The sequence below is a fragment of the Ixodes scapularis genome, unplaced genomic scaffold, assembly GCF_016920785.2.
Source record: "Ixodes scapularis isolate PalLabHiFi unplaced genomic scaffold, ASM1692078v2 PGA_scaffold2__306_contigs__length_199485367, whole genome shotgun sequence".
NCBI lineage: Eukaryota > Metazoa > Arthropoda > Arachnida > Ixodida > Ixodidae > Ixodes > Ixodes scapularis.
In genome coordinates, this window is record NW_024609857.1 from 135,908,184 (window position 1) to 135,980,272 (window position 72,089).

Sequence of the window (72,089 nt, forward strand, 5' to 3'; positions counted from 1 at the left end):
TTTGATCAAAGTTTGCCACTCCTCTTTCATCTCAACAGTTTCCTGAATATTTTTAACATTCGATAGCATACACTGACAACCTTTCCATCGAACGGTCCGGTCCGGGATAAATATCTGCCTCGAAATTAATGAGCAGTAAAATGATCGTCATTATGGTTTCAGTACCCATTTGCTCGTGGAGGGTTGAAGTTTTCCCTGGGGTAGGTTTTGACCGCTTTATTACACCCATGTTCGCAATGACTTATGCATGTGTTGAGGGTTTCCTAAATAAAAAAAAACAGCGAAACAAAATATTACTTCTGGACTCTTCAATTAGCTCTGTGAAAAAGAGAGCTATATAAATGTGCGGGAAACTCCTGCGGGCGGATTTGATATGGAATTCCAATTCTAATTGCATTCACGAGTAACACATTCCATGATGAAAGGAAAGGCTACACACATAAATTACTACAAAACACCGGACTAAACGGTACCTGAGAACTCAATCTACGTTATTTCTCAGAGGTGGCTTCATTCACGAGTTCCGTAAGCTCAGTATACTGTTTAACTCTTTCCCCGACCGTTCCTATATAGGCCATCGATAACCGGTGATGGATAGGTTCTAAGTGCCGTTAAAAAATTAAGTTTAGTGCGGAGAATTATGTTCCACAATCTTGTGGATAGCCGAAGAAGTGTAGTTTCATTTTCAACGTAGGCTCGAGTTATCACAATTCTGGTTGGGTGTCCAAAATAGCCCTGTGTACGGTGGTTGCACCTGTCTAACCTGGCGAACTGCTTGTAAAAATCTTCATAACTTAGATGTAAAAATACTGCAGAAGCTGGGCGAAGACATGATAACTGTAATAACAGAAACGGCTTGACACAACGAAAAATAATTGGAATAAACCTTTCGCCTCCCAAGCGGGGGGCATCTTCATTAACGCAAAGAGCAAATGAGAGTCGCACGGACAGTTCGGCTATTTAGGCGTGAAGTGTATAAACACATGCGGTAGGGGGCCAGGGTTATTGTTGACAAGCGACGAGTAACTTCAGCATTTGTCGTTTTGGATAAACCAACATTCCAGCAGCTTTCTCGGTCCCCACCTTTTATCTCTCGCTAAAATCAACCTTGGAGAGGGATCAAAGATGAGGACCGAGAAAGCTGCTGGAATCTTGGTTCATCCAGAACGAGAAACGCGGAAGTGACTCGCCGCATGCCAACAAGAACCGTGGCCCCCTTACGGATATGTACACATACTTAATGCCTAAATAGCCGAACTTTCCGTGCGACTCTCATTTGTTCTTCGCGTTGCTGAAGATGGGAGGCAAAACGTTTAACTGAATTGTCTTTTTGTTTGTGTGTGTGTGTCAAGCTGTTTTGTTATTACAGTTTTCATAACTTAGATGGGATTATTTATATAATTTAACCTCATTGTGGCATATTTTTTTAGATCTCAAGAGTTCCTGGGACACTTCAAATGATGTTCTCGGCGTCACTTAACAGATGGTTCTAGGCAAGCACCACTATAATTTCCAATGCTGTCCTGAGCCCGCATGCACGTTTTAAGTTCCCAACAAGGCGGACAAAAATGCAATATACGAAGGAACTGCAAATAACGCTGAAAAAAAACTAAGGCAGAACACAAAGAAAGCATTTTTTTCTAGGGATGTGAGGTGTACTATCTGGGGGTTCCCCAATATCAGCATTCCTTCGTTGAAAACAGCACGTGTTAGGGAGGCTAACTCTCTGACAAACCGAAAATAGAGAACGTCAATTAGAGTACACCAACCTTCTTAAGTAATGGCCGTGGGTGTGGGGCACATTTCGTATATTCTGAAGTTTTCTTTTATTTGTAGTTTAATTTGAATAGCTGTAGAAGTGTTGGGGTTTATGCTGCCTCCGCACATACAATATATTTTCAAGAAATTATATTTTGAAATATTTTTTTTTGCATTACACTCACCTCAGTTTTTATCTTAACGAACAACTAATTGGCTACATTGTTATGTGTCATATTGCTCTATACACAAACTGGTCAGGAAAATAAAAGCGTTTGCTTCGATCCTTTGGAATTGCTACTTTTCCTGTGTTCAAGAAAGAGTTAAGATACACCCGTTAAGTTGTGGTTGCGTATAAAGTTAAGCCTCCGACGCGGTACCGGTGAAGTGTTTCAACAGAAACAGTAACACTGGGAAAAATATGTCTGGTCATTTATGCCAACTGAAAAGAACACCCACCAGCTACCAATAATCATAACAAATTTAGGTCGAATCAAACCCTCATCAACAAACTCTAGATGCGGGCAAGCGTGTGTAACTAAGGGACAATGCACAACTTTCTACATCCCTGCCGTCGAACAACACTCCCGAGGGTCGGCCGGTCCTCAAGAGGCGGCGTTCCCGATTCCCGAACGTCTGCACCGATCTTTCCGGCGGGCCCTGACGCGCGCTGCATTAGCCGAGCTGCAGTTCGCCGGCTTCGTGACCTTTCAGGCTCCGGGCTTCCATCCGAAACCCGTGTCCTTATCGCCGTTCCCTACGACCACGATTCTGCTCGCCATCTCGCGTCGCGAGCACTACGGAAGCGGCGCCGGCGTGCCAGAACCACGGCCGCTCTTGCTTCTTCCTTCGCGCCACAAATGCGCAAAGTTTCTCGCGGTCGAAGCGGTCTCCAGAGGCAGCGAGCTGTGCTCCAGATTTACGGCCACGGAGGAAAAACGCCATGCATATGGAGTGCTTTGCCAGAGGTCGGTTAGCTTTCCAGCTCGGTGGTCGGCAGGGTTCAAGTATGCAGTCGCCGTCATTAGATCGGGCGGCCAGCGGTTAGGAAAAACCTCGTTTGACCCGCCCATCTTGCTTATCGGGGTTTCTCAGGCTCGCATTCGCGAAAGGGAGGTGCCTTTGTGAGCTAGAATGCGATAACTTGAAGGGTCTACAGGGGAAGATTTACCTGCGCCCGTAAGAAAAAGAGTTCAATGGTCGCGCCCAGACAACAGGGATCGTCGGTTGGGGAGTAAGCGAGCGGTGGAAGACGATACGTGATATTCAACCTCGCAAGAGGCCCAGAAGAAACATTTCAAGAGCACTGCGTACGGTGAAAGTGCTTGCTCCGGTTTCCGCAATACACAAAATTTCGCATCCCTTTGACGGCTAAACAACCTTATGTTCACACAATGAAAGACTTTTTTTTTAAGTAGTTAAGCAAGTTACGTTGTTGTGGAGTGAAAATTTGATCAATAAAGCACCCATTTTAATCCTTTAATAGTCATTAGTGTGGAAAGTAAGAACCGAGTTTCTCGAATTGTCGAACATGTAATAGTAAATTTAAAAGGGTGGCGTGCGTTGGTGGGAGATACGTTTCGTCTTTTTGCGCGGAACGCCTCTGTATTTGAAGCTGAAATGAGCATTAACTCACTGACAGCTGGTCAACCGGCGATGGACGTCAAAAATTATACAGCCGCTGAAGCCTCGACAAGGATTCAGCTTTCTTGAGAAAGATGGCGCTGCAGGCCCCCTAAGCCACGCGCTAGCCATTTTCATATCGTTCGCGATTGTACATCTTTGATACAACCCTAATGCTACAGGGAAACGCGGCAGGCTATAATTTGGGTGTTTTGACAGTGTTTTCAAATATATTTTGCGTTCGCTATCACAATGTAAGTGTGTAATGGATACAATTTTGTATTTCACACGTGTTCTTTCTAGAAGCTTCCATCTATCGCTTCATATGCCGTGCGCGATGTTCTGGTCTATTCGGCTGAGGTCACTAAAGTAGTCAGACGCCGCAAGACAAACACAGTATACAACACAAACACAAGAAACGCGCTGAATCGTAATGCAAGGCCTACAACAACGCCTCCCAATATATTTTTATTCGTTTTATTACATGAGAAACCGCGCTCTTTGCTACAGCCCATCGCGAAAGCGCAGCGCCATTGGAGGCGCACCGGTTAACTTGTATATATGAATGAGGTGATGTCGGCAAGTCAGCAGTCCTGCTAAGGATACATCACAAACAGCAACTCGTTTGTGACTGCTGCATAGAGACCATTCCTTTCATGATCATGTTTTCTGTTAGCACCGCAAAGCACTACGCTTGCCTCGCATTTTTTACAAGCATTATGCATTCAACTCGGGCTTAAAGGCATTCAAACCGTATTCATTGGTATCTCTTTCTATTTTTACAGGGTATCTACAGTTCCTACCCTTGAGGAGCCGTCCAGGCTTACACCGCCCTCAAACCTGGAGCGAAATAACGAGACGGTAATATGCACATGTGGAAACAGTCACCTCGGAAAACCCTTACGCACGGAAGACTAATAATGCTATGAACAGAAGGTTAGGGCACAAACGAGCTGGTGGTAGGAGAATGTAGTAAAACATAGTGAGAGCATTGTGTTTGTTGTCTCTTTTTCACAGTCTTGGGGTTTTTCTTACTGTGATAAACCTAGCTCGATCCTCAATAGACAACCGTCGTCGGAGCCGTGGGAGTGCGCAGCACCTGCTAACGAGAAAGAATGCCGCATCCTCTCCTCGGGAGGGAGCACGCCGTTTCTTCTGGTTGCGCTGGTCTGCCGTGCCAGGTATTCCCACTCATTCTACTCTGCCATTCCGCTACTTGGCCGCGACCTCTTAGACGTCGTTAGATTTGTTGTATTTCTGTTTTAGTGGGTGCTGTGCTTTGCGCGCTCTTTGTCTTCTTATATCCGAGTTTCATCGTCTGTTATGTTTACGTGCGATGCTTTGTGAGCCTCTTATTCCTGCACAGTCTTGTATGACCTGCTCTTGTGTTTAGAATCTGCTTTCATCCGAGGTCCTATGAAGTATGGCGCATTATTAACCGCTATAGTTTCACCGTTATGTTTTCCCGGAGTATTGTGCTGTGCGCGGCGTTTATTCGCTTTGCTTTGTTGGCCGTCAGCCCGCTCGTTTTCTATGATCTACCATGTCCGTGTTGTGTATGCAATCGGAAACGTGGAACGTCTTCAAATAGGTCGTATCAAAATCTTTTCTTTTTTTATGCTTCGAAATTCTTGTTTTAAATGCTTTAAATGTTTCAAAATGTTCTAAATTTTTTTGAGTATGATAACTTTTGTGGTATTGATGTCTAGACAGCTCGACGGATTTTTGCCCACTAGAGTTGCCTAATTTACCCACTTTTGATGCATAATTAGGTCGTATAGAGCGTTCAAAATCTTGGACCTTTTAACTTGCATTACGACTACGGTGGCTATACACGCACGCAGTTATATGCCTCATCCCCACTTAAGGCTGCCGAAGGACGGAGTAAAAAACGCCCGCAGCGCGAGATTTTGTTATACATGCTACGAGCGGCGATGCGTCAACACTCCGATTCTTTCCCGCTAAGAAAAGTCAAACGTTGCTGGCTGCGCAAAAACACTTTACATTCGGTTCAATTCAATAATGTTTTTGCTGTTTTTCTTTTTTCCTCTTATGAAACAAACTTAACAGCCAGCATATAGCCACCAGAAAAGAAGCAATAAGAGCTCGTCAGTCGCCTCTACAGTGTGCACCGCCTGATAGGACTGCCTTATTACGGTCATTGTTAGTATCCTGCTGAAAAATTGGAGACTGAGCTACCTTCCCAATTTTGGCAGAAGTCTCCGAGCCCGTGAATATTCCGAAGTTACTGGCCACCCAGCGTTCTAAACATTAAGGTCCCCCGACAACAAAGTTGTGGCATACCACTTCTTTAAACGCTAACAAAACCCGCGTCCTAGTTTATTTGAATGGAGAACGAAGTTTCCCTATATGCACTGGAGCTAGAACTCCTTTGCTGGCAGCTTTCGCCGGAGCAAATGTCTTGTACGGCTGCCTACACAGCCGGAGGTTACACTCATGCAGAGCCTATGACTCCAAGAGCGTGGCGAGTTTCGATCTTCTTCTTATCGCTTCACAGTAGGGAGGAGGAATAAACTCAATATGATTTAAGTAGTGATTTAAATTACGCAGGTGTTTGCGATATTGATTTAAATCGAGCATTTCCAGCGAAACAAAAACATCTTATATTAACCCTTCATTTATAATATATGTTTCTTTCTCTGTGAATTTCTTTTAGAGCGCAGCTGTAAAGCGCCAGTTTCCGGGCTAAGCGGCGTCGCCACCGGCGTCGGCGTAACCGCGGGCGAGTGCAATATGGGAAAGTTTGACGCTAAGTGTAGCGGGAAACATTTTCCGCTAAACTTCGCTGAAAAATGTCCCCCTTAATTTTAGCTAAAAATGTAGCTGTTTTGGTCACCCTTGGGGCCCCGAGGGTAACCAAAACGGCTGCCAAGTCAGCTTTGATTTCTTTCCAATAGCATATCTTGGTCATGGTCGTCAATAAGGCCGTGTCCCTCGGCACTTCTGGCATCACCTTTGGTGGCCTCGTGTGGCCTTCAGCACCTTCCTGCCTCCATGGCTACAACAAACACCTCTTAGGTTAGAAAGCCGTAGTTCGAAGCCTCTGCTTCATTTAAAAAGGCCCACCGCGGTGCAGAGACTGAACACGACTACCGCGTTTCGCTAGGGACCCGTGTTATCACAGATTGATCACGAATTTCAGCCGATCGTTGATGCAGTATACTTGCGTTCAATATGTGTCCCACGTAGGACTTCTTTTCGGGTGACGCCGAAACTTCAGCTTAGGGCTCTGTTGCCTATGAAAGGTATCGCCGCAACCGCCAACACGATGCTAATTTAGATCGATGCTGACGATGCTGTCTTTTCTCGTCCCGAGCATCGTGATTAATTCCGGTGCCGTGAACGCCATACTGCCGCGCTCCTGCACGTCGGATCCCGCGGTCGAACGGAGATGAAAAACGCGAAGTCAATGAGCTCGCTCTCGGGGCATTGATCCGACGCCTAGATATGCCCACCGATAACCAAAGAACAATCGCAAACCCTTCTTCTAATGCGCTATGTTCTAGGAGGAGAGCAAATAGGAAGAGAGCAAATAAGGGAAGCGCGTGAATGATACCCTTGGGTTCGGCTGAGTTCCCCGCCGATCTAATTAAGGGGCGTGCCAGTTTCCCGCGATGCAACACGAAGCACCACGGGGCAGGTCGCTTTAGACTATTTTCACCGGATGATTGACTCTTGGTGTTTAGCATCGTTTTTTTTTTTTATTAATTCCCCGTGCGCTATTTTGTACGGCTGTGGGAAGTAGCCTGCAGGCATATATCCGCATGTATCTTTATTACAGACGAACCCATCGAAAATAATATATATATATATATATATATAGGGTGTTTCAGAGAACTCAGGCCAAATCGCTACTGTGAAAACTGCTCATCGGAAAAAAAAAAAAGGCTTCTGTCGTTTTCGTCCCGGGCCAGGGGCCCATTTAGAAAAGTTATAGCGCAATAGATAGATAGTGCAACCAGCCTCTGCTGCGTCGCGCGATGATGGCGCAGCAAAGGTTGGCTTCACTATCTCTCCACAGGGCGCGGTGCCGCCGGGGCCGTGATGCGCTCCGATAGCAAACCGAAACTGAAAAACCCGGCGAATTCGTGCGGTTTTTCAGAAAGGCGTAACATGATGCACGTGCCTTCTATCGTTCTGCAATTTGTTGATTTAGTGTTTTTGATCATGCTGAGCAATTTTCTAGTTGAAACCATGCCCTTAAACACGATATTAAAAAAGTAAATTACGCAAAAATATTTAACATGTTAATTATCCCGGACTTCAATAATTTTCCTAAATGGGCCCCTGGCACAGGACCAAAACGACAAAAGCCTTTTTGTCGTTGCGATAAGTAGTTTTCACAGGATCGATTTGGCCTGAGCTCTCTGAAACACCCTGCATATATATATCCATGATGTGGGCATATAGGTCATAATAATGAATTTGATCACACTCAAACAATAAGGCGCAAAGGTACAGACGAGGTATTAAAGTACATATAGCGTGACCAGATGCCCCGTTTTGACTGGGGAGTCTTGTTTTAGACGTTCATTTCTGCCGTCTCATCTTTTCGGCCTCACGAAGGCTCGTGTCCCGTTTTTGTGGGAATACGTATAATAATTACGAAGTCAGTACTATATTAAGCGACTGAAACAACACCCAAACAAGATTTATTCATAACAGGCGCAATGTTATAAAAATAACCCTACGAAGAAACAGACCGTAGTAGCATCTGCTATTACATTTTGTTCACATAAACATGTGTGCGGGAGTCTTTTCCAGATGACTGAATTTGGGGTTCTCTGATAAAAAACATTCTCCCTCATTTCTAAAGAATGGGGAAGAAAAGCACTTGTGTTCTCACGAAAAAAAACTTTGGAAAAATGTGTGTGTTTACGTTGATGTAAAGCGGAGTTTTTCTCTCTGCCTCAACGCCTCTCCCCCCTCTATGTACCGCTATTTTCTCCGAGGATTACGGTAACCCTAAGTAGTCAGGACAGATCTGTCCTGCCTACTTCGTGTTCTCGTCTGTCCTTTTGCACTTTATATTTTCAGTATGTTGAACCAACAGCCCACTTTGATTTTTTTTTGTTGTGATTTTCATCCCCAACACGCAAATAGCAGGAACGAGCGGGGCTTCAAATGTTGCGGTTTATTTAGCCAATCATTGTGAGATTTTGCTTGCACGAGCATTTTTGAACCCGATTTCTTGTCCATAAATTGTGAGACGCAGGGTATCGTGCATAAAGGAACCTCAACACTATGTCCGCTACTAGTAGTTGTGGTCCGTCTACATACTTCCGCTGGACACCTGAAAAGGTTTTTAATGCCTTATAAATGAGCAGCAGAGTGTTTTTTTTTTCTATTATGCATAAGGGCTTCACACGACCCCTGCATAAGTTTCAGGTTTGTCGTTCACGACCACAAATAATATTGCAAAGGAAAGACCGAGTGACACTTTTGGCTTCGGAGCCCTGAAACACGGAACCATTGTCCTATGCGCCGAACAGAAAATGTATCCTTTCACACTCTTTGTTTACAAATTACCTGTCCGTAGTCCAGACTGCGGACTCCTACATAAAGGGGGCATATTTGTGCCAGGACAGATCGGTTCCCTATGTTTTCGTCTGTATGGCGTGCTGCCCGTATGATGGCGCTTGTATTAACGAGACGCGATTTTATTTTTTGCGATGAATAATTAAACGGCGATTTATTAATTTTCTTGGAATAATGGGTGCACTAAACCGAGGCTGAACAGTAGTGAAACCTTATTAAACGTGGCTATTAACGCACTAGGTGTAGTGCGTAGCTGACTTTAAAATTATGCCGGGTCTTCAATTTCGTGACAAAATGATGAACTACACATCCACAAATACCTCAATCAACAAAAAATAAGAGATGTTTCTTTATATTGGTGCACTTCTTGTCACAAAATGAGTGGCTGTTTTCATATAGCCACTGCTGCTCCAACCAACAAAATTAGATATCAAAGCGTGTTGTTTCTTGACTCAGAAACGAAATTAGCACTATAATAAAATAGCGTGCAAAGAACACTGGGGACGAAAAGGAGAAACATAGACTTCGCACGAACATCGAGCCGTAATCGAAATATGCGCCATATAGGAATAAAGCAACGTGAAAAAAACATCCGAAAAATAGAGCCAGCTTTTACGTGTCGTCCATATTAGTCTCGTTAGTCAACTTCTCTAGTTATAATGCATTTTACTAATAATATTGTTGACCGAAAATGCCGGGTCGCCACATGATTCCTTTTGGCTTCAGAATGTCGTAACGATCTGCCAGGTTTTGTTAGTATAGAGGAGGAGCCTATGTCTATACACATCATTGCAGCAACTAGTGCACGAGCCACATGTCAAATGCATCTCGAGGCGTTGATTGACACGAACCTACACTGAATGCTGAAGCAGTGCTCCCGTCCACTGAATGGACCGCATTTAAGCATCATCACCGCGGGCATCTCAAGAAGCTCGATGACGAAATCCAAGGAATTGCAGCGTTGACAGCGCCAACAATTCGGTTCCCCACAACATTCTCGTCAAGATTTCCGAAGGAGAGATTGAAAAAAAAAAACACCCCTTTCTTACTTCTCGCACTCACATGGTGACAAAGAAGCGTTTTTGCCACTGGCGTTGCGTGGGAGTAATAGACGATTTGAAGCAAGGCCACTGGCCGCCGCCATATGTCTCTGCTCGCTCGGACATGCCTGTGCGATGTCAAGCTTGCCAAAGCTATGTTCACGCGCAAGCCTCGCGAGCTTGCACTCATGGGGACAGTTGGGGCGCCATGCTTGTAAATGTCTATAAAACTCGAGTAAAATTAGAAACATTCATCCCTAATACGGCTGCGCGGCCTCTTTAAAACCCGCAGGACGTGGCAAGTTGAGAACATCTTATTTATGGTCCACATCCAATGAGATTGGAGGATTAGCCGAAAAGAGAGCAAAAACAGATCACAAAGCAAGAACGTGATCTTGAGAAAGCACGCCCTGCAATTCTTCAGCTTCCTGTGACTCTGGTGAGCGCGTGCATCATAAACTCTTCCCAGAGAGCAGCGTCTGCGTCCAGAAAGTGAGTATGTAAAAAAGTTGCGATATTTCCGATATTTTTTTTATGTACTAGGGTAAAGCCCTGTTACAAGAGCCTCGGCTGACGGCGACGCCAGCGTTCGAGAGGTGTCCCTTCTAAATTTAGAATCCAGGTTTTTTTGTTTTTTTTTTAGGCTAGAAAGCCTTTGAGTAAGACCCTGTGTGTTTAGCTGAGGTACGTAGGTGTTCGGATGGTTGACCATTAAGGGGACACGAGGAAATCTTAAACCACTCGTCTTATTACAATTTTTGGCTAAACCCACTTACACTTAAACAGTGATTAGTTTGCAGTTTATAATAGTGTGATATAATTCTATGCGTTATTCGTGCCCATTAATAAAAAATGTAATGGATTAAAATTTAATAAAAAAATTACCTTGCCTCAAACGTAATGGACTACCCTACAAATGACTTTACTCGTTACGTTACAAATTACTTTCACGTTACTTTTCCTGTACACTTATCGAAGAAAAAATATAAATGTAGAAAATAGCGAAAAAAAGACATGGACACGAAGCAAACAGGACAATCGGTATCCTTGTTTACTTCATGTCTCTGTCTTTTATGCGCAATTTTTTTTTTTTATGTTCAACTAAGATGAACCAACTAGACGAGCAACGTACCTTACTAGGCAATGGAGACAATTTCGATGTTTTGAACTATGTTCTGCAACACTGCTTTACGTTCTTCACATGCCCGCATTATGGTAGTCTTTGTAAACATAAATTATTGTATTGAAGAGAAAGAATGTAGGTACACTCCGTTCACTTGTAAGCTGACAAGGCAGCAAAAGCTGCAACCACACCCGCCACCCCGCTAGCTTGCAGCGATCAGAAATGAACGCCAGGTATTCTGCAGACAAAGCTAGCGGCTGGCATGCAGAGTGGCAGCGCCCAGCTCCGCCAAGAGATTCGGTGGTAATGAACCGACCCACGAAATCTCCCTTTTGAGAGGAGCCTTTCAAGCGTGATCGCTTCCAATCAAAGCTGCGGTCTCCTCCCTACAGCTTTGATGCACTGTCAGCTTCTGCATGAACGGAGCATAGATGCATGCAGTACTAAACAATGCCTGGGCGCCAGCGCTCATTTTTTAGCCTTGGTCTAGCGGATCGCACACTCATATTGCTTTAATTTCTGTAGTGTGTTCATATTTTTTAAGTAACGAGTAATAAAGTAATCTGTCACCAATATTTTGTAACCAAGTTACATTAAAAAGTACGCTGTAAAAAAGGAACCAGGCAAATACGAAATTATTTTAAAAAGTAATTTCGTAATTTTTAAACTACGGTATGATAAGCTGTGAATCGGTGACCGTACATTTATTTACGACCAAGCTTCGCAAGAGGTAAAACAACAGCTGCGACCAAGCACGTTCCTTTGCTGAGAGTACTGCAGAATTAAGTAAGGTATCTACGCCAGCAGCAACGAAAGGAGAAAAAAAAACGTAAAAGGCAAATCCGAAGCTTGGCTGTAAACGGTCGCAGCGTTAAAATTGAAGTCTCTGAAATATGTGGCCTCATTCAAGCAACTGACCTCCCAATAGTTGTGGGAACTGAATCATGGCTCGATGATTCTGTAAAAGATTGTAAAATATTCCCCCGGGGATACGCAGTATATCGCCATGGCCGTCACAGTCACGGGGGAGTTTTTTTTTTGTTGAGAGCTGATGAGTTGCACAGCACTTACTTTCAAATTCAACAGATGTGTTGAATCTGTTTTGTCTCGCATACACGTAAAAGGGAAAATAATTTTTTTTGGTGATTTTTATAGACCCCCTACGTCAGGGCCCGAAACAATGACTGGTCTCCTAGAAATTATTAACAATATGCCAAATGAGTGCATAATTGTAGGCGGTGACTTTAACCTCCCAGAAATAATAGTAGACAATAGAAATATTAGCGCACCAAATACGACCTTATACACTGAATTTGAATGTCTTGTCAATACATTCGGTTTTGAACAATATGTAACCCAGCTTACAAGAAAAATCAACATTTTTGAATTGGTGATGTGTAACCTCTTGGATTGCATTGAAAACACAACAGTTATACCTGGAATAAGTGATCATGATGCCGTTACTGCTGAAATATCTCTTCCCGGGACACCAAGGAAAACGCATAATAAAAGGAAAGTGTATTTATATAACAAAGAAAACTATACTGCACTCTCACAGGACTTGCAGTCGTTCTTAGCGGTATTTAATCACCGGGGAAGTCTTACAGACATTGAAACATCATGGAACATATTCAGCAAAAAACTAAACTTTCTTATGAACAAACACATACTGCTACAAACATTAAAGATGGAAAGGTCAACAAAGCATGGGACACTCCCGACCTTTTACAGCCAATAAAACGCTGAAACAGATCCTTTGGGAACTACTGTAAAAAAAAAGTAAGAGATGCACAGAAATAGGCTAAAAAGCTTGTCGTCCCAGCACAAGTTTGTTGTTGCAAAATATAAGATCACGTATTTTTATAAGTTAAATACTAACCTTGCCAACAATAAAAATAATTTTGGCGATTTGTGAAGAGCAACAAGAAGGCAACACTACCATACCGGCACTCCTTTTCGAAGGCGCTGATATCACCGACGACACTGCGAAAGCGAACTGTTTGAACGAGTACATTAAATCCGTTTTCAACATCAAGATTCCGGCTGGGGACACGTCAAGTTTGGTAAATCTTCATTATGATCCAATATTGACACCTTTAATTCAATACAAGAGAATCAAAAAGCTGCTGCTTAATCTAGACACTTCGAAAGCAACCGGGCCTGACGGCATTCCTGCTCTCGTCCTTAAAAGCTGCGCATCTATCCTGTCGTGCTATGTACAGATCATTTTTACAAAAAGATTATCTGAGCACTAACTTCCAGATGACTGGAAAACTGCAAATGTTGTGCCCATCCACAAAAGCTGTAGCAGAAATGTCGTTAGTAGTTATCGGCCTATCTCGTTGACATCGATCATATGTAAAATTCCTTCGCATGTCGTTTATAGTAGCGCAATTTTACATTTAAAGAAGTATAACTACTTTTCAAAGAACCAATATAGTTTCCCGTCTGGTGAATTATGTAATACATTGTAAGCTGGATTTTATCATGATATCGCGCTTGCAATTGAGTCCGGCAAAGAAATAGATTGTATTTTTCTTGGCATGTCTAAGGCATTCGAAAAAGTGGATCATTGTCCGCAACTGAGTAAGTTAGAGTGATTGAATGTCAATTTTGATGTTTTAGCCTGGATCGGTAAGTACGTTTGTGTGTACGTTTGAAGCGTTGTTCATCCAATAGTGTGGCGGTACATCTGGTGCTCCCCGGGGTTTGGTGTTGGGACCTCTTCTCTTTCTGACATATATGAATGACATCTGCTCAAATATTTCTTCACGCTCTAAGCTTTTTGTTGACGATTGCGTCATATACAGCACAATTGAGGATGAAGATGATTTTAAACTTCAACTAGACTTGTACCGTGTGTCAAAGAGGTGCGGAAATTGGCGAATGGAGCTGAATGCAAAAAATGTAAAATAGTTCGATCTTCGAGAAAAAAGAAAATCAGAGGAAGTATGGGCTATACCATTGCCAATCAACAACTTGATAAAACAGATACAATTCGTTATCTCGGTGCTATTTTTGCAAGCGACTTACTATGGTATATTCATAATAATTTCATAACGATTAAGGCAAACAGCATGTTAGGATTTTTAGGTCGTAATTTCCGTCACTGTCCAAGAAACTGAAGGAAACTTTATGTTTTTTTCTCTTTTGTCCGTTCAGTTATGGAATATGCATGCATAGTTTGGGACCCACAAACTAAAAGACTATCGGATAAATTAGAACGAGTTTAAAGTCGGTGCGCTAGATTTGTCTTGAATAATTATACCTTCCAAGCAAGCGTCACGGGTATGAAAGAAGAGTTATACTGGCAATCGCTCTCATACGGACGGAACAATTTAACATTAAAACTTCTTTATTGTCAATATAATGATAAAACTTGCATCAATAAAGAAATGTATATCCGATGTCCTTTCTACGTGTCCAAAATAATTGCCCATAAATACAAATTTGCAACCATAAACTCCTGTTGTAGATTTTTTTTTATTTGAACTGCATTAGAAGAGAACATCCTCAATGAAAATGTGTTTCCTTCTGTATTTTCGTCCAAAATGTTTTTGATAACCTCTGCCTGGAATAATTCCTTTAGGGCGATGCAGGTAATCTCAATAAAATAATGAACTAAAAATATTACAAGTAATCGGTTATTTGAACGGATTACTTTCCAAGTCTGGGTCTATGGCAGCTAGTTATAAAACCTTTGGGTTGTTTTTCATTTTTGTTTCGAAATGCAAAATACCCACAACTGCTCTGCGCGGCCAAAAGTTAGTAGGAGAATGAAGGATCAAATTTGAGAGGGATATACGCCTCTTCAGCATGCCATTCCTGAATGAATATCTGCTTCTTTTTTTAATTTTTACTACACTTTATATACCCCCTTCACTCGGTGACTTAACACAAATCGGGCCCAGAACATAAGTCAAAAGCACAATCAATAATGGTTCCCACAACCGAAGTAACTGATTTGTGTAGCATTCAATTTGGAAATAGTTTATCCAAAAGCAAATACAGTGTGCGAAAATAATCTGCCCTCTCAAGTTGCTTTTGTTGTCTGAAATTCTCAAATAGAACGTTCAAACAAATTAAAAAAAAGGACCTCGAAACAAATCGTAGATAAAAGTGCTATTCATCCCTGCATACTAAGCTCCCTTTTACCACTCCACAAGCCGTACGCTTTCGTGAAGCAGGTTGCGCGAAATTCGCACTTCTTTGGCCACGCGTTCGGGCTAAACCATCCATTCGCCGAAGTCGCTTCACCATTAAAGCGAATCCTTAAAACATACCATTAAAAACCCTAACCCAACTAAGAAGTCCAAAAACTATAAGGAGAGCAAACTCCCGCTAGTCAAACATCGCCGCCGTTGTTTAACCGCAAGCTCTTTTATGACACCTGGCGAAACCTCAGCACTGGCCTATGCCCAAGGCACGGGTCTTTACGACGTCGCCATATCCTCGTCCTTGGCCTCAAAGCGCTAGTTAACGCTTCACAGTGTCTTACGCTAAAAAAGAAAGAGAAAACGAAAAGATAAATAAAATCTTTGGCGGAGCGATTTCCAAACCGGAAATTAAAGGCAGCGGAAGGGGAAGCCGCGGTTTGCCTGGAGCCCTGAGCTGGATGGTAGCTGGTGCCTCGCCTGGAGTTCTGGGCCTCGTCGTTCATGCAATTATGCCCCGTATAATTTCTGCATAACATCCATCTCTACAGGTTTGGGGTTTCTGTCCCACGTGACGTAAGGCACACAAACACACAAAAAGAGAAGCTGCTTCACCACGATGGGAGTAGTACACTTTAACAAATCTGAAGAGTCGGTTTTCCCTCAAAGAACTTGGTAAAGCCGATGGCGCAGCTATCCACAGAGGGAACTCGGCTATTGAGAAGTCTGAAAATACTTTTAGACGTAAACAAACAGTCTGCACTCCTGCACATAGCACAGTGAAGCGACATATGCTCGATGCCACAATGCAAACTACTTGAGGAGACATTTGCTGACGTCCTTCTTGGTGAACATCTCAGCCCTGTCTTTTCCATCTTTAAGCTGGGAGAAGGCGCACCAATCCAATTTTATTTCCGCTGGTACGTCTCCTTGCTTTTTATTTACCCAAATGGCCTTCCACGCCTGAGCCCCTCTCACCGCTTGCCCCTCTTGTCCTTAATCCTATTCATTCGGTCGCTCTTTTGTAGATCTCATATCCAAAACTCGCCTTTATCGAGCATACCAGAACCATGTCGGGAGTCGTGAATTCGTACTTGCGGGCGCCGTGAAGTGCAACGTAAATATAGAAGGGCGAATCATACAACAAATAACTCTGTGCACGTGTTGGAAAACTCGTAAGTTGTGAAGTATGTGCTTTACAGAACATTGTGTTGGTTTTATTGAGACAACTGGCTCGGCAACCTACATATTTGTTTTCAAACAAGCTCTAAACAATATAAACATAGAGAGTTAAAACATTGTTCCAACTGTTACAAAAATATCCTATATGGGCCAGATATATTTCATATAGGACCATGTTTATTAACACAAGAATCTATATAAGGCAGTATATTACCATATAAAGGAGCAAATGAGGGCATATATGGCAAGAGGACGCCATATATGGCCAGGTAAGGTAAGAGATATATCCATATACACCTTTTTTGTTTAGCCTCGCACCCAGCCACGTTGTCCCCCTATCCGGTATGCGCTCCGAACAAAAGGCAAGAGATTACAACCCCGAACAACTAAAAAAAGTATAGAAGAGTCATAACAAGAACGACTGACGGTTGTAATTAAAATGTTAACACGTTCTACTGTCGAGGCGAGAAGAAAGCGATGCTTTCACGCATACCGGAAATTCCAGAATTGAAGACGGCGGCGCCCACGTAGAAGTGTATAAGGTGCTCATTCTTACTATATATGGCTATATATAGTCACTTATCTGGCGTGCTTTTCCCGTTTTTAAACGTATAGGGCTATATGCATTTCCTTATATGGCAATCTTTTCCCATATTTATCGTTATACGGAAATATTATCTTTATTATGCGATACGGAAATTGAAAATTTTAATGAATAAGTGTACTGAAAGTATACCTTTGTGTACATGCAGAAGAAGGTTTGCCGTTTTGAAAATATACTCGTAAATACAGAACTGGCACGTGCACTTCAACTGTAGTCAGACTATACTGTAACCGTACTCAAATCATACTTATGACATATACGTATAATATACATCGGTAAGTGTTCTCGAGCACACTTCCTTATGTAGTCTATAAGGGTACTCGTCAGCACATTTAGAGTGTAGGATTATGTACTAACAAATTAATTTTAGCTACTTGGCTTTGTTGAGTTAGATACCGTGTCAAAAGTTCATAAGAAATATGCATAGAAATGCACGAGCAGTTTATCCGATTGCGAAGACATCTCGTTATGTCAATATATTCAAGAGATGGCAACTGCCTTTAGGCAAATAACCGTGACACTTTAATTGTAACAAAAAAATACCCTTTGCAAGTGGTTTTGTCAAACTGTTTGAACAGCGAATCGGTTTTATATGCACGTGCTCTGCAACTCTGTTTTTATTTAATATTAAAGGGCAATCGCTCCCATACCCTTATGAAAACGAATATTCAATTTCTGGTTTTATTTCTGTGTGCTACTAATGAGTCATCAGAAACGCACAAGAAACTCAACGTGTAACATGTTTTCACAGCCGTTTCACAACAGGAACTCAATTAAGATTTCACAAACAATTTGGAAAATATGACATAGCTTGCCATTAGAAGGTTTTATGTGTAAACACATTATGTGCCTAAAGGACCAAAGAGCTTTCTTGGTAACTCGCAAAGTACATTTAACTGCGATACTTTGCGTGCAAAAAAAAATGACAAACTCTTTTTTTTTTCTTGTTTTGCGGTTGTTAATGCTCATTTGAAGAAACGCCCCTGGGTGTCGTTGCTACATTTCGACCTGTTAGCGACGGAAGCCTTCGACGAGCGCGTTAAAATTTTTTCTGGAGGCGCTATTTGGTGCTGGGCAAAACACGCGTCTCTCTGTTGGATTTCCGATCGCCACGTCTTGGTGAATCGTTGCCGGACAACTTTCTGTCAACGGCGGCACTTTGCCTTAATTTCTCGCCGAGTTTCTCATCGGTGAACCGTCTAGCTACTGCGTGTGTCAAGGAGCGGACGTCCCACCGGCAAGGCTGTCAACAAAGAAACTCAGAACTTCCCTTGCGGTTGCCTGAAATTTCACTATTTTTGCCGAAATCTACCCGCTTGCCCAAATAATTATGTAATACTAAACATTCGCTGTTTTCTTCATCGCTTCCATTTATATGACGAGAGATATATTATGTAACCTTTACGCCTCGCGTACGCTTCGCAAAAATGACTTTATCGGGCCAAAAGAGTGGTCAATGCAACACGTGATCAAAATCCGCGCTATTTGTCGCACCTCAAAGCAACTTCAGGAGATTGTATTGATTTCTTAGTTTTGTATGCTGGTTGCAATGGTCGTTGCAAATAAATATTTTCGTCCGATATTTTGCTGTTTCTTTTTCTACATTATGTCTGCATGCGTGAATGCGTCTCTGCTACGCCATGTTTAAAAGGTGTCTTCGGCATTCGCGAAATTATCAGAAGTGGACAATTACAAGGGGTAAGCAAATAGAGGCTCTAGGTTCGTGACCCTGTTAGCACTTCCTTTACATCCACCGATTTGTTTCATAAAGTGGGATTGATACAAACGTTTGACACACCGAGCAGCATGCTTTCTTGCTTATGTTTATGCCTGTGCTGTAGAGACGTGCAATCTCTTCGCGCTTTTACAGTTTTAAGTTTTATGTTTATTATTCCACACTTTATTTCGTGCGTTCATTATTTCATGACACTCGGGGTGCAGTGGTGAGCTTCACGTTTTATATTGCTTCTGGTGAACAGCGGTGTTTGAGCGAGCGTGCGTATCTGTGACGCGTTGGCCACAAGGAACATGTTAGGAGTTTTCTCAGTTTACAGGTTGTAGTTTTCTATATAGCTAGAACACTTCAGGAAGAATTATACATAGGCTTGCGATATATCGGTATGATACATACTTATTTGCCAGGTTCAAATATGGGATTGTATAAAGTAATCCAGATATCGGAATATAACAAATTGGGCAGATATGGCCGGATATACAAATGAGGGCAATATATAAACCTTATATGCATAATGGCGATATCTGACAAATTCCTTATCTATGCTTATCCTTATTTGTTTTAAATGTAAGTCTAGATATTACATTTTTGTGCGGAAATTAATGGCACGAAAAGCACAGATTTATTATTAGGTGCATCGCCTTGGTAAATTGTAGTCATGTTTTTAAACTCTCCGGCAGAAAAAACTAAAACGCTGGAAAAGTGTGTCAAGACCTGTGAAATGTGTTGTTTTTTTCATATTGCTCGTGATTGTACACATATTTCTATTCCGTAAGAACCTGCTTTAAAAGCGTCACCGCGTGCTGTACTCTTTTTGCGGAGGCTATAACTTGCGCTAAGTCCCATAACATTGTCATAAGATTTTTCAATAATTTGATTTATTTATTGTTGGTCCGAGCCAAACGCTTTTAGACCTAATAGTGTCAAACCAGGGTTTATCTTCCGTTAGCCGCAAATATTTAGAGCAATTACAACTAAACAACTGCACCTCCTTCTCGTCTTCAGTCTGTGAAACCCAGCTGTGGCTGCATTGTGTGACACGAGTACCGAAAGCTCAGCATCGGGGCTGGAAGTTCATTCACTACCCCATGCAGCCTCCTAAATTATCATCGAAGACGTTGAAAGAAAATATTTCGTTTTTAATAGTAGTTCAAATAAACAGTCATGTGCACCATTACCTTCCACAGGCGCGCGCTTGCGCTCATGTTCAAAGGGGGCTCCTTCTACAGGTGTCATCGCCGAGAGAGATGCCTAACTGTCAGAACCAGCAGTTGTCTGGTTCAATAGTTAAAGTGGTTTTAAAACTTTTCCAATAATACGATTGCGGTTAATATTGCCCACCAATGCATATAATTAATTGGGCGATCGAAAACGACATCTGTTGTGTCTGCAGTTTTTGTTAATCTCTTCTAGTGTCCGGTAGGTTAGCTCCTGTGCTTGTATCATTGTAGCTTATTGCTGAGTAACATTTTGCTTGATGTGTTGTATATTTAAGCAGTTTGTTTAACCTATCTGAAAAAAAAAATATTTCATCATAATTTTGTGTAGTTTTCTTGTTCGAGAGTGTGTTGTTTATTTATATGAAAACGCGAATATGCCATTTTCTATCGTGGTCCCGTCAAAACTAATATTATTGTTTTATACAAAAAGATGGCACCTGTTCCGCACAGCTAGCGCATTGTTTGGTCCGAGACTGAGCGTTATCGAATTCGTAGTTCATTTCTCCTATAAAGAGTATTTCAAATATTGCTTCCCAGACACCTTGTACTATTCCTTAGTGCATCTTTGTGAAACGAAGTATACATAATCGAAGCATCTATGATATAAAAAAATGTAGTTGTTTGGCAGGTGCGCAAAACACAGCAGACAAAACAAGCAATTCCAGCAGCAGTAATACTAACAGGTTCTTGCTGTGTTCATGCCAGCAGCATCGAGAGTGCACCTGTGATCTTTAAGTGTCTCGCATACATATTATTTTAAATAGTGCAAGCTTGAGTAGGATATCTCAGTAGGGTTTGTTGGAGTGTTCAAAGCTTGGAAACAACCAGGCAGATGCCCGAGCCACAGGGACGCATATCCTTCAGACCGCCACGCACGATCTCCTAAACGGTCTCCGAACCGCACGCCTTTTGACAGCCCAGGACATCTGGAGACGTCATCCAAACCTTGAAAGAGCATATGGAAACGTGCACTCGAGGTGCCGGACTTTAAACTTATCCCGACACTGCTTCGGTCACAGACGCAGGCTCGGCATGCCAGCGCGCGGGCACCAGGACGAAGACACGAACAACATCTATTGGCCTCGAGACCCAGATTGAATTGCGTGGAAGCGTACTTTTGAATATCCATGGTTTTCTGTGAGGCACGTTGTGGTTCCATGTGTCCACAATGCGGGTGGAGATAATTGGTCTTCCACACTAACGGCACGGAGCACGGGCAAGGGTACAGGTCACGAACTCTTAGCAGTTGATTCCAGTGCGCGAGCGCAGCATTGGCGGCTTGCATGGCTTCGGCCTCGCGTGTGTAGCATTCGTTTTGCTCCAAGTAAGTGTAAAACAAAGCGTAGTTCTGCTTTTCCCAACATAAGCCGTGTCGATCGAATCTCGAGGTAAATAGGGGACTGTTAAAAATCGAAAGTTCAAAAGACTGTTATGGCATTCATCGAAGCCATGGACACCGAAGTGCACGACACTCGGTCATCACTCTTTTTTTTTTTTAGTAGTAGAAGGCAACATGCCGATACATATTTTAGAGCACTCCACAATATTTCCTTCGAGACTGATCTCAGGGAACGTCAATCTCTCTAGGTAAGGTCGTTGGCCATTACCGGTGAAAATGTGCACTCCTCTATGACGTATACGGAGGGAAAGTTTGTCTCGATCCTCTTTGCGTACCTCTTGCGCTTGTTTACCCCTCCCCCCCCCCCCCCCCCATTATTTTTGCCGCCCCCACCCCCTTAAACGCGCCCATGCGCTTTTGTTTCCCACCCGACCTCTACCAATGGCGGTGCGCGCTTGGCTGCCTCGTCAGCACGCGTTCCCCGCACGCTCTAGGTTGCCCTTTGATTGGCTTGCTCCTCCTTACATTCCGATGTGCAAAAGGCGCATTTTGGAGCGTTCGCGCAGGTGAGTTACGCGGCCAGGGGGACATAATATAGACCTTTCCAACGCTTATCAAATGCTGCGTCACCGGGCTTTGCTTGCGTGCTCAGCGTCTCTTATCTCGTGGAAGTGAGCTACTGCGCACGCTCAAAAAACGCCTCCCACAGCCCAGTAGACAGGAATGGCAGCGCCCAGAAGGCGATTATTGCAAAGGTCTAGCTTTACACCTTTTCCACAAGGGCGCAGCCATCTTGAATGTCGTCACTTCTGATATGCGCTAAAACGTTGTTTTCGATCTCTCCACGCCGCTCGAAGGAGGTCACGAAAAATGCGGGATTTTCGAGCATTCTTTGTTTTCTCTCACATATATTTTCTAGCATAATCCAGGTTCAAATGTTTTCATTTTTTTTTCATCCCGCATATCACATACGGAACCCACGTGACTGAGAACGAAAGGAAACTAAAAAATTATCCATAGGTGACTAATTTTTGCGATAAGTCAGATAATTAACTAAGATATCTCATATTAACGGTTTTGGTTTTAGAAATTAAACATAGAGTTCCAATTATATACTTGGTGGGCGTCATTGAAAGCCACTAACTCTGTCAAATCTAGGACGACTTGAAGCCCGTTTGTAGCGAGAGGGTTCAGCACTCGTTCCACGGGAACAAGGATAGCAGTTCGAAAACGTCGATGATTAGATTATTGCTAAGCCGCTGGCTTTGTTAAACCGCTAAACTACTACCACCGCTAGCTTTGCGCCTGTTACACGATTGCTCATTTTGGTGCAACCGCGCGCTTCTCGCGCGCTTCAAGTCGTTCAAACTTCGATTGATTTGGTGGTTTTTGATAACGTCCAGACAGTTTCTAATTGCAACCATATGTTCATTTTCGCCATATGAACCAAATGAAACAGTTAATTAAAATATTTAAGTAAATTATATAACATATCGCGAGGACTGGCGCCCTGTATTACGTCCCCCCGATTGTATTACTCACTTGCACGAACCGTAAAAGTCTACCCTTCAGTGATTTTTTTTTATAATAAATGTGTTCGAATTAAAATCGCCCACGTACCCAGTGTGTTGTTACCATCGCAATCCGTGTCCATCCAAGTGTTCCTCTCATTTTCCGCTTTTCTAATGCAAAGCCTTCCCGCGAGCAAGAGGTGAATATACAATTTCGCAGGTTAGGAAACGGTGGACAGACACCAACCGCAGGGTCTCCCACCTTTCCCACCTTAGCAAAGCGGGCGCTTTAGATGAGACGAAAGTAAGTCCACTGGCCTCCCCTCCAGCGTTCTCTCTGCTAAAGTGGAAAGATTTCTTCCATTGGCATTAACCCCACTATCACCGTTTTATATAGCAACAAGTGGGGCGAGTGCTGCACAAAACCCTTCTCCGATCCTAACGGAATGGAGCTGCATGCACTCGCATAAACCCAACAAAATATTTATTTTCAATCACTAAGTGTTTGACCGCAACAGGTGATTTTCTAGTTCTAACAGGAGAAATTATTCATAAAGTAGCGATTGCGTGATGGTCTTTCTATACCTTACGATGGATTCCACCGGACGCTGAATATCGTTACCAGAATTTCTTCTAAAAAATGTGAGCAACGTTTTTCTACCTTTTGCAAATTGAATACTCAGTTATCTGCAATGACGAATGATTTTTTCTTTAATTACGACCATTTTACATTAGTCGGAACAGAATCCTTTGCCAATGCAAGGTTTATCTCTGGTGACATCTAATCCGAGTTTTGGATGACGTCATCTTGGCAACCCTTACAAATGCAAATTAAGGAGCCCTTCGGTATAGCGTTGAAAAACCCATCAAATAATAAGATGATCAAAACACAAGAGTGATAATTACAAAGCTCAACATTTGCGACCCATTTGCGAAAGCTTTATCGTTAATGTGCCTCATCCGAGCTTCTGCCGCTTGTTTAAACTATTCAATCGGCAATATGATTAGGCACCTCTTCAGAAAAAAAAAAAAAAATCAGTGCACCACCGCTCACTGTTACGAAGAACGCCGCAGCTTTCTTGAAGTTCAACTGGGAACCAGGAAAATTAGTTATCGATTTTAAATCTGGGCCCGGAGAACAGGGGTAGTGATTGTAGGCCTGAGGCCAGACCTGTTTTACTTCTTTGAATCGCAGCGCTAGCTGCCGCATTTCACTTCCCGCCTGAAATTTGTATATATGTTTCTCTGCCTTCTTTTTAAAATTGCGCTCGTTGTTTAGGGAGCGTGTTTCTTTTCTATCATCGTTATTATTACCGTTTGAGAGCAGACCTCAGATTTTAGTTTCGCGGTGAGGCCTGTTGTTTAACCCGTCAGGTTTCCTTGCTTGAAATGATAGTGGGAAAAAGAGAACACCAAGTGGGGAAAACTTTCTTCTAAAAATATATATATATATATTTTTTATCGGCAGGTTGCGATTAAGGAGGTGAGATGGCCCTCTGCTTTCTGCTCCTTCATTCCAGGCGCGGCGTGTTTGCGTGTTCCGGCGAAAAGGTGATGGCTCCGTACGAGATTTCCGGATAAATTCTAAAACAAAATAAATAACAGGGATACGCAAAAACAAATATGGCGTTGAAAATGATCGCGCTGAAATTAATGCCAGAGAGGCTTTGTTCGTGTTCAGAATTGTGACATATATCCACGCAAACCAAAATGCAGCGAACTATGTTAGACGCATGTGTTTCTACTACTCGACGTGAATCAGTTACATTAAGGCCGTAAAACCGGGCTCTCTTCGAACCAAACGATGACGAATTATCAAAAACAAGCTCTGACGCTAATCAAACCATTACTTGTCCATACGATATGGGGTCTTCTAAGCGTCGTTACGAAGTCATGCGCAGATCGACTTTTAAAACCAACGCTGATACCTTCACGCCTGCCGCGATAAAAAGCGCGATAGCGCTTTATTTCGAAATAAACTAAACTTCATTTCACTTTATATACAGACGTAGCCGAGGCTAAGAGCTGATGGGACCAATCAATCAATCAGTGTCAAACGCGCATGGTCCTGGTGTTCGTCCTGTTTCTGTAAGCGTTCTATCATCGCCGAACCACTCGAAAACAAAAAGAAAAAGGTCCAGTGATGGCGCTTTTGATGTTGCTTGATTGCTTCCATTAGCTCGTAGCGCTAGCTGCGTAAGGGATTAAGCTGTAAGAAAGTATAGTAACGCAGGAATTTTTCGACTAAGATAATAAAATCGGTATATTACCAAAGCTACTGCCAATGACATAATTCGTGAAGTTCAGACTTCGCAACCTCAAAGATTGAGCCTCAAACCTGGTTACCCTAGCCTTCGCCATCTGTACGCGTAGGAGAGAATCTTAACAGAGCCCATAGCCTTCGAGGGGTAAATCAAAGCACATCTCCACACCATTCACTTCGGCACTCTAGGTCAATATCCGTTATCATTTGATGTGTTGGATTTCTGTTATAAAAAAGAAATGTAAACGCGTGTTTCAGCTGCATTCGATTTGCATGTCATCCCGATAAAAAGCAGGGTGGTAAGCCAGAACAGCACTTGTCAAATTAAATGGCTTCAAGGAGCTCTCTAATCGCTACTTCTGAATCCAAAGAAGGAACTTTGCAAGTTAAAAACAAATATGTCAGGCAAGAGAAACCAAAGAGTGCCTCGTGGGACATATTCGGCACGTTTCTCAATAACGAAACAATTGGCTTAATAAAATGATCCGAAGAATAAAATGACAAGCCGCCTTTCACTCATTTAATAGAGTAAGCGCCCGGAATGGCGACTTGCCCCTAGACGATACATTAAAGCGTGCATCTATAACCAAAGAAAAAATATGCCCAAACCTCTTACGCCACCCCGTCTTCCCCATAACGCAGCATACGCGAAGTCAAATAATAAACCATGCTGGCGTGTTCTCCCCGCGAAATAATACGAGCAAAAAAGCGTCTCGCATACGGACGGGTTCTCCAAATACGCCGACGAGCAGTTGCTCTCCCAACCCTGAAGGCTGCCGTCACGTCCTCCGCTCCCCTCAGCGACGCTCGGCCAGCCCAACGAGCATCTTTAAAACTCCGGACAACACGCCCGCACGTCCATAAACTTTTTCGCAAAGTTTACGTCTCTAGACATGCAGCGCAAGCATATACATACGTCCACATAGACCAAGGCTAAACAGACAGCTAACCAAAAGCAGAAACGTACACCATAAAAAAAATAGCGGAACATGAACGGGCGCTTTGGCATAAAGAGGCACGTCAACGCAGGGTTGGCAACCGTGGAGACCAACGGAGCGGAAATAAGACACGTCTTGAGTCGACGGAGCAAGCACAAGCAGAGGGTATAGCTTTATACAACGCGCGCCATCACTACTTGAACGAATCTTTGTTGTTTTGTGTGCGCCGTCGACATTGGTTTCTATCTGGGTGGGTGACGCAAGGCACCGCAGGCGCGCTTCGAAAGCAAAATGTTCAACTGGTGGACGCAGTCCTTCATTTATACACCGTTTCAGTTTAAGTCCGACCAAAGCCGACGCTAGAATTCGATGCAGGAGAGTATCAAGTCGCATTACAAGTGCATCGTCACGGTGCTACTTGTCTATGTAAGGTTGCTATCACCGAATAACCCAATCACGCGATCATGAGGATTTTTTTTTTGCGCGGTTGGTGTTGCTGGTAAAAGCAAACGCACCAAGCGATCATCGCCGCTAAGATGACCCTTTGCTGCTCCTTAATTACCTTACGCATATTATCAGTGACTTTCAATTGGGCTTGTAATGTATTCTTATGGAGTCCATCAAAACTCAACATAAACTCCACTTCTCATGAGTTTAGCCGTAAGAAAGTCAATATCCATTCTATTAAACTTGGCCACTGGAGTGCAGTTCAGTTTGGCCATTGAGAACTCAGTATCTATTGTTACGGATTTACTACTTGGGAACGAAAATGACTTTGGCCGTTGGTAACTTAGTATTTATTCTTCTAAATTCACTTATTAGGTTTGAAAAGTAGTTTTATCATTAAAAGCTTCATATATATTATTTTGAACTGATTAATTCGATATATAATGAGATTTATCAATAAGAACTCAATATTCATTCATTTGAGCTCACTCACCACACACACACTAGAGTTCCCTCTTTCGGCAAACATTTCTTTGCATCATCATTAGAAATTCAAATGATTTTTTTTTATCGTTGAGTAGTAAACATCGACTGATTTGCACCCTTTCTAGTTGAGGAATCTCAGTGAGGGCACGGCTGAAACACCGTGAGTGCCCTTGTGTCACTGGGAATGAAAAGTTTTCCGAAATTGATATTTCCAAGAAATGGCATTGTGCCATTTTAAAGGAAATAAGCCATTCAAATTATCTCCATTTACGAGCGGTTAAGTGTTTTCCAATAAATTGCGCCGAATTTATCGGGAGACAAGATTTTTTTTTTTTTTACTTTCCCCCATTTAAATATTTTCAAACATGCGGATATGAGATTTTGAAAAAATCTCATACCTAATAAACAAACTTACCCATGCACCCATACATGAGCAGCAGAGTGAATAAAACGAATGTTACTTATTGTCAATCGCACTCATTACTTGGCTTTACTTAATTTTGATCTCCTACATGCACATATAGGTACTGATTCAGTGTTGCGAAAAATGCAATGGAAACCGAATGGACAATAATCAGTGACGACTCAATAAGAACACATGAGAAAAAAAGTGTTTATATTAACACTCAACTATATATATATATGAATTGGGGTGAGCCTCCAGAGTATATTTCTGGGATTTCGAAATTCCTTGAGCCGCATTTGCGCGCCGTAGTCACGTAGCAGTGTAAGTGAGAGTAAGGCGATTTCATCTTACCTATATTTAGTCTTTTCATCTACCTCGTTAGGATCACAAGCTGGGCACATATGCGGAAAGACGCTTCTTAGTACACTTGATAAAGGAGGCCTGGCGACACACAAATCTTACAGCGGGTTTTGGGGCGCGCTGGGTGTCCATTTATAAGACGTTTTGAGCTCCGGAATGAACCTAAATGCCACCATATTTAACAAAATGTCCGAGAAACTTCAGACATCCCCGGTTCATTTTCTCAGGCTGACTTTAATTTCACGAGTCTTTCATACTAGGAAGAGATGGTATTTTGAAGAATGTTACACATTCTTGCTGAATGTTATTCCATGCATCAGAAAACAGTGCTGCGCATCTTGTGTGAACAATATCACGCTGTAACTTGAATTCAACAAGAGCTAGGTAAGGGGTGTTCGGTCTCCCTTTACCCTGAACAATGAACAGTAGTATTATTCACTATGTATTGTACAAAACGCTCGTCAAATGAATATTGAGAGGTAGCCCCAAAGGAACTGACGTGCAGACCTGGTTTTGTGTTGTTCTTTGCACGAGGAACGCCGATTATGAAACTACTTTCACTACCTTCTCTCCCAAACTGCAAGTCAGGTAAATGAAAATAAACGATAAAGTAAGAGTTCAGAAGACCACTTGTTCTTCACCTCGCAAAAATCAAATCAAAACATATTCAAACTGCATGCAGATGTGCAGGCGACAGGAGGCGTGGAAAAACATAGCAAAAAGCAAAAAGCGTCAAATAAACATTGGTCCTAAAAATATTTAAAAAAATAGCTTCTTGCTGAGCGCTAATCATGTCGTATTACACCTGAAACTGCGGTGGAAGAAATCGGAAGAACTTTCAGTAGAAGGAACAGACACAGAGAACGTCTGAAACTCAGCATTGCTGAGCGCGTTTTGCGGCACCGGGTTTCGTTACATGTTTCGACCTCTCTTCTTCAGGGCGACTTCGAAGGGGACAAGTGCCCCCGCAGGACGCTCGGGAAGTATCGTTTTTGGTGTTTCGGCGACCTGGCCGGCGTTCCGTCAACAACGTTCCCAGGTGGTTGCGCGGGTGGCCTCCATCAAAAAAGCAGCTCTCGAGCCCAGCGTCGTCCCGCAACATTTCCGCCCGCAAATGGCTGGCCGAGTCACGGTCCCGGGTAGACGAGTCGCCCGTCTCCGGGGTCTCGTTTGGCCGAATGCTTCAGTAATCGGCTATTTTGGGTTTCCCTCCTCCACCACCGCTTTCTCCTCGCCCCTCTACTTTCTTTCTCGTCGTCCAACGCATTTCTGACGTTAATCTTTTTTTTCCTCCCTTTCTCTCGTCTCATCCCTCTGGGGAACCCCTCGTCGGACAGCACGACATTTCACTGCGTGCATCGCTCTCTCGAGTCGGCCGACGCTGCCAGTCCGGACTCCGCCCTGCCTTGACGTACTCGGGCTGAAGGGGAAGAATAGTTCAGAGCCCAAAGGAGAACGCAGACTTGTCGATGTGAGCGTTGCAAATTAGAAACCGCGTTTGAACGGGAAGTCGGCATTCGCGTAGCCGTACCGTGCTGTCGCCACAGCCTTTTCTCCATCGGCGCTTCCTCTAAATGTTATAATCTCTCTCTCTTTGTCTCTTCAGATTGCTCATCACCTGAAGCCACGTTCAGCGCTTACCTCATTGGCCGCCGACGAATCGCGTCTTAAAAACTGCGTTGGGCTGATGATGTACGCTCCTCTTGTATTGGGATTCTTAATGGAGCATCCTCATTGGCCGAGGCTCGAATATGATTGGCTAAATAGCGATATTAAGATGTATGGGAGTCAACACGCCCTGCATTTCTTAAGCCCTCAATGACCGTAAGTGTGAATGTATCCTGCATACGGGTAGTTTACCCGGATAGTTTGGAAAAGCTCCAAACTGTTTTAGGGAGTAGGATTGGATCGCCGCTAGCCGTATGGTTTTGAACATAAACGTGATAATCATGAGGACAAGATATCTAGTGCGAGCACCTCAAAGCACATTTTTCGTCCAGGAGGTGAATGGACTCATCGAAATAAGCGATATCAACGTATTGCTTGATACCTCATAATCGTCCAAGGAGCAATCACCCCGACGCTTCTATAGCTGGCAGCTTCTACGAACGAGCGGAAATGCGAGTCAAACCAATCTTGCTCGAATTGCGGCAACCAAAACATATGGGTCCTAGCTGTGCCGAGCTTGAAGATCGTGTTTCGTAATGATGAAAAACAGCGCACAAAGAAGAGGACAAGATTTACAAGCACGAGAAAAAACAGCGCTGCTGTGTTCAATGTGTGTCTCTCCCCTGTTCCGTCCTTTGCGCCCTGTATTTCATCATGTCTAAATACCAACTGGTCCAACTGACCCCAGTGTTTCGTAAATATTTATTCATCTTGGAAATTCACGATGCTCCTTTAAAGCGTGCGCTAAATCTCCGAACTGGAGCGGTATCCGTCCAGATCAAGCGTAAAATATATATATTTTTTTTTATCAGTGTGCATGGACGTATTAGAAACAAGTTTTGTTGTTGTTTTATCTCATACGTATAACCTAATGAGTTTTCTTTACGTAAAGTAGTGTGAAGATATAATTTTGTGGAACTAAATTCACTCGGCCTCATGCAACTTCTATCAAGATACTGCATTTTAAAAATCCAGTTTCTTCCCGAAACAGGTCCATAGCTACTGCGCAACGATAGAAGGCATCGCATGACAAATACGAGCGAAGCAGACGAACGAACACGACGCACAACCGCTTATTTACAAGTGATTGTTTATAGCAAAATATACTGAAGAATAATAACATAATAAATATTAAAAAAAACATAATAAAGAGAAAATCCGACGCGCAAAATATGAACGCCAGCAAGATGCTGGCGGTGGTGTTGTTTGAACAGGGCGAAAAACAAAGCACTAAATGAACTAGGGGCAAAGCCTTGGAACCCACATAACGAACAAGCAGTGAATTGCTACTTATAGAAAAAAAAAATTCGACAGGAAAAATAAAACACACCATACCAGGAAAAACGCGAGTGCTCTTACCAATACGCGACCCACTAAAGGTAAGCTACAGACAGGTGGTAAGCTATGATAGTTAGTATAGATAGGATTTGCTGAATCCATAACGAGACAAAACAGGCAGAAAATAAAGCAATGAATACAAACGATTCCAGCTACTGGCTCCCTGTACACTGTTCCTCGTCCGTCAGATGCTGACTAATACAGATGTTTCTTTCCTCCTGAAGCTTTTCTTTACGTTTCATACTATGGTATAAACATCAGTCGCAAATCTGCGCTTGTGTCGTGTTAGTTTCTCTGCCTGATCCATGCTTTGTTTCGTGCGTTTTTGTACACTAGTTAAATTAGTGCGCAAAAGCTCAGCTTGGCAGTTTCATACAGATATCTACTTTTACCTAAACAAAACAGCAATGCGAGATTGATGTTTCCTCTTACTTTCTTCTCACTTAATACTCACCTTTCTCGTGCATATTTAAAAAAAAATAACAGGGAGTATGCAGGCGAGCTGGTAATATTGAATAATAATTTTTAACCAGTTTGTATTGATAAGTTGCGACCCCTATTGCACTGTAATTGGAAAGACCGCTAAAACAGAACCTCCAGCGTGAGTTATAGGGCTCATTGGTCCTTTTATGGGACCCTATAAATCGGTGGACATATAGGCTGAAGGCTTTGTACAAAGGCGATTAAAATGGTGTTTTTGTTGGAGCACAGCTCTTAGGCGCCCCTTTCCGAGTTAAGCGGCGTCGCCGTCGCCGTCGGCGTAACCGCGCGCGTTGCATTATGAAACGTCACAGACCTACGCACCAATTCAATTACACGCTAAATTTAGCAAAGAAACTTAATTGGTCTGTAGGTCTGCTATGTCCCGTAATGCAGCACTGCGTATTCAGTTCCCCCGCTCAATTTAGCGGCAAAACTGACGTCACATGACGTCAACATCAATTCAGTTTCCCCGCTAAATTTTGCGGGGAATGGAATTGGTGTTGAGGTCATGTGGCGTCAGTTTTCCTGTTAAATTTCATGGGGAAGCCGACTTTGTGCATAAGTCACGTGACATAAAGTCATGTGACGTCCTTTTCTCCGCTAAATTTAGTGGGGAAACTAATTGGTGTTGAGGTCATGTAACGGAAATTTTTCTTCTAAATCTAATGGGGAAACTGAAGTTGTTCATAGGTGATGTGGCACGAATTCATGTGACGCCATTTTCCCCGCTAAACTTAGCGGGGAAACTGAATTTGAGTTGAAATCACGTGGCGTCAATCTTCCAGCTAAATTTAGCGGGAAAACTGTGACCTCATGTGACATCACAGGCCACGGCTTCACGAGATGCGGCTTCACGAAATCCGGAGCAAGTAGCCAAAAACGTTTCACGTAGAAACAAACATCGCATGCGTTGCATCATCGGGCTCTCACCTTACCCTTCTCGTCCTCCCAGGCCTACCCTCGTACTAACCATGAAAATCAAATATATATGTGTGTATATATATATATATATATATATTTCTCTTTTAAATTCTGTACCACAGTATATTACAAAATCAACATACCTCAAAAGCTGCCCTCTAATTTCGCATTATAGAGAAGCCTAAACGCCTGAAAATTTTTATTTTTAAATTTAAAAAAAAAGATAATATACATATAAGCTTATCTATGTAAAGGGTAACACAAAAGGAGGATCAAGTGGCTATGCACGGCCGCCGTCTGCCAATCAAACACATCTGGGCGACCTAACTAAGGCAGTAGTTATTGCCGTAAAGCCGGAATGGTCTGACAAAGACTCATTCTAGTTTCTGTTGTCTCTATGCAGTTTTCGACAAAAAATAAAATAACAAAATCGTGCGCAACACCGATAAAGTCCGCGCCGTGCTTGACTCAACAACATTGTCTGCAATCGGAGATCTGTGTCCGCGCCCTCCCTCTTACATGTCCTCATCCGTCGGCTATCGCACATATCAGACTCTTTTTTATTATCTTACGAACACCGCACAGTTGTGTAATCAGGTGTTTCACGCCGCTTCTGTAGAACACCTTAAGGCGATTTGTTGAAGAACCGACTTATGCGGTCCCTTCAAAAGAGGAAACGATCTAGTTGACTCAAGCGATAGATTGCATCCTATAGGTGTATTGCTACTTCTAAATTTAATTCAGTCGCACTCTCGTAAAAACTGTGGAGGTTCGCAGACTCGTCAGCGGTGGGAGCCCTACGTGAAAGAACCACGCTCAAAATGTATCCGAAAAAAAAATCCTCGAACCCTCCTGGCTTCCCGCGTGACATGAGGTGCTCCGGCAAGCTTCGGGAAGCGTCGAGCACGCAGGGTGTTGGCACAGCTCCCATTAAATGTCAAGGCCGAAAGTAGCAACTTCCATTTTGAGCAGATCCCCGCAACACGCCATGGGGCCTCAGGCGCGGACTGTGCGAAGAGCAGACGCACTGACCCCAACGATCACGGCGTAACCCACTAGTTTGGACGAGTCACCATCGGGCAAGCTGGCCAAGCAGCAGGGCTCAAAGCTCTAAACCCGGCTGCAGAAAGAAAAAACAAAAGAAACGAGGGAAATAAAGAAAAAAATTGTAGGGAGGAGTAATGAAAAGAAAAGAAAAACATTTACGCTAATGACGAAAAAACAAATCATACGCAAACGCAGCTTCCGCGTTCACTGAGAAACGTAGGTAAATGAAGAACCAAGTGATCGTGTTCACAAAGGTACAGATAGTAGACATACAGGGAATTGCAGTCAATTAGAGAAAACGCAAACGAGCTGAAAAAAAGTGCAACACCACGAGAGCGGAGGAGTAGGGAGAAAAGTGAAGATCGCAAGAACCTTGAGGCGGTTTGCTTCTGAAATAATTACTTTGAATTGTGAGGGTACTTTTCACACTCTTCTCTTTCGGATCAAGGTAATCCTTACAAGCACAAGTCAGGTAACATCCGAGTGAAGGAATTCAGTAAGTTTCTAGAAGTTCAATTATTAAAAAGCCAAACAGCTCAAGCAATCCAATCTGGGTCAAGTGATTGATCGAGTCGCGGAACCGACATGTCAATGTGAGAGCCAAGTCAGAAGATCCAGTGCGGATCTAGAGATATGGACACAAAAAAACAGTTAGTGAGAAATGATGTGGATTGAGAGATAAAAAAATAATTAAAGACATGTCTGTCTCGTGACAGTCGAGTCAAAACGAGTATATCGATTGAATCAAACGAATCAATATGGATGCCAATATTCAGCGAATCAGGAGTTTCAGCTATAGTCAGTTGCATTTCAAGAATGCTTCAGAAGCTCCTCTCGCACTCACAGTACCACCAACCCCTATTCCTCCTCGATGCTCAACTATAGTGCACTACTGAGGCGCTGGTCGCGTTGAAGTCACGTAACTATTCGTGGCTATTGATTTCTTCTTGTTGGTTCTGCGGATCACTACTATGCCATGATAAATACCTGGTGATATTTATTTGGCCAAGTCTTAACTCGTATACGGTTATGGCCAAGCAGTCTTGTACTGAAAGGTAATTATTGAAATGCAAATAAAGCAATTAGCCGAGTGAGCTGACGATTGAAGAAATCTAGTATTCTATTTTTGTTTTAATGCAACGTGTCTCTTGAAATGATGTAGGTGTTACAAAAAGCAACACGTTTCTCGTTACTTGCAAAAAAAAGGAACGCGTTACAGACCTACGTTACTCGAAAATAAAAACAGCGGGTTACAGTCACCGCCGCTAAAAGTGCAAAACAGGCTACTTTTGTATTACCTTATATTCACGAATTAAAATAGTTTACTGTTCTGGCGTTACAAGTACACGTACGCGCCATAATTCAATATACATTATGTCCATGCAGAAACTTAACATACCGTATTTACTCGAGTATAGCCGCACTGTTTAGGACGAAAACGTAAAGGTTCGCTTTTCCGAAGAGCACGCGGATTGCCAATCACTGCGATCGACAGAATGATGCCAGCGGTTTACAGGACAGAGATAACGTGTTCTCGTGAGGCTGCCATATGTGAAGGTTACATTTGTATGGAGACTCGTGTTCTTGATCCAGTTATTCGCTATGTTAGTTTTGCGCAACGCGATGATTGGCTGTATATGTCCTTTGCGGGAAAGTGGACGCAAGGGCCTTGTTTTTAGATAGTGCGGCTATTACTCGAGTAAATACGGTATTTACCTTATCTTTTCTTCTTCCAAAAACGCAAGAATTTATATGTCTATACTCGTTTTCACTTCAAGAACCATAGTAAAACAAAATCCGGCTTCTCGTAAAGCATTATTGATTTCTTACTTTATGTAGAGATTTAAAGTATATTTAGGTTAATTGTAGATCAGATATACGTTATCTTATTAGGATCTAGACGTCCCAAATGCCAAAAGCATCGCTTTTTCCTCCAAAAACAAATATCGTAAGAACTATTTCGCGCCGCGTATGAACAATGCACAAAACTTGCTTTTTTCTTCACGTGAAAACGGGTGTAGACAAACTAAAAACTTTAAACGTAATCTTTGTAAGTTTTTTTTTTTATGGGGGGCGGGGGGGGGGGGGGGGGTAACGTAAACCGTAACCTCGTTGCCCCTTAACCGAAATAAGTGACGTAAGTGCGTTGCCCATTACCGTTTTGAAAAAAAGAACGAGTACGTTACGTCGGTACCGGAAATATAACACGTTACCGGTAACACCGTCACTGCCAACGCGTTACCGCCAGCACTGCTCTCTTGGCTCGTTAAATTTGTTTACTCAGGGTGACGCTGTTTCCACAGAGTATGGCCAATCAGATGACCCCAAACTCGGGCAGTTCCGCGCCAGCCATCTGCTATATCCCTCTAACGAGCTGCTCGGGCTTGGCAGTTGGTGGAATCGCATTTCCTGAGCAGAATTCATGCACTTATTTCGGGCATATTCCTTAATGAGCGTACGTAGCGCGAGACAGATGCACGACATAAAGCGTGTTGTGTACACACTGGTGCCCGTTACTTTGAAAATGTAAAAAAAAATACGATTACAAATTACTCGGCGTTATATATAATAAAGTAGCGTTACTGGTTACTTATGTAAAAAAAGTAGTTGATTACTTCTGTTGTTACATTACAAGTTATTTTCACGTTACATTGCTCGGTTAATTCTCAAGAACTAAAAAAAAATACAAGGTTTGAATATATTTTTATTGCAATACGGATTTAAATATGCCATACTGCCACTTCATTGTGGCCCCTCTAAATATTAAAATATGAGAACGATATTTTTATTTTATTAGTCGGTGGCCAGATAAAAAATACAGTAGAATTGAGGCGAAGTTAAAAATGCATGCTTCCTTTCGTCAAACTCAAATGGGACGTTTTTAGTGATTTATACAGCGTAAGGTCGTTTGCCAGTAGGGGCCATACTGGTCTACACTGTAGATGAGCAATTTGGCCAGTGAAGTACGACTGCTAACCTGGGGTCTTTAACGTGCACCACGCAGTAGTGATACACGACCACACGCCGGTACGATGCTCATCCAGATCGAAACCGACAGGGGCGGGCTCGGACCCAGGATCCCTAGGTTCTGCAGCCCGAGCTTTCGCTCCACGCGCGTCGAGCTGGGTGTGCGCTTTAGCTCACTCGGCCACCGATCCCTTTTTTTAATCTTTATTACAACATACAAAACAGAGACACGTTCAGGCTAAGCGTACAGTCTTTTGATTAGCACATCTCAATAAATATATCGGAGGCTCTTTAGGGGTTTCTCACACTCCCCAACCCACTGAGGAACAGTATCCTGATGTGCATATGTCCTACGTATTTGAGTCACAAATTCTATAAAGTATGCGTCAACGCGCATGCCTAACCGTCATCCGCGAACAGCAGATGCTGGATAGGCCAATTAACATTATAAGGTCGTACGGTACAAGTTCCTGGGAATTGACTGGAAGAAAACGGATCGAATGTGCTGTAATTTGTAGGTCTTTTTTCAAGGTTCTCTGCAACACATCCCAAAACAACAGGGCATCCCAACAGGAAATAAACACGTGCTCTATAGTTTTGGGGGCTTTACACAGCAAGCAATTGGTGGTCCGAGAAACAAAAATACCTTTCTCGTGAACCCACTCTTTCACGGGAAGCTTCGAGGTATGAAGTTTGAAAAAACAAAACAAAAAAAACTTTTGGCACGTGGCTGAATTGTTATTCTCTTGACGTGGCAAAGAACATCCTGACCGGTTTCCTGGTTGTACAACGCACGATACAAAGATTCCGGGGAAAGAGTGTCATACAGGGTGTTCGACAAAGATTTTCTAGTTATGCAAGACAAATATTCTCTGGAATAGCGTGCCACCAGAAAATGGCATACTTCAACGACCTCCTTTAGGAATCCAACAATTCTTGTTGGCTGCTCGCCATGACTCGAGAACAAAAACGAAGGCAAGTGCCCGGCCAGTTTTGTTTGAAATGCCGCGCGCATGAAAGACTGTTCAGTATCCCGTAGGAAAATGAACGGCGACACGAGCTGCCGGAAAAACAAATTCGATAAACCACATCCCCCCAAAGGAATACGGCGGAAGAGGTTATTTTTTCTCGTTGGCTCATAGCTTGATTTTCAGATGAATGTAGCTTATATCCTAGAAACTTTCCTCATAACACTTTGAGCGCAATGTAATACTTGAAGCACATACATGAGCCTAGCAACAAGAAATATGTTGCAAGCCGTTGCTCTAGCCAAAAATGATAAGTCGCGATTTAATCACCGTGATACCCGTTTTTTTTTTTTTTTTTTTTTTTTCAATTCGGCTGTTGCTTTGGACGAGTAAACATTTGGATTACGCATGTGCTGAAGTGGTACGCCGAGGTATTTCGTAGGTGTTGAACGCCACTTGATCCCTTAAACTCTGAGGACTTTGTGGCCCATGTTCCGTGCCAAAAACCTGAACATTTTTCTAAATTTACAGCCGTACCGGTTATGTCGCAAAAGTGTTTAACTGAATCAATAACGTTGCTTACACTTTCTTTTTTCTCTACAAAAAAAAACTGCTACATCATAAGCTTACGCCAATACCTTCACTTCTATGGATTTCATCGAAAACCCATGAACATTTTCGTTGTTAGCGACGCTCGAGCATAAAGGCTCAAGATAAAGCGCGGATAATAACGGCGAGAGCGGCCAACTCTGTCGTACTGAGGACAGTACAGGAATGCTGCAAGTTACGTTACGATTTATAATTAGTCGCGTAGAGCAGCCACTATATGCCATTCGTATGCCTTCATAAATAACATCTCCAATGTTGATGTGCCGCAGAATGACCCAAAGAAATTTATGACGTACGCGATAAATGCTTTTTCTGAATCAATCTGAAGCATGGCAATCTGATCTTCTTCTCTAGAACATTCTAAAATGCTTCTGGCTACGTGAACGTTTGTTTGGATCGTTCTGTTCTTTATGCCGCACGTTTGGTGGTCATACACCAATTGGCAAATTACGTGCTGTAGCCTTCCATTGAGTATTTTTGCTAATATCTTATAATCTACATTACATAGACTTATTGGTCGATAACCATCTACACGTCGTAGCTTGTCGGCGTCCTCTGATTTTGGAATTAACACAGTGGGGGTTCTAGAAAAAGATAGTGGTAATGATTTTTTCTTATAAGATTCCTCTATGACAGCGAGAAGAATAGGAGCGAGTGTTCTTCTGAATTTCTTGTAAAAACTTAAACAAAGTCCGTCTGGGCCGGGCGTTTTACCACCGGGCGGGTCGCGTATTGCCTTTTTGACTTCACCCAGGCTTATGGGTCCCTCCAGCCATTCCTTTCTCTCGTCATCTATTCTTGGCATGATAGAAAAGAGTTCGTCAATTTTATCATCTTGCTGTTCTGGTGGGAGTTAAAAAAGTTGTCGATAATGTTCCACAAAGGATTCCTCAATGCTTGCTTTGTCTGTAGCTATGGTACCATTTCTCTCTATTTCAAGACTTCCTTTGGACAAAGCATACTTTTTTCCGCTATCAAGGCGTGTTTGGTGAGTTGCTCACCACCGAGAAACCGCTGTGCCCTTGAACGTACCGCAGTGCCTTCGTATCGCTCTTTCTGGAATTTATCGAGGCGTGATTCGACAATCGCGATGTCCTTTGCTCCCCAACCTAGTCATTCGCATTCAGCCTCACACAATGTACGCGAATCCTGCTGCAGTTTTCGCTCTTCTGCCCGAGCGTAAAACTTCAGCGTGCTCGATCTTTCGATTGCTGACATTTTTACTTACTCCTTGAACCGCTCCCATCATTCCAATTGACATGTCTCACACTGCTCTGCCTTTTTTTTTGGCAGGTCATCTACTGTAGCTATGAATGTTTCCTCTTCAAGCAGAATGATGTTCAGTTTCCACAGCCGCCAAGTGAGCTTTGCCTTGGGAGTTTGATATTCTCCAATTGCGACCTTTACGAGGCAGTGGTCACTAAATACACTGGTTCTACACAGTAAGAGTTGATGTTATGTACAATGTCAGCACAAACATAAACAGGATCAAGGCGGGCGTGCGAAGATTCTTAAAAGTGCGTAAAGAGAATTTTTTTAGTTCCGCTCGAAACGTGAAAAACATCTTCCATACTATTTTCCGCTATTATTTCCCTCGCCAGATTTCCACTAACATCTCTCTTACGCGTTATTGGAAATCCATCACCTGCACCGCATACACAATTACAGTCTCCTAGAAATATAGTGGTCCGATTTGATTTGATGTAATGCGATATATCGTGGAAAAACAGGGTTCGCTCACTGGCTTTACACTGGGCTTAGACACAAATAGTTCGCCGTTGAGCGTCAAACAAATTAAATTCAGATATTATAAAACATCCATGAGCATCAGTGATGAGATCTACATCAGAGAGAGGTACAGAGTTTTTTAAGAAACAAAAAAATAGCCTCCTGCTGTGCCAACGGCATGCGTTACACACACCTCATACGAAGTAAGACAGGGTTGTAGAGCCTTCGTAACTTCCTCTTCCTCCGACATTTTCGTTTCTTTTATGGCTAGAAAGTCCACCTTCTCTTCGTGAAGCAAACGTAATAGCTGGTACTGTTTGCGAGTAGAATTTAAACCTCTACTATTGAGTGTACCCAGCGTTAAGCCAATAGTGGAAAAATTAGAAAATTTGGATGCAGACATTATTAGGGCGGAGAAAGAGGTTTGTAATGGAAACCGGTTTACAACAACTTCGCGAAAAACTTACATAGTTCGTAGCTGTGGCGACAGCCACGAGTAAATATTCAAATAAAGGAAACAAAATCTGTCGGTAACTGTTCTCTATGTGAACACATCCACCTACTGCGAGGTTTGCTCTGGTCGGTCCTCCGGTGGAGCTCGGGGCTTGCGTTTTTTTCTTCCTTGAGGCTTGCTCCAATCAGGCCCTTCGAGGTAGGGGCCTTCCTCTTCGACACGATCTAGCGGTCGCTTGAAGGGATTGGAGCTGTTGTCTATTTCCGGGTCAACTTCGGAGGCATCGTCTACAGTGCGGTGGTTCCCGTCGACTGACGTATGTCGCTGGCTCTTTGAGGAGCCTGGAGCGGCCCTGTCGGTATCTGCGCCATTTCCGACGCAGGCAGCTGTCTTGTCGGCTTCGAGAATTGATGCAGTGATGTCTTCATCTTGTGATGTACCCCGTTTGTCAGCACCTGGAGGTGCTTGGGTATGGGTGGTGGTTAGGTGCCCAGTGCCGTATTCGATTTTCGAGGCTTCTTCTTCATCGATGAGGAATTTCGAGTTGTCATCGTCGGGAGCCGCTCCCATTACAGTAGCGTACGTCCGGATGCAATCCTCTTGTTCGTGAACGAAACGATGGCACTTATCACAGCGAGGGACGCAACATTCTCGGCAGATATGGCCTGTTCTTTTACATCGAAGGCGGAGGGGCGCTCTTCCGGGGACAAGAACGAGCACGTTGCTGCCGAACAGACGCAGCTTGTGCGGGAGGTTTTCCTTGGTGACGCCTTCCTTCAGGTTCATTCTCACCAGCCTTGTCGTCCTCTGAACATTCTGGAAGCCTTCTGCCCTCCACGTGTTTCGGGATACCTCGTTGATTTTTCTGTAACGCTCTAGGGTCCTCCGCACTGTGTCGTCGCTTATGTGAATAGGTATCCAGTGGAGCCGTATTCGTACCTCGCGGGATCGATGAGCAGGCATCTTCTTTTCTTTTTTTTTTTTTTACCTCAAGTTCCTTGGCTTCCAGGAATTTTCGCTTCGCTGTCAGGGAGTTGAAAGTGAAGAGCCAGACATGATTCATCTGGTACGCGCCGGCTCAGATGAGGTCGTTTAGAACGCCGTGGCGTTCCATTTCTCCTCGAAAATCGTCATACTTGTACGGGCGTCCGGTGATGTCGCAATGAGCAAATACAGAGTTCATAAATTCAGTACCTGTAGGCAATGACGGCAGAACTACTCGGTAGGTATCCTGGGACATTTCAGCAGATGATCCACGGCCAATGAAAGCCGTTGAAGACGCTCCACCGGAGCTCATTTTTTTGCGACCGTTTCGAACGGCGTCACGCGCTTCTCGCCTCCGGCCACCGATCCCCCCTCTTCCTTCCGTCGAGCTTTGGTTGTGTGCTCGCGAGAGTTCGAAATATTATAAAAGGTAAAAAGCTGAGAGTGCTTGTTTGAGCAGAGCATTGGTTGCGCTTGCGCTCGACTAGATCAAAGCATGTTTTCTAATATCATACCCTTGTGCCAGAACATTCCATGAACTAGTGGCAATCCGTTCGTCCACCGGCGTTTCCGCGACAGATTTGTTTAAAACCGCTGCTAACACTTATTTTTGCGTAACCGTCTCATAACTATGTTCAATTCCTATTTATGTATTTTTACTGGTTGTCCACTCCCCTCTAACGCACTTCGGGCCCTAAAGACACTGCAATAAATAACAAAATAAATAAATGCATCGTTTCGTCAACACTGCGATGTATCATAGTTTTTTGCATGGCCACATATAGCGATGTCTCGTCGACGCTTTCTTTCTGTGCACGTCGCCGCCGCGGCAGTCGGCATCGTCAAGTAGCCTATAGATTGCCGAACCCTCGGCGGTTCCGGCGTTGCCTGCTGTAAGCTTGAGTCGAGCCTAAGAGCATAATTCTTTTTATCTGAGCCGAGCGAAGCGAGGTGTCATCGCGCGTAGCGTGCGGGCACTGTGGCACATGCCACAACTATAAGAAAAAACACTGTTAGCTCACAAATGCTCAAGCACTTAACATCTATGCACATACATGCCCGCCCAACTAAAAAAACAAAACAAAAAAAAAAACAAAAAACGCTGGTATCTGGTTGCGCATGAATCAGTTATAACTTCTAACACAATGGACAAATATAGAACTAACACAAACTATACTAAAAAAAAAAAGCGTCAGGTGGCGCGACCCGGTGTTCGGACGGCGCCGAATGTGCCGTGCCTCTTGCACCGCCGCTTGAAACTGGATAAGTACTTGTGCGCTTCGGTACTTCCGGTGGGTAAACGACACTCACGCATACGCACACAAAATCGGAGGCGTGAATTCACGCTTCGGTTCGACTTCTTCACCCCCTTTTCAACGTACGGCGCTACCATGCCGTAATCGGGACGGCATGGTAGCGCCGTACGTTGAAAAGGATTACGTGTTAATACATCCATCCAGCCAGTACATCCACCGAGCCATTGCATCCATCGATGGATGTAATGCCATGGTGGATATACTAGCTCGTTGGATGTGTTGACATGTGTATGGATGTAACTGCTCGATGAAGGTAGTTGCTCGATGGACGTAGTTGCGCGTTGGATGTAGTTGCTCGATGGACTTAGTTGCTCGATGGATGTAATTGTTCATCCTTCCTGTTACAAAGCCTAGCGTGCCATTACATCTATCGTTCTTGCGCATCCATAGAAGCAAAGATGGCCGCCAGTGTTATTCACATTCTTATGCGGAGAGCCAGTTTGTCTGCTTCTTTTGCAGGGGTTGTGGTGACGTCAGAACGCGGAGCTCTGGCTGGTTCTTAATAAGAGATAGTAGGTAGACCTCAAGGCAGCTTGCTTTGAGGTTTACTCACTGTCTTTCATTTAGAGCCGATCAAAGCTTTCTGACGTCACCGCAACCCCTGCGCAGGAAGCAGACGACTTGCTCTTTGCATTGGTACGGGAGCCACGGGGAACAAACGGTAAGCCCCAGAACGTTAGCATATCCCAATTAAACTCTATAAGACATTCAGATTTTTTTATTAAAGCGAAGAAAAAGGTGCGATTCTGCGTACCGTCCTAATTTTATAATATAGTTTCTATTTAGTTAATTTTGAGGGTGAAAAAAGCAGTAACTAAAGTTTGATCCCTATGGAAAAAACAAACAACGAGCCGACGATGCGTGTTTGACTTTGGAGACGCCGAGGGCCACAGAAAGCGCATGACGCACAAAGGGTCTTTTTACTCGCCTTGTACATTCAATTTAGCGTATCAAAATAATGTGAACTAATATACAGCATAGTTAAGCGAAGAAATAAACATTCGTGATTGATGGATGTAATGGCACGTTTTTGGGCGAAGCTGCTCGAAGGATGTGATGACACGATGGACGTAGCGGCACGATGGATGTAATGACACGCTTTTGGACGAAGTTGCTCGGTAGATGTAATGGCGCGGTGGATGTAATGGAACGATGGATGTAACGGCATAATGGATGTGATGGCACGTTGGATGAACTGGCCAAAAGTGGATGTAAAGGCACGATGGATGTGCTGGCACTATGGATGTACGGACACGATGGATTTAATGGCACGAAATTGGACGTAATTCCTCAATGGATGTAATGGCACGATGGATGTGTTGGCCCCAAGCCTGCCGTCCCTCTTAAGTCCCAACCAGGGTGGTCCCAAGTTCCAACATACCGTTGCCGATTGCTTCCGCCCCAGAAGAGGTATTCGGGGCGACCACAACGCCGCGTAATCCGCGCCCAAATTTTCCGTTTTTTTTTTTTTCAATTTACTTTTTTAGCTCGCCAGTCGCTATGCTACATGCCACCCATGCGATAGATTGGAGCGGACGCTACAGGCCAGCCCAAGATATCACGTGGTTATGCGCGTCGCGTGTCGCTGACATGGCATTTGGATTATATCATATGGCTCGTAGCTGCAGCTGCGATTCATCGTAAGGTAAAACTAAACCTACGCCTAAAGACCTCACCATCGGCTGTGTCGATCCAAGGTCCAAGTAGAAATACGAAAGTACAACATGCGAGCTCGTCCCCTTGCCGTGGAATGGAAGCCATTGGCCGGCGACGTGATGTGCACCCGCCACAAAGACAAACGGCAACAAAGGAAAAAAAAGTGAAAGCCGTTTACAACTCCCTGTAACGCCGAATTGGAGCGCAGCTCTTGAGGAGGAGGAGAGAAGGGTACTGGGGGGAGGGTAGAGCCCTCCTCCTCCTCCTTCTCCTCCTCCTCCCCTCATTCTTTAGTATGCTCCGGGGGGGGGGGGGGGGGGTCACCTGACCTCGGGGGGAGGGGGTCACGTGACCCCGGGGGGGTGGGGGGTGGAGGGGGGTCACGTGACCTCGGGGAGGGGGTCGCAGAGCTCGCTGCTGTTTAACGGGGTTTTGTGGTCGCTTCAAGAAATTTTCAGGTTTGGTAAAAATGCGTTCAAAGGTTTGTGTTGTAAAATAAAGGAAGAGCCGAATCTAATGCACTGATATTTTTGTGACATGGTGACATGGAGATCCTGCTTGCAAAATATTTCGCCATGAGAAAAATGCGGTTCATTAACCATTTTATTGTTGTCTGCTCTGCCGTATGCATGTTAGCTATCGCAGCGCGTTCACTATCGAAAACACGATGAGATGACAACTTGTTTCAAGCGTTGGCTTTCGTTCTGTTCTGCAAAAATCAAATCGCGTACTGTTTTTTTTGTTTTGTTTTTGTTTTTGTTTTACATGCCGATTTGTAAAACAATTTACGTGACAACCGTTATTTCATCACGTTGCGAGCATAAATTTTGCTCAATCATCCACCGTACGCTGTAAATTATTTTTTTATACATTAATAAAATTAAGAAGTTTTACTTTCGTGACTGGTCTGAGAATGTCAGAGCGCTCTGAAGCCAGCAGTTGTGATCGGCTGAAAAGGATCCCGAGTAGCTCTGGCGGCGAGGAGGGGGCGCTCTGCTGAGTCGAGGGCAGGGGAGAGAGGCGACGACCCGAATTCACCATAATTTTGATTACACAATGACATTTTTTTGTATAAAAGTAGCGAGTAATTAAAAAGCAATTCGTTACAAAGGTGTTTTAAATAAATTACTTTACAAAATACTGCCGCGAAAATGTTATGTGGCAATTACAAGATTATATTTAAAAACGAATGGGTTAAAAGTAATCCGTTACTTGTAACGGATTACTTTCGAAGTCTGGTTATGCGTCGGAAAACGGCCGGATCCGACCAAGAGAGTCATGACGTAATATGAACACACGTGATACGCTGTAATAAGGAAGGGCCTATCGAACTTGGCCGTCTTAACGCGTTCTACGACACGTCGGACGTTTCGTCCTGCACGTGCTTCGCCCTCTATAACCAATGAGTCACAATGAAATGCTCAATGATTTTTAGCGACACACCATTTGACACGATTTTACTCTATTTGACACTATTCGACAACCGTCAAACCAGCGCTTGTGAGGCAAAAAGTCGATCCGCCGATTTCTCGAGTCTCATCTCGGCTCAATGCCATTCCAACTGCCGGCTCACTTACGATTCATTCATTCTAGTCGTTTGTTCGAGCCCCAGCATCCAGCCATGCAAACTTCAAAGCAAGAATTTGTACAATGAAGATTACTTGCCAATAAACCGTTGTACATTATCGTGTGGGCAAGATGTGAATATGTATCCTGGTAACAAGAAAACACGTTATTCAATGTGCGTATAGCAGCTACAGCGTATTCAGGATTTAGTAGCGCAATATGAATATGCCTGTTAGCTATTCTCCGTGACACGACAGGACGAAAAAGAATTGTAACAAGATGCAGTATGTAGAGAAGAGGACTAAAAATGTGGTGTTCCTAACGATTAGCCTTAAGAACTCGTATTCCGGCTCTGTTCAAACATTTCGGTTAAACTGAGTACAGCTGGGCTCTGCCTTCTCCAGGGAAATTTTATAACAGTTATTTTGAAATTTCGAATATTTGCCTTTTTGTTGGGTTAAAATTCTCGTTGTTTACGTAGTTTTAACTTTTTTTTTTAATTTTAATCACCCTTTGTTTATCGACGTGCCTTCCTGACCGAGGTTTAAGTGTCACGTCAAAAAATCGCCAGGTGGTAAAAATCGATTCTCACCCCTTGGCGAAGGCGTGCCAGCGAAAAAGTGGCGCATAAAGTCTTCATATTTTGAAGAGCTTTTTTTTCATATATTAAATGAATACTGAACCGAAATCCGGATTTCGCAAAATAAGGCCGCAGAAGCCCTGAACGGGACGCTACGAACTCTAAAATATCACGCAAACGGATGGCCGTACTTTTGGAAAAGAAGGGCAGGATCAAGCGAAGGCTAGGACGGCGATCCGGTAGAGATATCGCTGTATGAGTATGTTTTGGGGTTTTGCAGCGTCCCGCCAATCCGTCCGATATTTTTCTTTTCGTGGGCTCGAAATTTCGGTTTAGTATCCCTTTAACAGATGCTTGAATGAAGTGATCGCATAAAGGATGCATGAATGAAATGGGCCCATCACAGATGCTTGAATAAAGTGAGCAGATAACAAGTTAGCACCCGAAATGAATAACCAATAGATCAGCTCATTCCCCTTGAGCACATAAATCAACCAACGTTTTGCTATCAGTATCGAAAAGCGTCGCCTCCTATGAGCACAAATATGGTTAAATTAACTAAAAATAAGATGGAAAAAGACAAAAAAAAAATATTCATCGCCGAAGGGAATTTTGTATCTACAGGGAAAACAATATAAAACAGCCCAGAGAAGACAGAGACCGAATCCAGGGCACATGTCAACGCCGTCTCGCCGCGCGGTTGCTGTATACAGAGCGAATGCAGAAACAGATCGTTTTCGCGTGTCTTCCTGTAGGTCGGCCGCGAGTTGACGGGTCCGCGTCGGCCAGAGCGAGCTGGAAATCCTCTGATCCCGAGCGCAAACACGGCCAGATCCACCGCAGAGTGCCGACGGGGCAAACAAAAGCCCATCACCGACACGTACATGGATCATCTCGTGCTGGCCGATCGATCGCCAATGCAGAAAGGTCTTCGCCTTCCGGTTGTCCCTTCCCCTCTCCCGAAGCTCAACCTCCTCATCCTCCGATCTTCCTTCGCCCTTTTGTCCCTTGTCTATCGGGCTCCCCGAGGCCCGACGCGTGATGTCTTCGACCTCACCAAGAAATGTCTCGACGGGGGTTCTGATTACCATTAACGCGACGCGAGGCGCCTCCAGTGACTTTATTTAAGCGCACGCCCCTATCCTCTGAGAGGGCACGGTGTTAGGCAGAGGAAAACCCGGGGTTCACGTTGGATAAGGCAAATGCGACGACGTCGCCGGCGCTCCCAGGAGAGCGCGGAATGAGATCTTCATCGCCAAGCTATGGACCACGTTCGACAACCTCCCGAGATATGCGCGAACGAAGGGCATATAAGGGAGTTGTAGGAAAACATTTAAGACGGCAGCAAGCTTCCAAGAGTTAACGGAATGATAGCAGCAATATCCCCCGGCGTAATGGTATAAATTATTTCACGAAGGAATGCATTGTGAATGAGTATTACTTAACACAAGGCCCTGCACAAAGGAGTTCACTCTAAATTTTTAATATGGGGGAGTGTTAAACATATATGTAGGGGTTCCGGAGGGGAAGGGGGCGGGGGTTGTTGTTATGTGAGTGTGTATAAATCAATGGGTTAACGGACGCAAACTGCTCGGTCGAATCTGTAGGAGATCGTGCTGTTACGCCTGGTTTAGTTTTGGATGTCTGTAACCGGCAAGAAAAAATAACGAAGTACGTATTTAAAGTATGCAGTACGCGGCGCATATTGCACGGGTGGCAGAACGTCGTATTATGTCGGAAAACAATGTTTTTCGTTTGTCTGGCATTTTTACTGGCCGATATTTATTTCCTTCTGCTTCTAGTAGACTAAAGATGATATGTCTTTCTTTTTACTTCTTGAGGAAGGGCAATAAAAAAGGTGTCTCAAGTATTTGATGCTACCAGACACTGAAGATTCAAGTAAGCCCGATTTCTGGAAAAACCCGAGCTTGCTCAAAACAAACTCACCAAAATGAAAAATAAAATTCAGCATCGAAATAAGCGCCTATAAGTAAAACCAAAACTCCCAGCAGGAGTGCGATTATCCTCGATTCCAAGCGCACAGCATAAAGAATTTTAAAACCCGAGCGTCCTTTACAATAGTCAAGCTTGTTTTCCCATTAAAAAAGTGATTTCTTTTTCTTGGTGTGCACGTGTGGGTATGAGCGGGAGAGGGAAGGGGGAGGGAGGTATTACCAGCTCAACTAACGAGAAAAAAAAGTTCTTGTTAACTCACGCATTACAAAACCGGAAGTAAAAGCGAACAGTAGGTAGAACAATGCAAAACGAACAAGCTTGACGATAAGAGGAGGGCATATTCTCATATAACGAGAGACGCGTTTCTCTACGTCTTCACGAAGCAAGGTATTTTTTTTTCTTCAGTGTTGTAGAAAAAGAAGAACTTCCTTAAGTGGATTTAGTAGAGACGCTCTGTCCTAAGTGTATGCGAGATTCTCGGCGCAACGCGAAGAACCTGAGCAGGACCATAATGAGGCCTCCGCAAAGCCGCGCAATCAAGGTTCTTCCTTTTTTTTCGCGCGAAGGCGGAGATATTTTATCTTACCGCGCTGCATAATCTAACTTTATCACGGGACGCCTGAATTTCCGAAATAGTGGAAAAGCTATACCGAGCAAGGGACCTTTCACAGATTTCGCAAAAGACATCTGCACTTTAATGCAGTCAATGACTAAAGAAAAGCCTGGCGTGCCGATCTCGAGCGCCTCATATCTTTCGGCGTGCCGACCAGAAACCTCAAAGACCAAATCACAATGTATGGGGCGTAAACATGAAAAGCCTACGCTTGTTACGCCTTCGGGGACCATAGAAACGAGAACTGTGCGAAGTCGACGGCGGACGAAGAAGAGCAGGACGTGGCCTATGCCGGTCATGCTTTTCATTTTGCAGTTTGCTCTTCATCCTTCTTATTCCTTAATGCCGCACCTTCATTTACCGCGGAGAGATAATAATAATAATATTAATAATAATAATAATAGGAAGGAGACGAATAAGAAATAATTTTATTGTGCCGGTTTGAGACTAGTCGAAATATAATGCAGGTTCGTCAAAACCATCAGAGACTTCTGGAAGAGAACCTAAATTGAAGTGACATCAAGTGAAGTATTAGGAAAAGTTAAGCATCGCAGTAGCATCAAGAAAAGTATTAGAAAAAAAAAAAGATAGAGCATCGCATCGGTATCAAGTGAAGTAACGAACAAAAAAGCTTGAACGCAATTGCAGTAACAGTAAGAGTACTACTACTACTACTACTACTACTAACAGTAATAATAATTATTATTACTATAATTTTCTAAAGAATTCACTGGCCAGCTTACAGAGAGCCGCATCTATGAAGTGGTCAGCCAGTCACTGCCCTCCTCCGGAAATGCCGACGAAAATACATAACCTAGATATCTATTACCAGAACGTCCGTGGTCCTCGTACAAAGACTAACGATTCTTTTTTCTAACGTCGCTTTTACTACTGATTCTATTATTGTTCTTATTGAAAATGGCTTTGTCCAGATATTTCTTCTTCTGACTTTTTCCCACCAAATTTTACAGTATTTCGACGCGATCGCGAATTCTCTAATAAGAAAGAGACGGGCGGAGGCGTCTTGATAGCAGTCGATGCGTCTCTACAGTGCATAAGACGTCCTGACCTGGAGACATCGCTTGAGTCAGTGTGGGTAGAACTGCAAAGTGTCAATGGTGAACGCATTCCGCTTGGCGCATACTTGCCGCCCGACACCTCTCCTGATGAATTTAACCAGTGTCTTCTTGCGATTGAAAGTACAACTAGTGCCCTAGACAAATTCAAATTTATTGTTTTTGGTGATTTAAATGTCCCCAATACAAGCTGGGAAACCGTCACAGCGTCTTCTAATAATTACTACCTTGCTCAGAAATCTACGTTCTTACTTTACTTTGCATCATTTACGAATTTAAAGCAACACAATTGTATTCCCAATTGCCAGGGAAACATGCTTGATTTGTGTTTCTCAGATTTAGATGGCATACTTATAACTGAGTGTGCCTCAAGTTTAGTTCTGACAGATATCACCCCCCTCTGGAGACCGTGGTAGCTCTTCGAGAGGGCATGAGGCGTTGTTTACGGAGCAGTTTAAATAAGACTAGTCACAATTTTTCCACTGGAGGTTACGTTGGTTTATATAACCATTATGCTGATTACGACTAGTCATCGATCATTCGATGCACTTACGTTGATGAACAGGTTTGCGAGTTCACACGCAGCGTTCGAGAAGGGATTTACCAGTTTATCCCGTTACGAAGAACCGCAGGTTTTAGGTTTCCATTTTTGTTCTCACATGAATTACGCAGATTAATGAATAGGAAGTTTCACGCTCAAAGAAAATTTACAAAGAACAGCCTCCCTGGATGGAAATCAGACATTAGGCCTCTAAGGTCTTCATGCAAGGAAGTTATGAGGCGTGATCATCAGACGTACGTTAATTCTGTTGACTTGCATTTAACTCAGAATCCCATGGAATCTTGGAAATAGGTTCGGTCTCGATCAAAGACAAAATGTGGGAGGGAGATCACATTGCTGAACTCACAGGGAAACTCGACCACAGATGTTGGCGAAATTTTGGCCCACCACTTTCAGTCCGTATTTAGGCATCAACCGAACTCTCTCATTAACGCCGTGCCAGCTGCCTCTAGTAATGCAGCCTGTATTGCATTTTTTGATGAGGAGCTATTACATGAGTGTGTAAAGAAGATGAAGCCGTCTTTGTCCTCTGGCCATGACGGCATTCCGTCGGTCCTATTGAACGCCTATAGTGCAATATTTATCCCTATTTTGGAACACAATTTTAACAACTGCGTGAAAACTGAAGTGTTTCCCGCCTTGTGGAAAACAGCACTTGTTGTTGTACCCGTTCATAAGTGCGGTTCAAGAAAAAGCGTCTCAAATTACAGGCGTATATCACTTCTTTGTACATTTCCAGAACTCTTCGAAACAGCTTGCACAAGATATTGTCGTTTAAGCTCAAACATTCTCTCATCCCTAACCAACATGGCTTTGTGTCGGGAGGCTCAACCACAACACACCTCACTTGTTTCGTGTGAACTACTGCTCAGGTCGTCTCTAATAGAGGCCAACTTGATGTAATCTACTTCGACTTAAGCAAAGCGTTTGATCTTGTAAATCACGACATGTTGCTAGCAAAGCTGTCAAAGCTTGATGTCCACAGTTTGTTACGTTTATTGCTCGAAAGTTACTTCCGTAATAGAATGTGTTTTGTCAGCTCGAATGGTAATTCCTCTGCTGCTTATCAGGCTACGACGGGTGTACCTCAAGGTTCCGTTCTTGGCCCCCTTCTGTTTTCAGTTTTTGTGAATGATGTTTCGGCTGTGATCCGTCACTCTTCCTTTCTACAATATGCAGATGACATTAAGATGTTTATAGAGGTACGAGACGAACGCGACTGGGTTTTGCTACAAAATGATGTACATGCTTTCGAAAACTGGTGCAATCAGAATGCCTTAAAACTAAATAGTTCTAAAACTAAAGTCCTGCCCTAAACTCGAAAGACACATAATATTATATTCTCTTATGGCATTCAGTGAGTCTTTTTTTGCACGTGTGAATGAAATCAAAGACCTTGGAGTTGTATTTCATAGTACATTACGCTTTTCGAGTCATGTTGACCACATCGTGAGCTCAGATTTACGCACCCTTGGTATTACGTGCCGCATTACTAAAGAGTTTAATAACCCTCGTACTTATGTCACACTGTACATTGCTTTATGTCGACTACACGTCGAGTATCCCTCTGCTGTACGGAATGGAATCTGCGCGACAAACTCGGCTAGGATCGAACGTGTTCAGAATAAGCTTTTTATGTATATACAGACATCATTTCTCGTCGCGCAATGCGTCTACCTCAAACGATGATCCAGCAGTGCCAGTCCAACATAGCTTGGCATTGCCCACCCTGCGGCGTAGGAGAGAACACACCGATATCCTATTTCTGTACAAACTTATTCATGGCATCACTGACTGCGCATTGATCTCAAATGTACGTTTGAAAATTCCCATAAAAACTACACGGCAAAATGCATCCTTCTACAATGCTCGCATAACTAATCTTCACGACCCCGTGTCAAGAATCGGGCACGCCTACAATTCCTCTTTAACAGACACTATTGATATATTTAACAATAACACACCGGAGTTCATCAGAGCGCTAAAGATCCTCACCTAAATTTTGCTTACCATTTTTTGCACTTGATTAAGTTGCTCAGAATCAAATTTTATACCCTCGCTTTCCCTTTCTTTGGCTATCGTGGTGGTATACCGTAGAGAGTTTATGTGACATATGTGATCTGTTTTAAGTGTTTTTATTGTTTACTGCACAAGATAAAATTTAAAAAGGTCGAACTCATCCCGGGAAAGTCGTAAAGAAATCGCTCAAAGCTAGATCGCACTAGAACTAGAAGCTCTCTAGAACCAGAGACTTATAGTTGTAGCTATAGTCCTAGTTCTAGAACTAGTTCTAGTTCTCGTTCACACCATAACTAGAGTGTCTCTAGAACTAGTGAGTTCTAGTACTAGTTCTTGTGTTAGAATTAGTTCTAGTTCTAGATGTAGTTCTAATGTTAGTTCTAGCTCTAGAAATAGAAGTAGAACTAGTTCTAGTTCTATAATTTGCTCCAGTTCTACTTCACAGTAGAACTAGAGTGTCTCAAACTAGAGAGGGCGTGTCGAGTTCCAGTATAAAATGCAGGGAACTTGACAGAGCCTGCGTTTTCTTAAATATTTGTAGTGACAATAATGATAAAAACGAGTCTCAAAACAGATTCTGGTGGATTTTCGTGAGTTTCAGCGCTGATGGGAAATCACGGGGCTACGTATACCGTGACGCAGTCAGCGCGTACGAGCGACCGTTGGTTTTTCCATAGTTTCATTTATGAATTGAAAGACAGCCATCTCCACTACCTTGGAAAGAGTATTCTTTTTTTCTGTATCTATGCGTACGTTTAATACAGTTGTTTACTTCAGATTTGTGTTCATGTGAGCTGCTACTTCAGTATTTTCGTTTTTTCGCTGATGACGCGGCAAGTACGTAAGGGTCTTGTTTTTCTGTTGTTGTTTTGTATTCATTCGTACCCTTATACTTTTGCAACTGCTTCGAGTTAACTAACAGTGCCAACACAGAAGAAAAAAAGAAAGCACTGCTAGTGTGGTGAGAAGGACGGACTTCGAGAACCAACCTTGGCGGCAACACTTGGTGTCCACCAATACAATTTTGAAGTAAAAATGCGCTACAAAGCTGCGATATTGTGTTGACGATACCTGTGTGGCGCAGTGCATATTTATGTAGTGACGGTAAACGTATAGTGTCTCATTTAGGTAAAATAAATAGTGCATTTTCTGCACGAGGTATTATACGAACACGTGCCAACACCAATGGGTACGCTAACTCATAACTACGTCGGGCTGTGAAAGGATTAGCCAAAACTGAGCGTACAGACGCAGCCCACCGTAGGCGGTGTGTGCGACCGCGCATTTACCTCCGCGCGGGGAGGATTAAAGGGGATTTCGCCGATAGATAAATAAAAATTGGTCCCTTAGCGCGCCGGGCTATATCGCAAACCGTGTGACGTTGACGTGTAGACTCGGGTCTAACTAAAATAACGCCACCCTTCTTTGTCCTCGCAGTTAAATTTAATTCTGCAGCTCTATCCAAAAAGAAAAAGAAAAAAAAAAAAAAAAAAAACGTAGCCAGCAGTTAGAGTTTCCCTAAGATTCCCGGAGTATCAAGTTCGTCTTCGAAATACAACCGTATAGGCAAACAAGCTTTCGTATCTTCCAAAAAGTGTTGACTTAGGAGCAGTTTTTTTGTTGCTCGTTTTTTAGGAAGCTTTATTTCGACCGAAGGGCGCCTAGGCTGTTTGTTCTTCACGGTCTTTCACAAGTAGAGGGAACGGGGAAAAATATAATGGAATCAATACCCAGTACAAATGTATTTTCTTTCCCCGGCGAGAAGCGTGATGAACCATGGGAAATATCAAAAGAGAGAGATGGGGGGGGGGGGGGGGGGGGGGCTAAAATAGCTAGAAACAAAAATCTTCCAACTAGACACTCGAAGAATCATTTTTATCGATCGAGGCTGGCGTGGTGGTACGAACTCTCCTAATGACACGGCAAATGCTCGAAATCAGATAGGAGGCGATATCTTACACGGGTATTTCACTTGAGAAAGAAGAGCCTTCGATTTTTCTGTAAGGTATTTTATTATTAAAATAGGCGCGGTTATCTATTCGCCGCTTTAAAAGGAAACTGACGAAACCATGCCTTTCGACAACAATCGAGTCTTGCACTTCTCGACATGTCGGATTGAGAACGCCGGTACACTCTGATGGAGATCAGTGGTAACTTGGTTTTCGAAACATTAGTAATAGCCCGAAACCCACAACTGACGTGCGGCGCGTTTTCACTTTAAGTATTTATAACAGGAGAATAGAAACAGCATACTTGAGCTCTTCTCAGGCACAACCTGCTTATTTTACCTAAAACATTTCATACATATTTCTGCATTATCAGATGTCGGTACTTCCCTGTTTCAGCCTTGCTGTCTTTGTCATTATGCAGGCTGAAACAATGAAATGTGGGCACAATCTCGCACCTTATTTCCGATGCTCCTTCGCAACTCGACCACCCTGTAGAGGTCGATCGGTAACCGAGTGGGATAAAGCGCACACCCAGCTCGACGCGCGTGGAGTGAAAGCTCGCGCTGCAGAACCCAGCGATCCGGGTTCGAGCCCACCCCCGCCCCTTTCGATCTGGATGATCTTCGTACTGGCGTGCGGTCGTGTATCACTACTGCGTGAGCATGTTAAAGACCCCAGGTTAGCAGTCGTACTGCACTGGCAAAATCGCTCATCTGCAGTGTAAACCAGTGTTGCCTCATCCTGGCAGACCGACCTTACGCTGTATAAATCACTAAACGTCCAATTTGACTTTTTGGCTACTCTGTAGAAGGCAACACATGCTATGCGTATAATATCCGCATTTCCCAGAATACAAAATTAACTGGGATCGCAGTGAAAATAGATCGTAAGCGAGGTCAAAAGAAAATCAACCCCAAGTAAATTCATTACAAATGTTTTGCCGATTAACTTTAGAAATGTCCAATATGAATTTAAATCAAGACTCTGTGACACACTTTCCTTAGTCGAATAGAAACAAAAGTACCTTCCGTTTTTTTTTTTTATTTATAAGAGTACGTTTTTTTTTATTGATATAAATTTGTATTTAAATTTTATTTTTTTTCTCACATATTCTACACATTTATTTTGAACCATAATTATTTGGCCCTCACCGAGTTCAGTTTTTTTTTTTCTCATCTCGATATTACTTTTTGTAGAGATTTATTTTGAGTGTATTGTAAAAGCGGTCGTGAAATAGGAAACACGTTTTATCATTGAGGCTAAAAGATATCTAAAGTTTATCAAAATGGAAAAAGTAAAAAACACTGAACTATTTTATTTCTCCAACTGCCGAAAGTATTCAAGAACATCGTCGAAGTTCTGAAAATCCCTCGAAGAACCAAAAAGTTATCATAAAAAAAAAAAAGTGAAAGCCGTTTACAACTTCCTGTAACGCCGAATTGGAGCGCAGCTCTTGAGGAGGAGGAGTGGCCATGTGACCCCCCGCTGAAGTCATGTGACCCCCTCCCCCCGAGGTCACGTGACCCCCCCGAACCATACTAGACAATGAGGGGAGGAGGAGGAGGGGGAGGAGGAGGAGGGCAGAGGTTCGGGGGGTCACGTGACCTCGAGGGGACGGGATCACATGACCTTGGGCGGGCCGTCACGTGACTTCGGCGGGGGGAGGGGAGTCACCCCCCGGGGTCACGTGACCTTGGCGGGAGAGGAGGGGGAGGAGGAGCGGAGGGGGAGGAGGAGGAGGGGGAGGGGCGACGCCGACGCCAACGCCGACGCCGCACAGGCTGGAAACGGGTCATGTGACCCCCTCCCCCCGAGGTCACGTGACCCGCCCGGACCATACTACACAATGAGGGGAGGAGAGAAGGAGGGGGAGGAAGAGGAGGAGGAGGGGAGGAGGAGGGGGAGGAGGAGGAGAGTGAGGGGCGCGGTTACGCCGACGCCGACGCCGACGCCGACGGCGACGGCGACGCCAACGGCGACGCCGACGCCGCTCAGGCTGGAAACGGGCCCCTAAGAGCTGCGCTCTAAAAAAGCAGCTACGCATATGGACACCCGGCAACTCCAGTTCCCACTCCGTTGCGGTGTGTTTGCGTTTGCACACGCACGGTGTTGAAGAGGGCCTCAAAATAGGTCGTCTTTACGGCGAAGCCGCAACGGGAAGGAAGATTTAAAGCGTGCTACTGAAAATCGCCGAAACATCGGCGGAACTATGTTCGGAAGCACAGGCTATAGTTAGCAAGCACTTCAAGAGCAGCCCCGAACTTCGCGGCCGACGCTGTACGGCGTGTGCAGTTAAGCTCGAGACAGTGAGTTCTGTATTAATAAAATGGAAGACAAGCGCTAAAAAGACGAAAGAAACAAAGGAAACATTGTACACATACAAGACGCTGTCCCGCTTACAACCCTGATTACATCAGTGCGTACACGAAGAGGTGTCGCTGGTGCTCGGCTTTATCATTAGTCATCGAAGACATAAAAGCGGCAGGTCGTTTTGAACGCCCCATTTCCTACCGGGCTCTCATCGACTCCCACCGTGCCTTAGCAACCCGTGCGTGCTCGAGGTTCACGATATGCCGATGCGATGCAGAAGGTAAGGACCGCACGCTGGTGTACATACAACGGATCACACCTCGCTGCTCTTTTCAACCTATCACAATTAGTTGTCGATGTCCGAAATCACTAAATAGCGAAGAAACGCATTCTTTTTTAGCAGGTTGAGCAAGATTTTAAATGATCGAGCATGCAAAATAGTATGCTATGCCACATAACACGCTAAAGGGGAGTCTATGTAGGAGGAAAACAAAAGCGCGTGTAGGGGGAGGTCACGTCGTCCGCGCTTGTTGCGAATCTGCGGCTTCACGCCATGGTGAGAAGAAAAAGAGGGCAAGTAAGAAAGAAGACGCAGGCCGCAGAGGACAGACTCGTTGGGAGAGAAGACAAAAAAAAAGCTCGGTGACAGGTGACGACCATGGAAGCCTAGGTTCGTTTGGAGGATCAAGTTGTGGCGGACGGCCTTGGCTACGCTCCAGGACGAGCGACACTTGCCACGCTCAAGTTGCCGCAACTCTGCTCTGTTCCACTTTTTGGACGACGATTCGCGAGGACTTCGTGAGTCGCGGCGGTTCGCTGGTGCGTCACCGCCCCGAATCGGAAGACTGAGGTAATGCTGCTCGCCATATTTAAGACTTTATAGTGCGGGTCTGTTCTGGAGTATGTGCAAACAATCATATTTTTTGCGTCATTTTCTCGCATACGTTGTGAATACGTTTGAATTTCTCTGCCTTGTTCATAGAGCTCGCGGTTCGACGGGGGGAGAACCTTGTCAGCATCCCGTGATCTACCTCGTGACCACTTTACGCGAGCTACGTGACGTGATGCAGCATTAGTCTACGAGTTTCGGCATAAATAGGATAGGAACAATGTCGGCGACCCTGTAACGGATTTACATACAAGCCTTTGTTAAGGGGTGACCAACATGGACTGCAAGTTTTATAAATAGGTTGTTTAGGATTGATCTTAGTACTTAAAAAAAGCCGGAAAACTTGGCGCCTTAACATGAAATGCTCCAACTTTCACACAGTGCGCTTCTAGGTGATGCGTTTTACCTAAGAAAACTGTAAGGCGTAGCTTCTTTTTTTTAAATAAGAGACCAACAAATTTTTCAGGGTGAACGGCTCACGTGTTGGCAGACAACCGAGTTAGAAATGGATGTAAATCCCCTCTATACTGAAAGTTGCTCAATAGATTGATCCTCCGACACACTTTCGCACTCTAGATGAATATTCCTCCTCTTCATCGAAGTTCTCCTTTACATTACCACGTATTGGCCGAGCGTCGCTCTTGTTTGGGTTTGCCACTACTGTCCACCATTTGTGCTCTCCCGTGCCGCGGCCTCGCATTCTTCAGCGGCGTGCATACGCATAAATACTACGTTGCCGCACGCCCGTCGAAGGATATCTTTTTTTTTTTATTCGGTGGAGCACACATTGCGTGTTTGGCTTTAAAGGGATACTGAAGCGAAACTTGAAATACACCAATTATGGTCAGAAATAGGTTCAATATGATCAATGATATTTATAAATCATAATCGCGCGTTTGTATTTTGAACGGATGGCTATATTTTTCACCCTGATGGGCCCGATTGGGTGCGCGCTCAAAAATCGGCCATCGGAGAGCGCGATGCGTCTTGGGATATTGGGCGCATTCGTGACGTCACTTGTGCCGGTCGGGAAAGGCTACGGCGTGAATGTTGTGGTTACGAGCGTTGCCACTTGGTGGCGCGTCGACGATTTACGACCTGTGACAACGTGGCCGTTTGAGATGTGCAAGGGCTGCACGCACGCTGCACCACGGGACCACGGCAAGTCGGCAACCACGGCAGCACTGACAAAACCAGCTCCGAGGCCGGATTCTCAAAGCGAATTCACGACGAAAAAAGTGCGTACGACAAATTTGAAAGAAAACCCGTGCTCTCGAAACGAAATTGTCGTAACCTTTGCGCAGGTTACGACAGAATCCTACGACAGCTCCGAAGCTGTCTTACGCACTTTTTACGATCAAATCAACAAGGCCGACAGCGTCGCTCAGTTACTTGGTATCGGCCACCAACGGACATTTATTTTTCTTCGTGCTCTTCTCGTGCGTCCCGACTTCAACCAGCAAGAAAAAAGGAAGGAGTACTTAAAACAGACCACGACGATCAAGAACGCAGGATCCACAAACACACGAGAAGAGCTACAACAGCCACGATTCTGCCGACCGAGCGAGCTCGGCAGAATATAGTAGGCCTAGCAGCAACATCGACACGGCGCACCGTTGCTCCGGCGGTCCTTGGCCAAGACCGTCTGTCCATGACCGGCTGGCCTGCTGAATGGAATATGCCCGCGCGACCCTTGTGGACCCTTACCGGATGAGTAGTTTGATCCCTGAACTAAATTTCAGAGGTCAATATTTTCCCCTTATCATCTCGATCTCCTTGTTTTCCGACACAGCAGTGACGAACGCTGTCGTCGAAAAGGGACTCTCATTGATTCTATCTCCTTGTTTTGTGTGATATAGAGCTCAAATAAACGCCATACGGATTACCTTGGCAACTCGGTATGTACACTCTGTTATTAGTATGCCATTTTTATTCTGACTCGACGCTACGTCAGTGTCGAGCTATAGCAGTTCGTGGGAGCTACGCGATGTCGGTCTAACCTTTCTTTGCTGTCATGTCAGTATCAAGTTGCAATCGTAAAAGATCGGTCCAGAAGCGCTTACCGAAACGCGGTCTAACAGCGAATCCAGCACTTCGATCAAACGCGCCTGTCCGCTCCGAGTGTGAACAGGTATTTGGCATTTGCGTGGCTCTTGCTGACACCCTCGTAGTTCAAACATATCCTTTTTAACGTCGGCTTGCAGCTCGCGACTCGCAGCAACTAATACCGGCCGTGCCAGAAGCATGCTCGGGCCGTGTCGCGCAAAGAGCCGCAACGAGAACGAGCTCACTGTGGCCAACTACGCTTTGGCTTTCTCCGCCAAGGCTTTGCAAACGCGTTCAGGCCTAGGCGAATTCTGCCGGCACGCCGTATTGCCGCAGAACGGCGCTGCTATTTTGGCACAAGTGATGTCACGAGAACTTCCCCCCATCCACCAGATGAGAATTTGAAATCGTTTAATTATGTTTAAAATTAGTTCTCCTGTGTTTTGCAGCACAATATTTATATTTCCGAGGTGGTGCCTGTCCCTAGCCCATATTTATGCAACAAGATCGGCGCTAAAATTTCGTTTCACTACCCCTTTAAAAACGTCATTGAAACGGCGCAATGACGGGGCGTTACTAAATCACTTGCGCGTGTTTAGAAAACGACCATTCGAGTTTTTTGTTACATCTCGTCGTCACTTCGGCGGGTAAAGGAAGAAACAATAAGGCACAGGAAGTGATGATATCTGCTGTCGACTGTTTTGGAAACGAGCGTAAGATGACGGCTTCGCATTCCATAACAGAAACGTGCTCGCGCTTATCGCCTTTTTTCATCTGTCCGCTGAAGAGGAAATAATATTAGCACCAGCTCTCGCAGTTCATTTTTATTGTATGAATGTTTATAAAGCAGACGATTGGATCGCACCTCAAACCGAATGATCCTAGCAGACTCGCAGCCAAAGCTCTGTCAACTCTCGCGTGCCTGCTCCAGACGCGAAGCAATGGCAAGACGAACAAAGTAACCGAGAAGTTAAGGACACCGGCAACTTATCTCTTAGCGAAAGTACGAAAGCTGCGAGTCAAAATCAGGCAGAAATCACGGATCTAAAAACGGTTTGCCAACAGACACTTGTCGCGGCGCTCGGCGGAAGGGAGGCATAGTAGGCGCTAGCGTCGAAGTGAGAGAGGGAGGTACTCGCGGAGAGGAAGAAAGAGTAAGAGATCATTGGAGGAAAAAAAATTCCCAGGACACCTATTCACTTTTTATGAGTTGTGACTGCGAAAGCATCCGTGGCTCGCAGGTGACTGCTGCGCCGCTGGCTGAGGCAGCGGTGAGAGTGGGAAGCTCGGCGCGGCGCCGGAAGTGCAAAACTCGGCGCGGCGCGTGCTGAATTCACGTGCCCTTTTATCATCATCATCGCCCTACTGCGAGTGCCGATTCACGGCGTTAGACCTCAAAGCTTAATGTTACGCCTAACGTTAGGCCTGACGTCAGGCCAGTGCAATACCCGCGTCGTCCCCCCCCCCCCCCCCCTCTCCCGCTGCGCCGCCAGCAGTTCGGCAGGCTCCAGCAACGATGATGCCGTTGCTATGGAGCCACATGAGGCGTCGCAGCCAATGGAAATTTGGTCCCGTTTCGCTCAGGGGAATTTATGTACCGTTTATAGCTCCTACAGACAACGATAACGCCGGCTTCAAGCTCGGATAACACCGGATCCCTCCATAAGTAATTTAATGCTTTTGCATTAAATAAGCCTTGGCTCTACCTTCACTATAGAGGGGCTCTAGATGGATGTAACTTACGGCGCCATCATTCGATAGGGCACAGCGAAGGTCAAAAGAATGCGCCGTCTGCTTTCTGTGCCTATCAAATAAAACCGTCGCTAACTTGATTGTCTTCAAATTCGCCCTCCGTTGGCCCCGGAAAGCTCGTTGTTTCAACAGTTGAAATGCACAGCCTAAACGCACACTCTATGAATATTCGAGCTTGCTACATGCAGCCGATGTACGTTCCGGTTAGTTTTCAAGCACTCAAATTCATTTTAGACACCCCATAGACTCTTAAGTTTTTGTTCTTTCTCGGGACCCCTGTTTCTCTCCTTAGGGCGTCAACCTACAGACCCGCACATCGGTACCATTAAGCATTAAGTATAATCGAGTCATATCAAGGCCGACTTACAACGCCTAATCCTAGCAAATAATAATACATTGTAAATATAGAGCTGTAATGCAAAAGGAGCACGAAAACCTATCATAAACGAGAAAGTGCTAAAGCCGTCGCGCTGCCCTTGTTCACATGCGAGTGCCGCAAAGCAGCTCTGGCTTTATACAACACGAACACAGAAGAAACACGGTTACCAATATGAGTCAACAACCCCAAAAAACGAGGACACAAAAAAAAAAAACAAAAAAAAACACACCAGGTACAAGGGACGGTGATCTCAGTATATGTCAGAGACCGTTCTGTGTTTCTCTGGTTTGTGTATCTGTGTTGTGTGTGTTGCCCATCGGAGCTGCTGCTTCTACTCTGAAGCGCGAACTCGCCCGAGCCTCATTCTGAATTGCTCAGAAATTTGGACTGCATTAGATTATGGCGGCTGAATTCTTTGTGTCGGGCAATCACACCCTTCAAAAAATTGGATTAATCAAAAAAATATTAAAAGCTCATAAGCACTACAAACCTCCTCGCCCCTTCTTCACAGGCATGCCGAATGCACATTGTTAACAGCTTGTCTCACTGACTCACAAGTGAGCCTCAACAACTGCCGAAAGGGGATGTTTTTGAGCATGCACCACTACTGAAGAGTACACGTGCCTGATAAATCTGCCTATTTATGCCAACAGTTGAATGATGTAATGAGATCTGAAGCAATTAAACTGACTTAATGAAGCAATTGCGCGGAACATTCCACGATGGCATCGAGTACTTTATTAGAGGAATGTGTTTTAATTCCCGAAAATCCAAAGGCTTCGTCGCGAACAGGCTTTCCGTAGTTGGTAAGGCTAGACGCGTCGCACCGTCGGGGTCCACTGGACAAAAACTGCTCTCTCAGCGAACCTGCGATCTGGCTGCTCTGGCGACAGCCCTCTTTCTTGGCACCGTGCGGCAACATGCTCGCTGTCCTTAGTTGAACGGGAAATGCTCACAAGGCTAGTGAAGGGCTTGTCGCTGAGGCAAGCTGTCTGATGCAAATAAGCGGAGTGGAATGTTCCCTTACGTACATATTCGAAACAGCAGAACAAGCGACATTTTGAGTTTCTTAAATCTCCATACTCCAACGACGGATCAGACTGGATAAATTTTGAGTGACCATGCGAATTCGGTTTATAAAATACAACCCATAGGGTTCCACACTATACATGTCTTCTCGTCGGTTACATAGTCGCTTAACTGATCTATGTTCGAGCACGATATTCGCTGTGTGGCCCCGTAACGTGCAATATATCTATCTTGTCGTGAATTGTACCATGAAATACTGCCCAAGCAACACAGAGTTGGCCAGTCATCGGCCAATGACTGGCAATGGTCCTTGGCCAAGTGGCCAGACAGTGGCCAGAGACTGGCCGGTGACTGGCCTTTATCTGGCCATTGGCCAATGGCCACTGGCCATCAGCCATCGGCCAAGCATTGGCCAATGAATGGCCACTCTCTGGTCACTGGCCAAAAGACCATCGCCAAACATTGGCCGTTGCTTGGCCAAAATCCGTGCTGCTTGGGTGTATCCTCCCGTGCTTAGAAAGGTACATACAGAAATGTCATGTTATGGTTGGATGTGTCCTGAGTTTCTAACATCCCACGGTGGAACATGGTTGTCAGAGAAGATTGTTATGAAATGCGCTCTTGCGCTGCACACCCCCATGCTTTTGTGCCTTTATAAGTGAACCCCTACTTTTGGAGCTTTAGGCGAGACGCGAGTTACGTCATTCATTTCACAGAAAATTAGTTTGATTAAATGCGAAGTTAGGTGGTATCAAACAGATATATAGTACGTATTTCAGTACGATACCAGTTTTAGATCACCCGGATTCCCAAACAATCTCTGTGACAAGCAATTAATTGGTTTCCTTTTATTTAAAAAAAATTGCAATCTCAATAATTTGATATGTTGCGTATCCTAAAAATCCGCAGAAAGCGTTACAAATTATAACTGTTTTGTTCAATATAGGAGCCACACCAGCGATTGGAATTTCTAGGAAATGGAACGCCGCTTTGTTTCGGCCTCTTTTACGAGATAGTTTATCTAATTAAGACTCCTATGCAGTAAACGTAACGCATTACACACGCTCCATCGTTTTCTCCTGTACCCGACCTCCCTCTTCCTCGGCGTTGCGCGCTTTCACGACTACGGTGTTTGCCCGCGTAGTGAGATCAATTAAGTGCGCGACGGGAGGGAAACGGTGTTATCAAGGGCAATCAAGAGCCAGGATGCGTGGGAGTGGACGGAAAGAACTCGAGAATACACTGGGCCCGTGTTCAGTTTACAAAGGCTTGATTACCAAAGTGAGCGCGAAGCTCGCTTTGCACCGGACAAGTGCCAACCCGTGGATATAAAAACGAGGAAGTCCGAGCGGCCGGATGTTTGCGCCCCGCCTCTGTCGGAACCGGCAGACCTGAAGCGCGAGCGCGCGTTCTGGCAGTACTCCTATGAAAGACAAAGCCTGCCCGTGCCTCCCCTGACGCCGTCCCTAGCGGACCCCATGCTGGGCCGCCTACCTCTTGCACCCGAATTGTCGGGAGTGGGTCTGCACCGCGCGTCTCACGACAATGGCTGGGCTAGCAATCGTGGACGCCAAGCAATGACACCTTTAAAAGCAAACCTGCTCATTACGTCGTCCTTATTGGATTCTCGACCAGCCCAAAACGGAGACACGCTGAACGTTGGCGTCTCAAAGTCAGGAATGTGGGCTAGGTCACGCTGGTAGCTTTGGCTGCAGTATCAGCTTAGGGGAGAGCAGAGTACCTGTAGGCCGCGCTGCGAGGACCCACAGATGATAAAGTGAAATAAAAACAAATGTGCGGGGCTTGTCTTCAAGGTGGTACTGCTCCGAGTCGCGAACATCTGCCGCTTCGCCGAGTACTTTCGACGAGCTTCTGCGCGTTTGCCATTTGGGGAGTGTCGGAGAAATACTAACGATGGTGTACACTCTCAGAAAAAAAGGTGTATTATTACACCCCTTGTCCCATATAATACACCCCAAAACTTCAATTCGACGTACAGAGCCTCGAACAGACGGCCCCAAATTTTACGAGGGACTATTATATGGGACAAAGGGTGTAACGATACACCTTTTTACACCCTTTTTTCTTGAGAGTGTAATTCGCAGTCCCAGTTTGCTCAGGGGTACCGGTACTGTAGTCCTGCCTGTGTTGCGTGGGAGGTTTGAAGCCACCGATAGGTTCATTTGTCTCGTTTGCTTCGGTGAGTGCCGGGATATTTAGCTTTGAAGAAATTCACTCCGTCCAAGTATTACAGGCATGAAACGTCGAATCTACGTAAGAGGGTGTGTGGGGAATATTTACTTATTTACAACAGCTTAAAGTTTACAAGGTAGAGGCCAACAATGCCGGCATTACGCCTGTCGTAGGGAAAACAATCCCGAACCTAATAAAGGTAAGACGATAACTCTATAGATGTATATCATTATTTACAAATGCTCTTCATCGAACCATGGGTCGTTGCTACCGGATCATCTTAAGTCATTTACTTCCTGACTATAGACCTTTTCTGCAAGTGCGCCGCCATCTTGAATTGACGTCACTTCCAGTATGGGCGAAAACATTGTTTTGCCTTTGCCACGCCAATAGAAGCCATTTAGGATATAAGCGTAACCGTCACACTTTCTCGTTTTGCCTCCCCTTAATTTTTTTACTATTTGAAGGTTGAAACGTCGGATTATTTTTTCGTCGCCCATACCGGATACGCCTAATAGGTGGCTGTGGACGAGAGTACACAGAAAAGGTCTATAGAAACATCCTTGCAGCATCGAGGCTTCACTCTCGTACACGGCAGAATAATGAAGACTTTCTGGTTGTCCTTCGAAAACATCTACACTATGAGACTAGATTGCACAAGCTGCTAATTATGTTTCAATATTTTTATTATTGTAAAAACGGCGTTTATTATTTTTCTAATGTTTCATATCGATGCAAATTTAAATAGTATTTTCTACGCGCAAGAGCGAGGTAACTGAGACGTATTAAATAAATAAAATAAAAAAATTGTATACTTGTCTTGTCCTTAAGGAGAGGCGCTGTGCGTTCTGTTACAGTAGAATGTAGCCGTACGTACTGGGGATCTTCACCAATATATGCAGAAAAGCAAACATAATACGCATCCTCACAATTCATTCTTCTCGCACTCATTATACGTTAGCAGCCAATAATCTGTCATTATAAATGCGCTTTTTACCATTTTGGCCTCTGGCACACGTCGCGCTTTGCTTATGCGAGAACCCAGTTGGACCGTTAATATTTAAGAACATAATATTCCCATGGATGCGCCATGCGACTCCTCCCTGACATTGCAACAGTCTCAGTTTACCTTTTTTTATTTCAAAGTAAAATAAAGAACAAAAACTTGGAGTTTGATGTGCAAGAAACGGAATATATGGGACGTCACTTGCGCGCGGTTCTCAAAGAAAAAGAAAAAAAAATACAAAAAGCGAATGACGCAACTACTTTTTTTAAATATTCACGACGCCAGGATATAAATAGGTGATACGCGATGGGTAAAGGACTGCAGAAATATACGCGGGTAAAACAAAACAAAAAAAGAAAAGGGTAAACAGAAACAAACAAAGAAAAGTATAAGTGCTAACTGAAAAAAAAAACAGTAAGAAAACAAAAACAAAAAAAAAAACGGGAACGTAGAATTGCATTGGGAGAAGGTTGGCACTGTCCAAACAAATCGAACCGCCCCACCCCAGGGGGGGGGGGGGGGGGGGGGGGGGGGGGGGGCGCACAGCCTCGCTTAACCACTCGCCACCCGAGGCTTTGTTATGCGGAAGAGGATGGAGCCCCTTTTGTGCTCTCGCGCGTCGGTTATTGCGTCGCGGAACAGATGCCACCTTTTCTTCTGAGCTAGCCACGCTTGTTTCCTATCGGTGATCCGTGCGTACCGTGTAATGCTCATTCTCCTTGAACAATGTCTGGGAATCGATAGTCACCGACTGGATACCGACTGGATGGAAATGGTACGGAGTCTTCCTTCCATGCCCGTCCCCCGACGCGCACTCACTGCCTTCCGCCGCGCTTTCTTTGGCTGCGCGCGCTCGCTCACGAGACACCGAAGCGCAATCGAAGGCAGACAAAAAAAAAAAAACTCGCGCTGGAGGCGGAAAAACTAAGAAAAAACAACTCCCATCTGGTCTTGTTCTGTCAGTGATTATAGCTGCTTTAAGCATACCGTCCAACATCTTCGGTACACCTGCACGAGAATGTAAGCGAAAGCACAAAACCTGCGCTTTTTTAGCGGCTTTATGGTTTAAAGGTACGGGAAGGCCCCACATTTTCCTACTCACAGTAGTGTCCCAAATTAGCCCTTTCCTTCACGCTTGTAGGTTTGATGACAGTCTTTCGCAGTTTAAGGGGAAAAAAGAGGAAACTAAAACATCGATAGCTTGTTCGTGCTAACCCGAGAGCAAGAAAAAAAAGAAAAGCGAGCGATATAACAGCGGAAAAAGAAAACAGACAAAGCGTTAGGTGTGTTCTTTTTGCCGCGGAAAGTTGAAGTTGTAAAAATGCGCAGAACTTCTTTTTTTTTTTTTTTCTTAGTGCTCGACGATGTTTCTTTCTTTTTTTCTTTTTTTAAATTTAAGTTGGGGAAAAACAGGTGCACAACTTGTAAGTAATGTCTTGCTACATTCTTCTACATATTAAAGCGTCACCAGCAATATATATCCCAGGGGATCACCTCGGTCCGGGTCCGAGTGCAGCATTTCTGAAGCGGTCGAAATGCAAAAGAAGAAGTTCCACCCTTCCATTTTAATTTGATACGAAACTATATGATTGCACCATGTATCTTTGTTAGACATTTCGGTAACCTCTTTATTATTAGTACCTTTCTTTTTTAGTGGAAAGCGCTTGGACTTGCGTTAGAAATGAGATAGGTGTCACATTTTGTGAAAAAGCTATACCTCAGGAGTTAGCCCCACGAGAGAAGACGACGAATACACATTTTGTTAAAGAAAGATAATGCAGTGATATTTGTTTTTAACACTGGAGTCTGCATTCATGTTTTCAAGACGAACTATGCTCGTTTTCAACACAATAAAAAAAAAAGGTTTCCGCATTGTTCATACGCCGCGCCAAGTATAGTTCTTACAATATTTGTTTGTCAGAGGAAGACGCGTTGCTTTTGGCGTTTGAAGCGTGTAAGTCTTCATAAGACAACACATATCTAACCTAAATTACGCCTGCATATGTCTTAACTCTCCACATAAAGGGGGAAATTAGTAAGACTCCGCAAGAAGCCGGACTTTTTTTACTACGGTTCTTGCGGTGAAAATGAGTTTAGCTCTCACACTTCCATCAATAAAAAAACTAAACACGATATCAATCGTTCAATCAATCAATCATTCTTTATTTTTGTACTTATAGCCAACGGTTCCCCACGTAAAAATCGCGCCATGAGTGTTCTGTAGCGTCTAGATTTGCCGCGGCTAGCATGTTAATTTGTTTTTATTTTGTTTACATGCAATGTCAAAAAAGAAGAAGCTTCTAAGGAAAGCGCTTATGTTTGCTTTCTCAAAAAAATTGGTTTGCCACCGGTAAAGGCAGGTGTGGCGATATATTCTAATACATATCTTTGTACTGTTACCTCTTCAAAGTGTTGTATTATACTATAAAAAAGTATATATCCATATATCTATTTGGGATCATTGTTGTCGTCTGTACGTGCTCACTGAAGAAAAAACTGAAGAAACATTCAGCTGTCCGAATCGCACTGATAAATAAATATGAAAGTTAGAACCCCGAACACAAGATTCGGCGGATATGCTACGTAGAAACCGCATCAAACTTATTCCAAGTGCGCGAACGATGTCTTAAGTCGAGAGTGCTCTAGCCGTGGGCAGTCTAGCGTCGGATCCGTGTGGCACCGCTCACGGGAAAATCTCCGGGAGGTGCAGCGCAGCACGACGCTTCGCGGTGAACGGGGGCGTAGTGCTGAACATTTTACAACTACTGTAGAGAACTACTGTAGAGGTCACCGCGGAACACACACCGCGCACGGGTGCCGTGTCTGCGTTCGCCTGGCATTCCTGTTATTCTCACTGATCGAACACGTACGAGTCTCAGCCAAACGCTCACGGAGATTTCGTGTTCAATTGTTCAACCTAACCTAAACTATTCATTCGAGCAGGAAGCTGGGTGCTCCGACGTCCCCGCGCACTCTCGTGTCTCCTCGTCTTCTCGCTCAGCTTCTCGGTACATGGTCGACTGCTGAAATCGCGATTGATTGGATGATGGAATCAGTCGGCGTCTCATGATTTCTGCCAAATGACCCATATCCAATAAGTGTCCATGTCAGCCGTCATTCATGCGCCCTTCGTGCCAGAGAATGACGAAAAGCGTAGATCTAAAGTCCCTCGATACATTTTGTACAAGTAATGACAACCAATACAAACGACAAAGCACATTCCGCTGGAACAAAATGGTGGCATTCAGTTAAACCTTCTGCTGTACGCCGCCATTCGCTTCCTAAAACCTGCACCCATCACGCAGTCGACGCTTCAAACAACGTAGATCTCCCAGGAGGCGAAATAGCTGCGGCAGCTCCGGTCTAGCCGCTGTTTCGGTCTTGAGTGACCCCTGTTGGGGCAGATTCATTGCCCGCTACGTCATGGAGCCGCTGGATCGAATTAAAGTCCCTAAATTCCCTAATTTAGTTCGACTGCCTCCAGGAGTGTGCTGCCATGAGGTAAGACTAAGTTCAAGTCTTGCAAAAGTTTGGTCGGCACTGTATTATCGCTTACAATACCAGCTGATTCATAATAACAAACAAGGGGCACAAGAAAAAAATTCAACAAGGACACAAGACACGTAAATACAACCGATGGACTGAAACAGTCATTCATGCCTATTTTGTGTACCAGCCAGGCTTTGAGAAAGCTGTGATCCGGTCCAGGAAGAGATTTCGTAGTTGAGGTCTCATTCTTCGGACTTTTTAACAAATTGCGGGGGTAATACAGGGTGTGGAAACCGCAAACGAAGAAAGCGTCCGAATTAGGTGTTTCAGCTTAATATTGTCCTCAGGGGTACGACTATGTATGACATAAATTTGGCGCCCCTCGCGTGTTCGTCATTACAGTACTTTTGTCTTTGTTGTTAAATTTCGGCGTTGTTTTTTTATTTCGCGAACTGTTATGTAATGTTGTTTGTCTTATTATATCTTCTAAAAGCTAACCAGAGCTTCTGCGTAGCCAGCTTTTTTTCTTACTGATTTGTTTAGTGTGGGTTACCATTATATTTTGTGTATTAAAGAGTCTGTTTTCCCAATGAGTCTGAGACACCGGCCTCCGGTAAGTAAACTTTGCAGAATAAAAAAAGTTGAAAGCAAGTTAAAAGTTTCCACATTATTATGAAGTTGTTTTCAACTCCGTGTTGGAGTGACCGCTAAAATTACTACATTATCGTCATAAGTTATTATTTCTTAATTACTATCATGTTAAATGACATCGTCGATATTGTGGGTTCTCTTCAGCATCACTGCTGTTGATTTATTTATACGGCTAACAATTTTTGGGCCGTTACCCGAGTGTGAAGGCACATTTGGATACAATAAATTAAGAACAAAAACATTTCCAACGCCCTACATAATCACCAATACAAAAAAGAAATGAAGTAAAGGTACACATAAATGCAATACAAAAACAAACAGCCGCAACAAAGTAAAACGAATCAACACACTTTCCGGCTCACCTCGTAATCAGAAAAAAAAAAAAAAAACTGCAGTTACCCAAAATTATTGTGACCAGATGCAGTTAAAAACACATGTTCTATATTAATCACCACCAGGCCTGGAAATGCAAGTGTAAAATATCCTGCTTTTGCACGACGGTTGGAAACACATAACCTAAATGAAACATAAACACGGGATTAACTAAAGTTTATTGTACAGCTGGTGCAATTCCTTTTAAAACGAGTCAACATGGTTCCTGTTTGTTTTTGCTCGGTGCATAATCTTCCAATCTGATATTGTTCTGGGGAAGAACTCAACTTGACGGGCTGCTTCAGAGAGGCTTGGATAAGTGGACTTTCTGTTGGCGCTGTTGAGGGCAGTGCTTCCGACATTTCCGCGAGATAGACTGAAAAGAATTTCAAAATTCGTTTCGCATAACGGCCCTCTTCTGCGAACTTTCACTTTTTTTCGATTATTCCGATTACACTGAAGGAATATGGAGCGTCTACTTTCAGCAACCAGTTTGGAAAGCCTAATCGCTGCTATCTACGGAAAAAAGCCAGCGAATGACGAGGCTGGACACATGTTTAGACCCGAGGAAACTGAATGAGCTGTGAAACTGAGCGTGTTGGTTGCACTATGCTCTTGCTCATTGTAATAAATAACGAGGCTAGAAATATTCAAGTTATGATCATGGTTAACTCCAACGTTAAAATCACGCGCTTATATTATTGCCCCGTCCAGAAAGTAATACCTCCCCCCCCCCCTCCAGTTTCTTACACTCTCAGAAAAAAAGGTGTACTATTACACCCCTTGTCCCATATAATACACCCCAAAATTTCAATTCGACGTACAGCGCCCCATGATCGAATAGGCGGCCCCAAAGTTTACGAGGGGCTTGATAGCCGTGTGGTACAACTTATTAAGATAGCTGACGTACGTATTATTGACTACAAAAAAGATTATCGGAGTTTTCTTGACTGTACTGCAAAAGCTCCGTGTTCTGTTTCTGTGGTCATTGATACGTATTTTAGCAATTTAATAAGTTACATCGCACCATTATCAAGCCCCTGGTAAAATTTGGTGCCGCCTGTTCGATTATAGGGCGCTGTACGTCGAAATGAAGTTTTGGGGTGTATTATATGGGACAAAAGGGTGTAAGGTGATACCCTTTTTTTTTAGAGTGTACACCCAAGGCCTAGTACAACAACAACTCTCTCCCTCCCCCCCCCCCCCCCCCCCCCCTCTTTAAAAGAAAAATGCTCCCACACAAAGTACAAAACCCTATAGTGTACGCCCTCCGAGGGCCCCATTTAAGATAACTGTAATAGTACCCCCATATTCAAAATCTGGTAAAACCTTGGACGTCTAACTTCTGTCGAGTCGTTCACATTTTGATAGCGTCTAAATACTAATCACAATGTTGGATAGAAGTTGAAACCTATCAGAGCATGAATTCAAAGCGACAGTTTTTTGTCACTAGTGGCTACAGCTCGAACCTTTCTATATCTATTACCAAAAGAACGCTAGCGACTGTGATTGCTCAAAGGCATAAAAGTGGAAAACGAGCATGGCACGTGGCGTCATTTACTCGACCTTATTTGATGTTACCGCTCATCAGAGGAGGGTTGCGTGAGTAATTACTCTGGATTAAATAACCTGCTTCGGGAACTCGAGATTGTGACCTCATTGCGCGAGCAAGTTTTGAAACGCCAATGTATGATGAATTCTTTACTCCAAAGTTGGATCGAGTAGACCTTGAAACAGAGTCATTAAAAGAGCCAAATCATCATGA

At 44.0% G+C, this 72,089-nt stretch overlaps 1 protein-coding gene across 1 annotated transcript; it reads right to left on the reverse strand.

Annotated features, from left to right (window-relative positions):
* Positions 1-40,036: 40,036 nt before the first annotated feature.
* LOC115320173 lies at positions 40,037-40,768 on the reverse strand (the record flags this gene model as incomplete). The annotated part of the gene is made up of 1 exon (XM_029980285.4): positions 40,037-40,768. A coding segment is annotated over one exon (732 nt), but the record flags the coding sequence as incomplete, so codon positions are not given.
* Between the last annotated feature and the right edge of the window lie 31,321 nt (positions 40,769-72,089).